Genomic DNA, 72,089 nt, shown 5'->3' with positions numbered 1-72,089 from the left:
CACACACACACACACACACACACACACACACACGGTCTCCACAGTCAACCAAAGAACACAAGCAGAAAAATCAAAGTACCAGATCAGAATCAAATAATGTTTTTACAGATTTTACAGATTCAGATTCTTTCACTTCCTTATCGCGCTGACAGAATTCTAATGGCAAGACTTTCGTTGTGAGTTCCAGTCGTCCTTGTGGCTCTGATGTAAAAAGATAGCCTCGGTCAGAAGGCTCTCTTTTATGGCCTCAAGTAATATGATGCAAAGGAGCTTAGTAAGTGTCCTTGCTGCGAGGTTGTATTGCTCTCTCTCTCTCTCTCTCTCTCTCTCTCTAATGACGCACTGTTTCATGATTAAGACAGGCAGACAGACAGACAGGCAGACAGACAGACGGACCGACGGAATGACAAACATCCCCAGCATCCCTATTTTTTTCTCTCCTCCTCCTCCTCCTCCTCCTCCTCCTCCTCCTCCTCCTCCTCCTCCTCCTCCTCCTTCCCTCCTTTTCTCCTTCTCTTATCCCTCCTCCCCTTCCTTCCCCTTCATCCCCTTCCCCATGGGCGCTCCACTACCCAGGGGAGCCGCCCTCGCTGTGCCCCGCGGGTTATCGCCTGACCCGCGAGACCCACGAGGCCACAGGGAGGTCACGAGAATGCTGACTTCGTGGGGAAGCAACAGGCTCAGTGATCCGCATGTGGGTAAATGAGAACCCACACACACACACACACACACACACACACACACACACACACACACACACACACACACTCACACTCACACTCACACACACACACTTTTCAGTCTCAAATTCCTTAAAAAAAAAAAAACTCAAAATCCACTAATTTATTGATATTTAGTTCTCTTTTCCTTAGTCATTACTTCAATTTTTTGTGTCCAGATACAATCTTACACACACACACACACACACACACACACACACACACACGAACAAGCGACGTTAATATGTTTTCTTACACATATTCACACATAATCCGCCGCATCAATATTCGTTCACGAGGAAGTAATAAATCAGAACACCGAGTCTTGAGTCTTGAGTTACATAAAAAAAAATAAAAGTTTGCGTCATTATTGGTATTTTTTGAAGGGAGAGGCGGGAGTGAGGCGCGGCGAGGCTTGATGGGGAGCTGTGGAGTGGGTGGGGAGTGTGAGAAGGGCAGCTCGAGGCACGGTGGCGATGCTGCGTGATAAGGGAGGCAGATAAGGCTGGTTGTTAATGGGTGGAGGTAATGGTGGGCGACGATAGTGAGGTAGGGTGTTAAGGATCACGCCCCTGCTCACCATCACTATCACCATCACTGCCAATACTCGTCCTTCACCACCTTCACCACTACTGTAATTGCTTCTCCGCTACCATTACCGCTTTTACTATTCTCACTGTCACTTTTATTGTCACCATTACTATCCTCCCTTCACCACCATTATCACCACATCACCACATTCATCACTTTCACCACCATGATCTCTCACTACCACCATCACCACTATTATACCCCTCTTTTCACCACCACTGTCACTGTCATCTCTTCACCACTACCACCACCAACACCACCACCACCACATCCTACTTACAATACATTCAAAATCTCTTCATGCTCTACTGATAACAATATATCACGAAGTAAAAACGAAATCAAATTAGCTCTTCATAAATATAGTATTCGATTCTTTGTTCTAGTGAGTTCTATTTTTTTATCCGCCCTAAATTTCCACTAGACAATTTTAGATACCTTGAGAAACCAGTGGAATTATACGTTTTGTTATGAAAGGGAGAAGAATTAAGATAAGCTGAATTAGGTGCAGTTTTCGACCCCTGCTTGTAGTGACAGTGGTTTTCTGAAATTATCCTTTAAGCCTTTTAGTACCATGACGCGTTTCCATATTCATTCTGCTTCTATTTGTTGATTTTATACAGCTTAAAAAAAATTATGAGGGGATTAAGATAGTGAAGACTGTGGCCATTAATCCTCTGACTTCCATTGACCCTTCCCAACGTAAATGAAATGATCTAATCGTACACAAGTCTCAAGGTAAAAATGTGTCCTGGTATTGAATCTTACAGAATCTTACATAACTTAACCCAGAGTAGGTACACACTTGAAACCACAGTAACTCCATCTAGAAATCGTCTTTTTAGTATCCATTTAGAACTACAAATTCTCTCTCTCTCTCTCTCTCTCTCTCTCTCTCTCTCTCTCTCTCTCTCTCTCTCTCTCTCTCTCTCTCTCTCTCTCTCTCTCGTCTCGTCTCGTCTCTACTCGTCTCTCGTCTCGTCTCATCTCATCTGGTCTCTCTCTCTCTCTCTCTCTCTCTCTCTCTCTCTCTCTCTCTCTCTCTCTCTCTCTCTCTCTCTCTCTCTCTCTCTCTCTCTCTCTCTCTCTCTCTCTCTCTCTCTCTCTCTCTCTCTCTCTCTCTCTCGTCTTGTCTCGTCTCGTCTCATTTCATCTCATCTCATCTCATCTGGTTTCTCTCTCCCTCCCCCACCCTCTCTCTCTCTCTCTCTCTCTCTCTCTCTCTCTCTCTCTCTCTCTCTCTCTCTCTCTCTCTCTCTCTCTCTCTCTCTCTCTCTGAGCTTCACACGTGACTCAGGTGGTTGGGAGTTTCAAGAAATAGCGTGTATCATCCTAAACAGCATCTTTTTGAAGGTTTGAAGCTGATCCTCCCTTCACGTGGGGGCTTAAGATTATAACTCGTCCTGATATGGTTTGCAAAGCGTTTATGTTCTTATGTCCATCTTGAGCTTGAGAACTCGAGGGGTTGGATGAGGGTGATAGCTGGCAGAAAGATGAGGAGGAGGAGGAGGAGGAGGTGGTGGAGGTGGTGGTGGTGGTGGTGGCGGTAATAGGCAAAGCGTGACCTGATAAAGAAGAGGAAAGTTAAAATGCTGCAAAAAATTAATGAAAAACTACAGAGAGGATGTGAAATGAAAAGAGAAGGAGGGAAAAGCGAAAGGATTGAGAGAGAGAGAGAGAGAGAGAGAGAGAGAGAGAGAGAGAGAGAGAGAGAGAGAGAGAGAGAGAGAGAAAGAAAGTGGGGAAACGAATAAAATAAAGATGATTATAATACTTAAGAATAACAAAAGGAAAAAAGTAGAAAGAACGAAACGGAGATAAGGAAAAAACTAATAATTATGTAGTAAAAGAGAAAAGAAGAGCAGGAGAATGAATAAACACGAACGGAAAAATAATCTTTAAAAAAAATCTGAAACACAAACACGAGAAAAAATAAAAAGCAAATAAAAAAAAAACGAAAATAGGAACAAGGCGTAAGGGCGGAGAGTGGCAACCATAACACCTAAGAATGTTTTGCTTTATTAGCGTCATAACTAAACTAATGAAACTTTGGATGGGTGGCTGGCTTAAGGACCGCCTCGCCACATTCCCGCCCTCTCGTCCCTCTCATCTCAATAAACACACACACACACACACACACACACACACACACACACACTGATGCGCTCCGTTCGTCTGTTTACATGACCGAGGGAGTGAGTAGGGAGTGACCTGGGCCTCTTCTGACCTTCAACTCCCCTCTACTCCCCTCTACTCCCTCCCTCCTCTCCTCGTCTTGTCTCCTCTTCTTCCTGTTTAGTCATATCATTTCTCGTTTCTTCCTTTCTTTTCTGTAGTTTCTCTTGGTATTATTGACATTTTCTTTCTCCTTTTAGTTTCTTAAGCTTACCTTCTCTTTCTCTTCCTCTTCCTCCTCGTTACTTTCTTCTATCGTGTCCTCACCTCCCGCCACACGCGTCTCTTACCAAGCCCATTAATCTTTCCTACCTTTTCTTTTACTAATCTACTCACCTCCTTACTCACACTCATCTCATTCCGCCCTTCCTTCCATTCCATCCTTCATTCATTCACTCCCTTTATCGGTCATCCTATACAGGTCATCAAAAAGTAAAAACACCTTCTCTCTCTCTTCTTTCCAGTCATCACACATCACCACACATCATCCTTCCTCACTCCACTTGCTCTCGTCCTCATCTCGTCACATCCAACATTCCTCCCTCTTCCCCTTCCCGTCTCCCTCACAAAGCGTGACTGACCTTCTTACTCATCGTTTACTGATCTCCCTCACACATCTTTCCATCCCTCATAAGTCCTCACGTCCCGCCATGTTGTGCACGCGTACCATCTGCCATGAGGCTGCTAAACTGACACTTACATCACGCGCTTCGCAGATAAGTCCTGTCGCTTTCATATGATTTTACTTATTTTCTGTTTCTTTTTTGTCACGTTGCCGCGTATTAATCCTTTCCATTTAATATTCGTCCCGTCAGCCTCAGTGCCTCAGTGCCTTCCCCGAACTCTCAGTGGTGCGGGGAACATGACTGGCCTGTTTGCCTCGTGCGAGAGATACTTCAACCACAGCGACTGAGAAAAAGAGAGATATGTTTTGCTGGTGACTTGCACAGTGGAGAAGACACGTGGTGGTGGTGGTTGTGGTTGTGGGGGTGGTGGTCGAGAAGGACGAGAGCAAGAAGATAGTGGAGATTCGAGATAGAAGAGGAGAAAATGGTGGTGGTTCTGGTGGAGTATGACGAGGACAAAATAGTGGTGATGGTGCGAGTGGTAATAGTAGTGGTGTTAGTGGTGGTGGTGGTGGTGGTGGTGGTGGTGGTGGTGGTTGTAGAAAAAGAGTACAAGAAGGAGAGAGAAATTGTATAAAGAGGGAAATTAAATGAGGTGATAAAAACTACAACGAAAGAAAAGAAGTGGAATGGAAAAAAAATAAAAGGGAGCGGAGAAACAAACTTAGAGAGAGAGAGAGAGAGAGAGAGAGAGAGAGAGAGAGAGAGAGAGAGAGAGAGAGAGAGAGAGAATCCATCAGAGTCGACCAGCCATCGCGTCACTTTAAGTGTAAACACCATTAGTCATAGGTGGCGAGCGACCAGACTAGTGTGGTGTTGAGTGCTGTGGTGGTGGTGGCAGCACACACACACACACACACACACACACACACACACACACACACACACACACACACACACACTAGAATAAACATAAAATCTCAACATGTGTGTGTGTGTGTGTGTGTGTGTGTGTGTGTGTGTGTGTGTCAGAATATTCACCGCGCGCTTGGTTCCGGAAATGTCCATCTGAAAAAGGACACACACATTGGACATTCCTCTTCATTGACACTTTAGGCGAGAACGGAAGAGCATGGAAGAGAGAAAGTGAAAAGAGAGAGAAGAGAGAAGTGGAAGGGAGACATGATAAGTAGAATTTTAAAAGGAAGGACGAGAGAAACACACTAACCCTCCCTAACCTCTCTCTCTCTCTCTCTCTCTCTCTCTCTCTCTCTCTCTCTCTCTCTCTCTCTCTCTCTCTCTCTCTCTCTCTCTCTCAAGTGGACAGCAGCAGTGGAGTCTTGGCTTCTCAAGGACACATTAACGGGAACCTGTTGATGATCACCTTAATGTTTAATGTGTCTGTGTGTAAACGTGTGTCCTCACCGAGTAAACAGTAGCGGAACTTAGCTGAGTGTTTGACTGTGTGTGTGTGTGTGTGTGTGTGTGTGTGTGGATAACAAGGTGAATATAATCAGATAAGATGTTGCTTGATATTTTTCCTTTATTCCACGCGAGACTTTGAAATGGAAATATTAATAACACTAACAGAGAGAGAGAGAGAGAGAGAGAGAGAGAGAGAAAAAAAAACGTGCTGTTAACTAAGGTGTAAGAAGAGGAAGGAGAAAGAAGGAAGGGAGGGTGAGAGGAATGGTAAAGGGGGAAGAGAAGAGAAGGGAGAGAGGGAGGGAGAGAAGGAGGGAGGGAGGGAGGGAAGGGAGAGATAACCAATGAAGAAAGCCACTGTTTGAGGCTGTGATGGATTCTGAGTTGCTGTTTTTCTGTTGCTGTAAATTCTGTTTCTCCTTGATTAGTGATGATGGAGTGGTGTTGGTGGTGGTGGTGGTGGTGGTGGTGGTAGAAGTGGTAGCGGTGATGGTAGTGGTGTTGTAATGGTGATGATGCTGGTGATTTCCTTTATATGGTTTTCATTATTCATAGATTAGGTAATTACAACACCCATTTCTTCTCCTCCTCCTCCTTCTTCTGTCCTCCTCCTCCTCCTCCTCCTCCTCCTCCTCCTCCTCCTCCTCCTCCTCTTGCTCATAGTCTTTCAGTTCTCACTCTTATCCCATTTTATCCTCTTCCCTTTCTAATTCCCACATCATTTGCTTCTTCCTCCTTTTCTACTGTACTCCTCCTCCTCCTCCTCTTCCTCCTCCTCCTCCTCCACCTCCTCCTCCTCCTCCTCCTTCTCCTCCTTCTCGCCCTGCCGGGTGGGTGTGAGGGCGCCCACCCTGGGAGCGTATCATCAGGTAATATGGTGGTCGGTCGGCGCGGCACGGAGACCTCCAGGGCGGCACTCTTCTCCCCCTGTCTCCCCCTCACACCCCCACACACCCCTGACACCCTCCACCCTTCGCTCATCCTCCTCACCCCTCCCTCACCTCTTCCTCTTCCCTCTCTCACCTCTCCCTCACCTCTTCCTCACCCCTCTGACATCCTACACCCTGATAAGTCTCGCTCCTTCACCCTTGCTACTTCCTTCACCTCCTCCTCTTCCTCCCTCAGTCTCTTTGTCTCCTTTACATCTGTCCCCTCACCCTCACTCACACTATCCTGCCTGCTACCCTTGTTTTCCCCTCCCCCACCCTCTGGTCTTCTCGTGGACACCCTGTTTTGCTCTCTCTCTCTCTCTCTCTCTCTCTCTCTCTCTCTCTCTCTCTCTCTCTCTCTCTCTCTCTCTCTCTCTCTCTCTCTCTCTCTCTCTCTCTCTCTCTCTCTCTCTCTCTCTCTCTCTCTCTCTCTCTCTCTCTCTCTCTCTCTCTCTCTCTCTCTCTCTCTCTCTCTAGTCAGCGTTACACAAACAAGTGAAGGAAAGCAAAAAGAGGAAAAAGGTGAAAAGATAATAAGAAGAAAGCAAGTAAGGAGAGAAGAGGAGAGGGAAGGGGAAGGGGAAAGGATAGGAAAGGAAGGGAGAAGAGGAGAGGAATGGGAAGGAGAGGAAGGAAAGGGGGAGAAGGGAGAGGCTGGAGGGTGGCTGGGTGACTGTAAGAGGCCCGCCCTTCTCTAATGTATGCCAGTAACCAAGCATGCCTAACTTGCCGTCCTTCCTGGGAGTGTTGTTGACCTGGAGGTGTTGCTGACGGAGGGACAAGAGGGAAGAGAGGTCATCGGGAAGTCAGGTCTCCTCCATGTTTCGTCTTGTCTCCCGTCTCGCTTTTACTCGATTTCATTTTTTATTTTTCTTATTTTTGGTGCTTTCAGTGTTTGATTGTTATATTTTTTCTCTAAGTCTTTGTTTCCTATTTACTTTTACTTCTACGCTGTTATTTTTTTTTTTCTATTTCATGCATATTTCGTGTTTATTTCTCTCCACACTTCAGCTGTCTCCCGTTTCACTCTTTTTTTTCGTCACATCTATCAGGCTCTTATCTTTGAATCAGTTCGTGTATATTTTGTGGGGTTTTTTTTTTCAACATTTCAATTTTTTCTCTTTTCATTCTTTCTTTTCGTCACATTTATCGGGCGCTTTTCTTTTTTTGTATTTGATTCCCTTACTCGTGTTTCTATCCTCTTCACACCAGCGTTTACTCTCCATTTATTTTTTTCTACTTTCAACTTTTATTTTCACCTCAATGGTATTATTACGCTTACTATCATGAATTTCTTACTTTAAATTCCTCACTGTCTTCTGCTTTGCTTTTTCATTTTTCATTTTTCATTTTCTGTTCAACGCTTTCTGGTGCGTTAGCAATATGTCGTGCCACTGAAATGAATACGCCTTTCTTAGCTTCATATATTTCCACGTAATTCATCTCCACCGCTCTTTATTTCTTTTCAACGGTTGCCTTCATTTCACGTTAAGGAGAATGTTCTGTATCTCATCCTACCGCTTGGTCTCGTCATGTTTCGTCCGCACTCAGTAACTTTCACCTAATCACTTAAGCACTTCACGGGGTATTCATCTAATCTTCTGATCCTCCACCTACGAGTCAGCCGATGTAATAAGTCTCCTTGAACTCATCACTACCACCTTCCACTCAGGCAGCCATACAATCCGTCTTCCCTCAAATCACTACGTCACCTCCTGCAGGCTTCCCGCTGTACTTAATTACCGCTTCAATGGCCGCCAGGTGATCCGTCATGTTACCTGTACACACCCCCACGCTGGCATTCCCCGGCTCTCCAGCTTCCTGTCCTACCCAGGTGTGGAGTACCTGGCGTAACTGTGCTCTGATTCGTGGCCATTGATTGCACCTTGTACGTACCCCACCTCAGAAAGACCCACTGACTTGTCTTAGTTTTTTTCTACTTTCATGTATTATATTTTTAGTAACACAGACATGAATAGTTTTTTGTTCTTATTTTTTTCTTTCCTTTTTTCACTTGGCTGATCTTTCTTTCTTTGTCCATATTTGATCTTCTTTGGTATATTTTTACATTTTTTTTCTGTTCCTTGTCTGATCTTTTTTTTTTATGTATATAAAAGAAAACGACGTGCTGAAGCGTACCGTATACCTAGCTTAACTGCACCTCTCGTAGCAGTACCCTCAGTGTAGCTCGTCAGTGGAATACAAACCACAGTGCAGGAAGGATCGAAGGTTCACTCTCGCATCAGATTCCTTTGTGTCGCTGTCATACATGAAGTGTCTTGGTTCGTGGCCAGTGCTTTGTCTTGCTTTCTACTGCCTTTTCACGTGTAGTTTATGTGTCTTGGTACTTAGCTTCACTGCTCTGGCCCTTTATTGTCCTGCTTTCAGACTTCATACCACGAGGCTCTTTAATCTAATCCTCCATCGCACCTACCTCACGCTAACCAAGGTGAATAAAAAGGTGGAAAAGTAATAAAACAGACACCGGTACTTAATCAATCCTCACCTGCCGCTTCCGGACCCTTATTAGCGTGACCGGCTCATGACCCACCTGAGCCCAGACCCCGAAGCGTGACGTATGAGTCCTGTTGCCACACTCCCGAGGATACTAAGGGCCTCCTGCAGGGGACTGTAAGGAGGTAGGGAGGTAGGAAGTCCTATGGAGAGCGATGAGGAAAAGGGAGAAGGGGAGGATACGAGGATGAAGGAAAGGAATAGTGAATGGAAAGGACAAAATAATAATAAGGAAATAAATGAAAAGATTAGAGAGAGAGAGAGAGAGAGAGAGAGAGAGAGAGAGAGAGAGAGAGAGAGAGAGAGAGACTGACTGTGTGTGTGTGTGTGTGTGTGTGTGTGTGTGTGTGTGTGTGTGTGTGTGTGTGTGTGTGTGTGTATGTGTGTGAAGGAGGTTAGGGGGGTGGATATGGCCAGCTAGGTGGTGAACAATGGGTCGAAAAGGCGGATAAGCACCCATTCACTGACATCCTCCCATTACCTGCCTACATCGCACCACTTTGTCAAATTCTCTCCACGAACCGTAACAAAAAACGAGCAACCCCCGTCATGCATCGCCCGGAGGAGCCTGACGCAGCTACAGCCTGAGGGCACGAGTGGTCTGGGCGGCAGGTATTAGTTCCGCCGCCCGCAGGTAAAGGCACCCCGCTGTTTATGCACCGCGGCACCACACAGGAGGACAATAATTCCCCGGGTATCCAAGGTGTGTCCCCGCGTCCGGCCAAGAGAAATCCGCCGCGAGAGAAACCCCCTGCCCTTATTTAGAAAGGTTTTGCTCTCTTGCCACTGCTTTCAAACGCCACAGACATGTTTATCTAGGTTTTCAGAACTGCTTCTCTTGTTAACAATATAAAATTATTGTTATTATATTACTAGGATCTTTAAAACACCTTAAAAAACCGTATCACTTCAACTAGAACTTTCAAACGCCACAGAAATGTTTATCCAGGTTCTCAAGACTGCTTTTCCTATTCATAATGTAGGACTCTTGTTGATATGTCACTACAGTCGAAGAAACATCCTTAAAAACCCGTGTCATATCAACTAGACCTTTCAAAACCCGTAGTAATGTTTATCCAAATTCCCAAAACTATCTATCCAATCAATAATGTAGCAATCTTGTCAATACGTCATTAGCCCTTAAAAGCCCTTGTCACTTCAACCAGAGCCTCTTGAATGTAGCAGAGGTGTGGCGCGAAGGTAGTGCAGAATGATGACGGGAATGACGTGAAGATTTTAATACGGGTGTGAAGAGGAATTTTACGTAACTTTCTCATTCATTCACTTTCTCCGAAGGATGAAGATGATGTTGCTAATACGACACGATCTCTTGCCACTCTTTTTATTCCTTCTGACCATAGGTGAGTTTTTATTTATACCATGTGGGCTTTTTCACGGGAATTTATGGGTTAAAGGAGATACTTTTTGGGGTACCTCCTATCTCAAAGACCACCCGCTAGGAAACCGTTGCCCAGAGTGAGGAAGCCCAACCTACACTCGGACCGTGGACAGGATTCGAACTCGTGCGCTTTGAGACGATAGTGAGAGAAGAGAGAGGGACAAAGTGAGAGGAGAGTGAAGGAAGAGACAACATTACAGCAAAGTGGCAAAGGTCTTGGGTAGGAAAAAAAAATGCAAAGGGTCAAATTCAGCGGGAGGAAAATAATGGTAAAAGAGTTAAACAAAATAGAATGGACATGGAAGGGAAGGATAGAGAAGGATAGAGTAATGGGGGATCAGTTATAGGACATCTAGCACTCCCTCCTTCAGAAGACTTATCGTGGTGGTGGTGGTGGTGGTGGTGGTGGTGGTGGTGGGTGCTAGTACAAAAGCGGCGTTGTAAAAGAAGGGCGGTCGAAGTGGAAGGCGTTGTGGTGGTTGTAATGACGCCTGTAGAAGTGACGGTGGTATGCGTGGTAATGACATGATTAGAAGTGATGGATGTGTTGTTGTTAGAGGAAATGACTAATATTGACACTACGGTGGTGGTGGTGGTGGTGGTGGTGTTGCTAGTAGTGGTGATGTTAGTGATGGGATTTCTCTCTCTCTCTCTCTCTCTCTCTCTCTCTCTCTCTCTCTCTCTCTCTCTCTCTCTCTCTCTCTCTCTCTCTCTCTCTCTCTCTCTCTCTCTCTCTCTCTCTCTCTCTCTCTCTCTCTCTCTCTCTCTCTCTCTCTCTCTCTCTCTCTCTCTCTCTCTCTCTCTCTCTCTCTCTCTCTCTCTCTCTCTCTCTCTCTCTCTCTCTCTCGTTCCTTTATCTCTATTTTACTTATTTTTCCCCACTTCTTATCATTATTCGTGATTCTCTCAATAATTCTACTTCTCATTCTTCCTTTTATTCTTTCTTCTTTTTATGTTATCTTAGTTTTACGTTTTAGTGTGTGCTGATTTATTACTCTTATCCTTCTTCTAATTTGCTTTTATGTTCGTCATTTCCTCAGTGATTTATTTGTTCTTGGTGTATATATAGATTATCATTCTTTCCCCTCCAGTATCTGTCCCCAAAACACGAAAGATAGCACTCTCCTCCCCTTCACTTCACCACGATGGAAAGGAATGGCAGAAGAAAGAGAAAATGAAGAAAGGGGAAGAAGGGCAAACGAATAGTGGAATACGAGAGAGAATTAGATAAAAGGAGAGAAGAGTATTAAAGTGACTTATTCAAAACTAACAAATAATCTTGACAGGAGATAGAGAGAAGGAACAAGAGGGGAACAAGGGCACAGGAATATTAGAATAGGGGAGAGAATAGGATAAGAGGAGAGAAGAGAATTAACGTGACTATTCAGAACTAATAAGCCGACACTCACACTGCATCACTCTTCATCCTTATTCAGAAACGCCTTCCACTTTCACTAGGACATTTTCCCGAGGCCACAGAGACAATTAGCCAGGTTCTCAAGACAGTTTCTCCTCTAAATAAACTATAAATTTTACCAGTCTATCACCAGAACCATGGAATCACTCTTAAAAACATGAATATCTTCAAATGGAGCGTTTGCAAAGAAGTGATGGTGACAGCAAAGCGTTTCAGAACACTAACCTTATAGCAACTCACCTGCCACGTGTACATCTATGACTCGACACTGCCTTCTTCTCCACCGCACTGCCCTTCCAACCCCAGCAAAACAGATACACACAAACGCACACACTATATGTCTGAAAAACACAAACAAAAAAACATACCCTCAGATTATGACGAAGCGAAAATCTCCTCAAAATATTTCTTCGTCTTATGATGCGAAGAGCAGTGACTTGACACGATTTCAGGTCACTTGGAGCATTAGTCTGCCAGAAAAAAAGTTAATAATAATCACTCCTGCGGGCGGTCTTTTGGCGGGCATCTTTACTCTGCCTCCCTGTGTCTGATGAATCCCGCCTCACAACAAGCTAAGCAAAATTTCAGGGCAGCAATTCAGAAAGCAGTAACTCACGTGATACAGAGTGGAAAAATAAAACTGGACATCAAAATAATGAAAATAATAAATACACTAAAGCAGAGCACGTTGTTTTAACAGGTTCAAATAAGGAATTGAGTAGCAACCGAAACAGCCATTGAACAGAGAAAATAGGAATAACAGGAAGAACAGGGAAGAACAGCAAAGAACAGGGAAAACAGGAAGAACTGTGAAGAATAGAGAGAACAGGGAGAACTAGAACAGGAAGAACAGGAAAGAACTGGGAAGAACAGGGGATGAGGGAAGAACTAGAAATAATATGGTAGAACTAGGAATAACATGGAAAAACTAGGGTAACTAGGAAGAACAGGGAAGAACTAGGAAGAAAAGGAAAGAAGAGGGAAGAACTATGAATAATAGGAAAGAACAGGGAAGAACAGGAAGGAACAGTGAAGAACAAAGAGGCCAGAGGCAACCATAAAGCTACATATATACATCAATAAAAACAAATTCTGCCTTCAAATAAATTACACAGGATTCTAGGGCAGTTATTCAGAAACCAATTAAACCACATGATAAGCAAAATAGCGGGAAAAAAATATAGTAAAGAAGATAATAGGGAATATAGTAAAAACATAAGCCAGTGCATTTTGCCTTACAGATTAAGAAAGGGCCTTGAACTGAGTAGCGTCCCCTAAGAAGTCATAAAAGCACTCTCATAGTAAGGAACGCCACAGGGAACTACATATAAAGCTACTTACGGTCAATGGACAAAAAATGACTGTAAGGAAAAGTGTCAGGAAGGGGCGGCTGTCTTTCCTTTTGATGGTTCACGCCACCGTAAGATCATGAGGATTAAACTTGAAAAAAAAAACTGATTTCCTTACTAGCTTTTTTTTTCGATACATAGAAAAATCAATCGATTAATAGTAATATCAATAACAGGTTCACTTGAAGATATGAAGAACATCTGAAGGAAATAAAAGGTATGTTTAGTAATTATATATGCTAGATGTACTTATTGCCTATCTTTGTGTGATTTGTGTTAAGCTTGTTAGTAGACAAAGAACACACAAAATAAATGCAATAATGTTATGTTTATGGAGTAAATTTCTTGGGGACAGCAAGTTATTCCAAGTCCAGATCACGAAACACAAGAAAAAAGAAATAAAGGGAGTATTTTTTTTTTTTTTTTGTGATTATAAGCAAAAACCTAAAAGAAATAAATAGAAGAATAGCAAGAAAAAGAATACCGATGTGTATATGTTCATGTGTGACTATGTTTATGAATAGCATTTTCACTTAGGGAATGAGTCTTAGCCCAGATCACAAAGAGAAAGAAGATATATGAAGAAAAATACGGATGAAGGCAGTGTTCTAGCGAGCTGAAGGAAAAAAAGAACAATTAAAAAAAATGAAAAAAAAAAAAAACTAGATGTGTGTATGTGTGAACGTATGAGTGGGTGAGTTGACTGTGTGAGGACGTAGGTGTGTAAGCAAGTAAGGATAAGAGTAAGGCAGAACCGTCCGAGAGAAATAATGAGAATTTAGCCATTTTTCCGAATCTGAGTGATGTCATATGTAGTAAGATCCTCAAAAACTCCTCTACGTCCTGAACATAATTTCAAAGTCACGCTGGCTTCACTAACCACCACCACCACCACTTACAAGACTCCTGGAAGTGACAAGTCAGTTATGCCCTGATAGACTCGTGGCTTAGCAGTGCATATAACCACAAAGCTGCCAAAAATTTCTGTCACCGTGTCATTTCATCACGTTTTATGGGTCTGACAGTGAAGGGAGGGGACACGAGGCCAGAACACGAGGTACCTACATGTAAGTTAGTCCTGATAGCGTAGATAAGGACACTGGAGCTAAGCCATTAATCCCACAGCGTCAGGAGGCAAGATACTGATGGAGACATAAGGCGACAAGGTGGATCCGTGTGTGTGTGTGTGTGTGTGTGTGTGTGTGTGTGTGTGTGTGTGTGTGTGTGTGTGTGTGTGTGTGTGTGTGTGTGTGTGTGTGCATGCCTTCATTTCTGCCAACAATCCCTGTTTCCTCCTCCTCCTCTCCATTCTTCTTTTTTGTTGTTTATGTTGTTATTTTATTGTTGTTGCTTTCTTTCTTTCTTTCTTTCTTTCTTTCTTTCTTCTTCTTCTTCTTCTTCTTCTTCTTCTTCTTCTTCTTTTTTTCTTTTCTTCTTTTCTTTTCTTTTTCTTCTTCTTCTTTTTCTTTTTTCTTTTTCTTTTCTTTTTCTTTTTCTTCTTTTTCTTTTTCTTCTTCTTTTCTTCTTCTTTTTTTTTTCTTTTCCTTTGACCACCACCACCACCTTCTTCTCCTCCTGTGACCCAATCAGTAGCAAATCCTCTCTGTGATAAGGATGAGAGAAGTTGTGACGCACCACGTGTACCACCCAGCGTGCGTGGAGATAAAGGGGGCCCTCGGGTTAGCGGCGTGAAAGCAGCGTTCATTTATCATTTCTTAATCCCTTTAAATTAAAAGACTAGATGAAGAAAGAAGCACATAAAAGAAAGAAAAGAGAGAGAAAAAAAAAGATAGTATTTGTAAGAATGAGATGTTTATGTTTATATATCTGTAAGATTTTCGATTATATTTCTTGTTTTTGTATCTTTCTTTGTCTTAGTAAGTGTTGACTCTCTCTCTCTCTCTCTCTCTCTCTCTCTCTCTCTCTCTCTCTCTCTCTCTCTCTCTCTCTCTCTCTCTCTCTCTCTCTCTCTCTCTCTCTCTCTCTCTCTCTCACTCTCTGGCAGTGACACGTGAAATCCAGGTCGATATTATTTTACGTGTCACCTCGGCTATTTTTAAGTGAGAACGACAAAAGGTGACACAATACGGTGACAACAAAATGACCAGGAGAGGTGTCATACCCTGAAGTAGACAATACAAAGATAAGTTCATATTTACGGTTTCTGGAACGTGTTGTGGGTCTTTCAGTTGTGTTTCCAGGATTTTGCTTTGAGTTTAGCGATGATTCTTCGTTATTAACCCCTTGAGTTCAGTGACGCTTTTCCATATTCATTCTGCTTATTATTTGATGATTCTATACAGGTTCGGAAACTTATGTGGGGGATTGAAATAGTGAAGACTGTGCCCATTAATCTTCTGACCTTCATAGACCCTTCGTAATGTCAATAAAATGGTCTAATCGTATACAAATCTCAAGGTAAAAATGTATCCAGTAACGAAGGGGTAAAGACGAGAACACTGATGGAAATGTGAGTATTTATGTATGTGGCTTTAAAAGTGATAATGGTGAGAGCCTGTGGTGATAAAAAAAGTAAGATTAAAATTACTCTTGGAAGGTATTTCGAGTCTTTCAATTGTGTTTTCATAATTTCACTATAGAGTTTAGCAAATATTCTGTGTATGTAGCTTTGAAAATTTATACCGCTGAGAGCTTCAGGTAATGACAGAAAAAACAAGGTTAAAATTATTATTGGAAGGTATTTGGAGCTGGTCTTTGAAGTGTGTTTGCATGATTTTACTTAGAGTTTAGCAAGGATTATACGATATCAAAGGAGAAAACACTCATGGAAATCCGAGTATTCGTGCATGTGGCTTTCAAGATGTTATATTGGTGAGAGCTTGAGGTGATAATAGGAAAGCAAGATTAATATTACTAGTGGAATATATATGGAGCTGGTCTTTGAAGTGTGTTTGCATGATTTTAGAGATATGGAGGAGTGACACGTGTAGTATAGGGACAACCATGTGTAGGCCCGATGACCTCTTGCAGCTTCCTAAATTTTTTTATGTTCTGGTGTTTTTTATGAGGATTCTACGTTACCACTCAAGGATTCCCGAGTATTCATGTATGTGGTTTTAAAAAGTTATACTGGTGAGAGTTTGAGATGATTCATACTTTGGTCCTTGGATGTGAGAAAGACTACACCTCGTTCTCTTCAGCCACTAATGTCTCGACTTTCTCCACCACCCCCAGTGACGCCAATACGTGAGCCAAATGCCGAGACATGTTTTGCGCTAATGCCGCTTAATCTGCATAGTAAACATTTTAATTTTGTGCGTTTCTTTTTACTATTATTAATTGATATTCGCCTCAGACATTCAGTATCGTCACGCAATCTTCGTATCTGAGAGTTGCTCCTTTTCGCTTCGCAGAGTTACTTGCGACTTTCGTTATGCTCTCGTTATTCCGGCAAAAACTTGTTCTACCAGTCAAAAAAGTAAGAAGAGACAAATTTCATGAGATTTACGATTACCTGTCATTAAGTTCTGTACATACATTATTTGTGTTTTCTTTCTCTTTCTTTCTCTATTTCTATCTTCCTTCAAACCTCCTGTGTATGTTTTCTTTTCTTTCTTTCTCTAACTCTAATTTCTTTCATACTTTCTGCTGTTTTCATTTCCTCTAACTCTATACTTCTTTCAAACCTCCTGCTTATGGTTTCTTTTCCCTTCTCTCTCTAATTTTACCTTATTTCATACATTCTGTCATATTTCCTTACCATGCCTCAACACACTTCCTTCTCTCCTCATCTCTTGGTGTGTGGCATCGCGTGTGAGGCGCTACGCTTCTGTCATGGCAATGTGTTCTGGCGACATTATCTCGGTGTAGCATCTCTCTGGACGACACTATCTGGACGCAGGATCTTGTTCGCGAAATCGCTGATATGAAAGAGATGGTCACGCCTGCTCTTATGCAAGTATAGGTTAATCTTACGTCTCTCTCTCTCTCTCTCTCTCTCTCTCTCTCTCTCTCTCTCTCTCTCTCTCTCTCTCTCTCTCTCTCTCTCTCTCTCTCTCTCTCTCTCTCTCTCTCTCTCTCTCTAAGGCATAAAATTAATACCAGAAGAGGAACAGTTCAGCTTTTTTATTAACAAAATATAATTTATCAACGGGTTATTTACAGCTACAATACTACAGGGCATAAGTTAAAATTAATACGGTTACTCCATTGCACAAAACTTCACACCAAATGTCTGCCGCCTATCATGCTGCGCTGACGTAAGATTCACAAGAGGCAGAAAAAAAAAGACAAACATGGAAAACCTATAAAATCTGTGGAGATGTCCCAGTTACGCTAACAGACTCCATTAAGAATATGACACAAAGTACACGCCCAGAACACCGGGAACCCACTACACACACACACACACACACACACACACACACACACACACACACACACACACACACACACACACACACACACACACACACACACACACACACACACACACACACCTGTAATAGCAGTATGCACACACTCATCTAAGTCAAACACACAAACACACACCTTTCCAAGCCTAACGTACCTGCACCAGTCACACAGATTTCCCAGCCGCATGCACCTGCACCACACTCGCACACACACACACACACACACACACACACACACACACACACACACACACACACACACACACACACACACACACCTGCACCAGCCACCCACACCTGTCCGGCTCGGCTCAGCTCCATGGCGGCGTGCAGGTCCAGGTGGCGCCCCACTTTCACTCACCTCTCACGCACCTTGCCTCCAGGGATGAAGTTCCGTTTGGATGTCAGTGTCAGGCTTGCCTCACTCTCCCATCAGAAACCCGTGTGATGGCGTGAGGGCCGCCCACGCCCCTATGTACATGCTTCTGTTCACACCGAGACGCCCCCACGCCTGCTACTACTCCACGTGTAGCCGCTTCATCGTGGTTTCGGCCGCCGCGCTGGTGCTGTCGCTGGAGGTGGTGACGGTGACGGGCTCCTTCATGCCATCGTCGTCGTCCATCGGCTCGTCGTCCGCCAACATGTCGTCCGTGGTGGAGTCTGTCACCTTGTCCACGAAGGACCGAATTTCATCGCTGAAGAAGTTAGTGGACGTGTCGACCCCGGCGCTGCTGGAGTCTGGCGCTTCGGGCGAGTCCGGTGGATTGGGTCCCTCCAGCTCGTGCTTCTTGAGGTGTCGGTCCAGGTTGGTCTGCTGGCCGAAGCAGCGGTCACACAGCGGACACTTGAAGGGCTTCTCCTTGTTGTGGATGTTCCGCACGTGGCGCTGCAGGTTGGACGAGATGCTGAACGAACGCTCGCAGTACTTGCACTTGTAGGGCTGCTCGCCCGTGTGGGTGCGCAGGTGGCGCGTTAGGTTGGCGGAGCGCGGGAACACCTTCCCGCAGAACTTACACGAGTATCGGTCCTTGGCGCGGGGCATGTGTGATGCCATCAGGTCATAAGGGCGGCTGATGTCCCCGTACGGCCGCGCCGTATTGGACATGTGCGCCTTCAACATGTCGAGTCCTGCATTGCGGTTGAGACCAAGACCCAAGCCCGCCATGCTTGTGGGCGGAAAGTAGGGCGGCAGGAGCGGATAGCGCCCTGCTGTCAGGCCTCCCCCGGGAAGCAATGGACTCCGATCTAAGCTGCGGTCCAGGTTACGGTACACATCGAGGAGCGCCGCTGGGTGAAGAGGGCGGGGATAAGCCAAGGGTAGCTTGGTAGGCGCGTCCAGTAACGTAGGTGGCTGAGGAGGGGCAGGGGCGACGGAGGTGGTGGTGGTGTCCTTCAGTAACTCACTGATGCGCAGGAAGGGATGGTCTTGGCGAGGGCGTGGCTCCGGTACTGATTTGATGATCTCGGGCGGCGCGGAGGAGCGGAGTCTCTCCTCGGCGGCGTCACTGTTGTGGGACAGAATATCAAACCTGCCGAGGAAGAGTTCGTCCCGCTCACCCTCCTTGCGCCGAAGCGTCAAGTCCAGCGGCTGTTCTTTCTTCTCCGTCGGTGCCTTCACTTCTTCACCCTCCTCCTTCTTGAGAGGCGCTGGCGAACGTCGCCGAGATTCCGGGGAGTCTCTGTACTCATCTGACAGTTCCCTGGACTCTGAGCTGCGTGGCGACTCCTTCATCGGGAACACCGAGATTTGCTTCGGGGAGCGAGAAGGAGAGCGCGGAGGCTGCGGGGTGAGACAGGCGGCCTCTCTTGCTGGAGACTCTGAAAGATCAGGTCTCGGGGACATGTGGCTTCCAAGGTCGCTGGACTCCTTCTCGTCCTTAGGTGCTGGGTAGGATTGCTCCCTGACGCCTTGGTTTTGGAAAGGCAGGAGGAGGGAAGAGGTGAGGAGAGGGTGTTGGGGACCCCCGACGAGGGAAGGGATGGAGTGGAGCATCGGGTAGCCAGACATGAGTGAGGGCGGCAGGAGGGGCAGCGGCGGGCGGGGATACATCATGAAGGGGTTTGGCGGCGACGCAGAAAGGTTGCCCATGTGGAGGCCTTGATGGGAAAGTTTGTTGTCCTGAAGGGAGGGCGTGCCATGAGGAAGGGAGAGGGAGGGCGCCGTGTCGCAGAATCTCTTGTGTTTGGCGAGTGAGGTGACCGTGGAGAAGGCTTGCCCACACTTGGTACACTTGATCTGTAGCCGACAGTCCGCGTGCATGCGTTTGTGGCGACACAGATTGCTGAACTGCGTGTACGCCTTGAAGCACACCTCGCACTGGAAGGGTTTGACGGAGGAGTGGATGTGGGTGTGCTGCTTCAGGCCAGAGCTGGTGGCGAAGGTCTTGCCGCACTCCGGGCAGGCGTGCGAGCGTGCCCCGGCGTGTTGGTTGCGGATGTGCTTTTGCAGGACCATGGCATCGGTGAAGACCCGCGGGCAGTTCTCACATGGGTACCTCTTGTACTCCCCATGAAGCGTCTTGTGCTGGATGAGGTTGGGGCGCCAGGCGAAGGCTCTCGGGCAGTAGTCGCAGCGGTACTGGCCGGCGGCGTACCCGTGCGCTGTTACCAAGTGTTCGTCCAATCTGCGGGAGGGAGGAGGACGGGGAAGGTCTAGGTGAGGGTCGATCCTGCAGGAGGGGAATGGATGGGACGCAAACACGTGTCATTCTGAGCAAGAGATGTGTATGTAGTGATAATACACATATGCCAGAAGGTAATGAAGGCTGATCTTAGGGGTGAAAATCTGAATCAAAACAACAAAATGACATCAAAGGAATATGAAAATTTGACTTGGATGGCTCTACTCCTGCCCTTGACTACCTCCCCGATGCTTGAGTGAACATACGCAGCAGCAGCAGCGTGAGGACAACTTACTCATCATAACTGGCGAAGTTTTTGTCACACTGGAGGCACCGGAAGCGAGCTATGTCATCGTCCTCGTCATCATCGTCGTCATCGTCTCCCGTGTTTTCTGAGCGTTCCTCGGGCGATCCCACACGTACTGAGTCTTCTGAGGGCACGGAGAGAGGAAAATATATGACTGTGTGGTAAGAGGATGAGGTATAAAGGTGGCAAAATACATCATACACACACACACACACACACACACACACACACACACACACACACACACACACGCACGCACGCACGCACGCACACACGCACGCACCCTCACCCATGGTCGAAGTGTCCAGGTCGATGATAGCCTTCCGCACCAACAGTAGTTCTTCCATCGGCGGCACGTCCCTCAGTGTCTCGTAGAATATCTGACGGGGAGAGAAACACGGGAGTTACAGACAGCTTCCCTGAGGACAACCCCAGCACCAGGCGGCGGTGTGTCGTGGTTTGTGTCTGAGTCAGTATTGTGTCTGTGTTTGTTGGAGAAATGGTCGGTGTTTGTGTTGTGTTGTTGCTTTCTTAGTGTTTATTTGTAAAGTTGCTCGTGTCTTGTTTGCGTTGCGCTGACGTGTTGTTGGGGTTGCTGCTGTGCTGAAGGTGGCAATGGTGATTTTAGAGTTTGATGATCAGTCAAGTTTTACTTCATAATATGTTTCGAGCAATGTGTGTTTGTAGTCTTGCCACACACCTTATCTTTTAAAAAATACAACCTCGCCTTTATGTGGCCCGTATGGGGATCGAACCCACGACATCCGCGTTATTAGCACGGCGCTCTAACCAACTGAGCTAACAGGCCGGTACTAACTACACAATTACGTGAAAAACTGGACTACATGGTATAAAAGTATATACCAAAAAATGAAGGACAGACGCTGAGTAACACTAGAACAAGATGGCTACGAGTAAGTCATGCATTTTACAGCAACACAGATGCCACGAGAGGGACGTAAGTGGTCTGCTGTCATTCCAGTGGCGTAGTAATTCGACTTACTCACCTGTCCGGCCAGCAACAGGTGCCTCAAGTTGCCGTAGACGGGGGCTGAGGCAACGCGGATATGCCTCAGCCAGTTCCCCATCTCCCCTGCGTCCAGCCACCCGCGGAGTCCCGACCTCGCAGATACCACCTTCAGAAAAAAAAAGAAAAAAAAATGAAGCTTACACGTTTACACACACACACACACACACACACACACACACACACACACACACACACACACACACACACACACACACACACACACACACACACACACACACACACAGTTAAGACTTGATAGCATAATCATGATGAGAAATATCAAGTTAATATTTTGAGAAGAATAATACGTTTACCCATCCTCCTTTTCTCCTTTTCACTCCTTCCCATCAACACTTTCCCAGACTAACAACACTGTAAGAAATTAGAATAAGAAAACCACAGTAACTTTCCATATTTTAAAGAGACCAGACCAGAATTAAACACTCCATTAACCCAGACTTTCTCCTTCCTTACACTCAGAAAAGGAGAGTTGGTACCCCGCCCTTATCCACCCTAGCCAGATAACACGCGCCTTCACCCCAGTACCTTCCCCTCCCTTCGCCAATAGAACTGTCATCCCCCACATACACTCGTAACGCTGATAATTAGGTCGAGGGTCATAAACGGGATCAGTAGACACCGCGAGGGAAGTACGAAGAAACACAATAACTGCTATCATCATCTCCTCCTCCTCCTCCTCCTCCTCCTCCTCCTCCTCCTCCTCCTCCTCCTCCTCCTCCTCATATTCCTCTTCCCCCTCCCCCATCGTCCTCTCCTTTATCTTTACACCTCCGCACCTCGCCTCTCACCTGCCGCCTTGTCACTCGCTTATCACACCTGTAGCCTCAGATACCCGCAAGTGACTGCGCAGCCCTCTCACTGATCCGCCACAGGTGTTTCGATAGCGGTGTATGTTTACGCCCAGGAACACACACACACACACACACACACACACACACACACACACACACACACACACACACACACATAATGCGCAGTTAGGTGGCCCGTTTATCTGTTCTTATTACGGTTACAGATCTTTCACAAATCCTCTTTACTCCTCATTTCGTCGCCTTCCCCCCGCCCCACATCCCCTGCCAGCCCCAGGGAGCTATGAGTGTCTGGTGTTATCCGTGTGATAACCCCAAGCGTCACCACCACTCGATAACAGATAACCAGTGTGCTGTGAGCCGGGAATATCTTGCGAGACAGTGTGAGGGATTACCACGAATGGATGAACGGCAGAATAGGGTCAGGAGAAACAGTGATTAGGTTCTAGGTCAATATTTCAACATGGTTATTTACTTGTCACTCCCACGCACTCCACTGTCATTATCAGGAGTTATATATTAAAATCCGTCTCTTGTTATCTCATCCATTTCACTTATTTGTTATCTTTCCTCTTTTTCTTTTAAGACAGACAGTTCTTTCTTCCTTCCCTCCTTTGTCATTCATTTTCAGTGACACTTTTTTTCCTCTATACCCCTTTATTCTTTTTTTCTTTATAGTTTTTCTTATCTTGAAGTCTTATGAACGGGAAACAGGCAGAGATAAGATGCACAGACACGCATGTACACACACACACACACACACAAAAAAAAAAAAAAAAAAATCTAGCTATACATACACACACACACACACTCATTTCCGTGACCGGCACCACGAGAGGAGACATAAATCCGTGTTGTAAACCTGATCCTTCTTTCATTGCGGGGGAAGAGGGCGCTGGGGAGACTTCAGGAGATAACAGAAGAAGGACACAGTAGAGGAATTTCGATAACACGAGGTGCGGGACTATGAAGGAACAGATTGGGGGCGCAGATCCCTTCACGTAATCTCAGTCTTTAGGCCTAATGGCTGTGGTGTGGGGCAGGAAGGCGGTGTGGGGGTTAGGGAGAGGGGTGTGGGGGTTAAGGGGGGTGAGACGTTATGAAGGACGGGTGGATTAGCGAGACTCCGAGGAAGGTTTATCTCACCATCCCGTCCTAGATAAGAGTCTCCAGGACCACCCGGGGCAGTGAGGGGGCGCGGCGAGGTGAAGGGAGGTTGGGGAGGATTTGGTCTGGTGGTGGTGGTGGTGGTGGATCAAGAGGCTCCCCGCGTCTTACGTTGTGTTTTCTTTAACGCGGATCGGTTTGTGGGTTCGTTTCTTACGCCTCCTCAAATCTGAGTCACGTAAGGTAAAGAATAGGAAATGTAGAAAAGAGGGACGGATGTGGAGGATTTGCCCCGGTGTAAAAAATAGAAGGAATGTTACTGATAATATGGAAGGAAAAATGTGTTTTGTGATATTTTTTCCTTTATTCCATCCGTCACGTGACCCAGTTAAGGCGAGCGTAAATATTACCTTTCAATCTGCGACAGGAAGGATCAATGCCTTGTTCAGTGTTCTTTGTTCATTCAGTAACTCCAACACCTCATATCCGCCCTTGCTCTCCTCCAGGCGGGCACCAGAGCTTGTATTCTCAAACGCTGTGCTTCACCGCCACTATTTCAAATGGCTTTATTTAAATGTACACGAATTTTTAAAGGCGTTTTTACTGTTCTAGAGGTAAATTGACAAGATTTCTACATTATTAACTGGAGAAACCCTCTTGAAAACCCCGCTAATCATCTCTGTAGCCTTGGAAAACAGTCAAAGTAAGAGAGAAGAGCGTTTCTGAATACGAAAACAGATGCCTTCCCTCCTCGCACCACCTCGCAGCCTTCCTTCCCCTTCCCTAAAACGGGGGTAACAGATAACCCGGTGGGGGGAGGCGGGACCTTTCCCCTCCTGCGTCTTAATGTGTGCCCGGGCATGCGCGAGGCAGGGGCGGAGGCTACCCTCGCCCGCCACCCGACCCGCCCACGCTCTTCAGGACACGTTCGGTTCGTCCTCTTACACGGGCAGGTATACGGAGCCTCGCCGCCCCTCCTGCAGGTATCCTCGGCCAGCTGCGGCTCAGGTGTTCCTCTAAACGTTGAAAGATTGTTATTTTATAGTTTTTTTTTTTCTTCATAAAGTTCTTACCTTTATTTTTCTTCGTTTCTTTCATTATTTTTCGTTCTTGTGTGTGTGTGTGTGTGTGTGTGTGTGTGTGTGTGTGTGTGTGTGTGTGTGTGTGTGTGTATGGTCTTTCCCCTCCCCCTCCCTGTCATGGCGCTGCAGTAATTTCATCACCTCCCCCGCTAGTTCTGAGGCAATACCACCACCATGAGATACACTGTTTGGGACGGGAAACACGAGGCGAGAGGGAAGAAGCACTTGCTGGATATGTCATGTGGAGATATTCTTCCCTGCCTTGCTTTTTTTATATCCTCCTCGTCTCCTCCTCCTCCTCCTCCTCCTCCTCCTCCTCCTCCTCCTCCTCCTCGTTATCCTCTTTCATCACCTCTTCCTTACTTGTATCACGTAGCCACTCTTACCAGCGCGCCTCGTCCTCTCTCACCCTGTTCACACCTGCTCTTTACCTGCCGCTCCTCCCGCCCTTCACTGTAATTCCCACGGCCATTATTCACCAGATCATTACGAGAGTGCTACTTATTCACTTTCACCGTTAGTTAGCATGAAAAATTCTATCCCTCCCTCCATCACCTATTCCATTTTATGTTGGTGGTGTTATTGGTGTTACTGGTGGGTTTCAATTATTCCTTGTTTTGACGTAGATGGGTCTCGCTTACTCCGCTCACTCTAGCACGCTCACCTCTCCGCCTCACGCTCATATTCATTAAGTCATTAGTCGATACTAGCTAAAACCGTTCCTTTCTCCCCTCTGCTCCTCCTCCTCCTCCTCCTCCTATCTACTTTACCTTCCTTCCTCACTTTTTGTCTCTTCCGCCATATTCTCTTCCTTTATTGCATAGTTCTGTACCCTTTCTTGCTTCTCTTCCATCTTCTTTTCCTTCTAATTTGCTTATCTTTTATTTACTTCATTATTTTTCTTATCGTTTTCCTTCTTCCTCTGTTTGGTGGTGACATATCTTTCTTAGTCTCTCTTCCTGTTAGCAATGTAGGGTTTTCCATGTCCTTCCTTCTTCCTACTTTCTCTTCCTCTTGTTTTTTTTTTTTTGTAGGGTTTTTTTTCAAATTCTTTCTTCTTCCTTCCTACTCTCTCTTCCTCCTTCGATATCTCACACATTAAACCTCTTCCTGTGTTTCTCCTAACCTTCCTTTCTTCCGTATCACTTCTTCCAACCTTACTTTTCCTCCCACTTCTCTTTTCCTCCCTCCCTCCCTCCCTTTCAGGTATACGTGTACGTACCTGTGGCTTCTCATTAAAGGACCGAGTATCAATACCTGTGAGTATTTTGAAAACACCTGAAGGAGTTTCGTGATGCGATTGAGTTGAAAGATGACGAGGTAGAACATGACCGCTTGAATATGATTGATTGTATGTGTGTGTCTCTCTCTCTCTCTCTCTCTCTCTCTCTCTCTCTCTCTCTCTCTCTCTTGAATGTGAAGGAAATCGAAAAAAATATGTGGAAATGATTGAGATGTTGAAATATTTGTGTTATAAAGCGTGTTTTGGCTTGAGAGAGAGAGAGAGAGAGAGAGAGAGAGAGAGAGAGAGAGAGAGAGAGAGAGAGAGACGGAGGGAGGAAAGTGCGCGCGCGTGTGTGTGTGTGTGTGTGTGTGTGTGTGTGTGTGTGTGTGTGTGTGTGTGTGAGTGTGTTGCTTCTCTACTGTATCACTATAATGTATAACTTGTATTTCTGTTGCTTAATTGTGATGTCCTTGTGTGACCTTTGCGTTTCTGTAATTGAGTGTGATGGTTGAGTGCGTTGGATCACTGTATGGGTTGAGTGCGAGTTAGAGTGCTGTGTGAACCCGTTTGATTGATGTTTGGCTAACTATTTGGCTGAATTTTTGAGCTGAGTGCGTTGAGTGAGTGTGAAGTGAATTGAGTGCGTTAGAAGTGAGTGCGTGAGATGAACACGTCAGATTGAGTGTATGGGATCAGTATTTGAGTTGAGTTTTTTCAGTGATCTTGTTTCTTGAGTGCGTTAGTTGAGTGCGGTAGTGAGTGCGTTAGGCTGAGTGAGTGCGTGAGAGTGTGACGAGTACCTGACAGTGAGTGACCGTCGGTAGAGTGGCTGGAGTCCCTCAGAGAAAGTCGCATGTTCCTCTTTGTGATTCAGAGGGAGAGGAAGGGAGGTAGTGAAGGAGGGAGGGGAAAGAGGAGTGGAGGGGAGGATAGGTGGAGAGGAACAAAGAATATAGCGAAGGTGTAAAAAAAATAATCTTGGGACAAAAATTAAGTAAAAAATAAATGAGGGTGTCGATGTGGAGGAGGAGGAGGAGGAGGAGGAGGAGCAGGAGGAAGAAATCATGGTTGTATTATGAAACAAAAAAAAAATAACTATGAATATTGATAAAGATAAACAGTTAGCAAATGGAATCTGTTATAAAAAAAAATAGCGTTCTCCTTCTCCTTCATTTTCCTTATCCTTTTTTTTTCTTTCTTTTTTCATTAGTCTCTACAAACACACCCATAAAAAACACAAGTCTGCAGCTGTCTATTCTTTCTTTATCTTCCTTTGTGTTCCTCTTCTAACTATTCTTCCTGCAGTCACGTCAGGAAGGCGCCACAGCATTATGGACGACAAGAGTAAGGAGAAGTGAGAGGGGAGTGAGAGGGGGTAAGAGGGGGTGAGGGAGAGTGCTGAGTGCCTGCTTCTCCTGAATCGCCGTGTTGTCATTCCAAGAGTGGTGCGGGAGTTGCTTGTTGTGGCCCCGTCGGAGGCTCTGACGGACAGCGTTGGTCGTTAGCGTAAGGTGTTTGGGGCAGCAGTAACCTTGAGTGTCGCACATAAGACAAGACAAGACCCACTCGTGTCCCTTTGTTGTGGGTTCGCTCTGTCAACATCTGTGGCAATGTGGACTTAACCTTTAGTGTCCCACGTTGCTATGCTTGCTGTACGCCTCTCTCTCTCTCTCTCTCTCTCTCTCTCTCTCTCTCTCTCTCTCTCTCTCTCTCTCTCTCTCTCTCTCTCTCTCTCTCTCTCTCTCTCTCTCTCTCTCTCTCTCTCTCTCTCTCTCTCTCTCTCTCTCTCTCTCTCCCCACTTGTTTTCATATCCTAGTGTTCTTTTGTGCATCAGTTTAAGAAACGCTTCCCTTTCTCACCGTGACCATTTTGAAAGACTACAGAGACAATTAGCCGAGTTCTAAAGAGTACTTTTCCTGTTGACAATGCAGAAAACTTGTTAACATGTCACTAGAATCACAGAACCATCCTTAAAAACTCTCGTCACTTCAACTAGAGTCCTTTGAAAATAGTGAAGGTGAGGCACAGAAGTGTTTCGGACCATGTGCCTCAGTGTACCATCTTGATGCTCTTCGTTTAGTTTCTTTGTTTCCTTCCCTTTTACACTTTTTATCCTGTTTTTCTGTGGAGTGTCTTGCAAGGTTGTCAGTTTCTCGTGTTTTTTTTTTTTTTTTTTTTTTTTTTTTGCTTCTTTCATCTCATGTTTATTTTCTCTTTTGTTTCTCATGAGGGTACGTTTACTGTTCTTAGTCTCCATCTTTCCTTACTTAATGATCCAACATTTTTATTTTTTGTTTCTCCTTTTCTCTCTGCAGTTCTTAATCTGTCTTTTTATGCTGGCAATTTGTTCATGTTTGCACATTGATTGCTAGCATTAAACTTTTTGCACCTTTTTATGCTGTTTTTTTTTTTTTTTATCATCTGCATTTTTTCCATTGCACAACATACCTGTTTCCATCTCCTCCTCCTCCTCCTTCTCCTCCTACTCGCTTTTTTTTTTCGCTAGGTTCTCATCTCCATCGTCTGTGTCACGTCTCCTCACCGGCCTACACTGACATGTCTGCGTGCTGCGGTGGTAGCTCTTCTACTTTTCCGCTCATTAACCCCTCTTTTTTTCCTCTGCTTTGCGTCACCTTCACCATCTGTTGCTGTTCCCATTTCCGCGTGTCAGAGAGCACTGCATCGCCCCCTTCCCTTCCCCCAGGCCCTCTTCCTTCGCCCCGCGCCAGCCGCCCCCCTTCTGAAGAGCTTACTCCAGTTTACCACTAATCTTCGCAGCGGGACCCACGGATTACGTCGGGAATAATTTGGAGACTTTATTTCCCTCACCCGTGCCTGGTATTGGCCGCGTCGCATCTCATCGCGGCGGGGCGGGTGACGGGTCCTGCAGTGTCCCCAGCCCTCCTCGTGGCTTCCCCCAGGCCGCGCAATAGATAGTATTCACGCCTTACTTGTTATTCCTCGGGCTCCCGCCTCCTGCCAGAGTGATCCGAGACACAGGCAGCGGGTGAGGCAATGAGCCACCGGTGGATTAATTGGTTCCAGCTTGATTACCGAGAATTTATTGGGAAGTTATCGGGAATCAGAGTGAGTCGGCCACGGATTCGGAGCCGCCGTGTTACCCACCCGTCGAGTAATCCCTCACGGCTCCTCGCCTCCACACAGACACCGCCGCCGCCTCCCCGCATCTCTTTCACACAACCTTTTCACCGAGTCCCTCCGCCTCACTAACGCCTTTCACTCCGGAGTCCCGCGCGAATCATTCCCTCATCCTTTTCCCGCCTCCAAAAACCGCGGGCTGGATTCGCGCCAGGTGTGTAGGGTGACACTGAACAAACATGGCGGACAAAGGCGTGGGGTGACACCAGTGATGGCTGTCTCTATATATTCCCTCTGGCGGATGTCCCAACGCAGATGTTACCACTGACGACTTTATTTTTACTTCCCCGTGGTGTTGTCGGGCAGCAGTGCGACCCACGGTGCTGGAGGCTCGGCGGTGGACCAATGAAAGACGCGCCGCCTCCCTCACACGGAGGAGAGCCAAGGAAAGCACCAGCAAATAGAGCGATTACCCTCGTAAGTCCATCCAATTCACAGCCTCACCTCGAGACGTCTATTTTTCTTCTTTGCAGCCGGCGTCCAGGTACACGGAGGAGGAAAAGGTCCGGACAATCATTACGGGGAATTCTCAAATCTTCTTACCATCGTCACCTTTTCAAAGACAAAATGAAAAACGATTGAGGAGCCCCGCGTCTCCCCACACTGAGCACCCAGCTGACCGTCGTGGCCGCCGCAGTAAATCGTCTTATTGAGGCCAGGAAGGTGGGTCTCCTGGTCTGCGGTTCCTCTCATTCCGGTAACTCGCTGCTTTTCTTAGCTGACCAAAGGACGGAAAGAGCGCGGCACCGTGAACCCAATTTCCAGGTAATAAATCAGAGAAAATAACATGCTGTGTTTGGAGGATGAGGTAAAAAAAGGTAATAATTGTCCCATCTCAAATGTCTCGAAAGTGAAAGTCCCTCATATCAACCAGAGGGCGAGGAGAACGTCAGGACTTGGGGAGAGGAGCAGCAGAGGAGGAGGGGAGAGGGAAGGGAGGAGCCCCATCTCGCGGCGGCCACCAAAGACGCCAGTGAGACGCCAGACAGTGGACAGCCTTGGCCTTGCCCTGGCCGGTGTGGGTTGTGTTGCAGGAGTGCGTGTCGCCTCGGCAACACACACACACACTCTGTTCCCGGTCACTTCCCGGCAGTATCAGTGTGGCTTTGGAACAGTTAATTTACCTGGGCATTCCAGGGATTACGGAGCCACAGCGTTTTCTGTGCCTGGCCGCGATCTTCCTTTGAGAGGCGTCGGCGCGGAAGATCCCATTCAGCGGAATCCTGCGAGGCCCAGCGCACCGGTTATTACGACTCACTCGATATTTTTATCCGCTCCGGCATTTTGTGGTGCCTTGTGATTCTCCGCGTGACGGCAGTTGCCTGACGCAGGAAAGGCTCCAGTGTCCCAAGCAAGGCGTGCCCCGCGACCTCCTGCTTCGGTGTTATTAGGGCGCGTGTAGTAAAGTTCGCCTGACGACACCCACCGAGCGCCTCCAGGACTGTCCGCGTCACTGATGTGTCTATTTGGATCCCTGAGCTCCTTTCTGTGTGTGGCGGACCCGGGATGCGGCGCAGAGCCCTTCCATGGGTCTAAGAAAGCTTCGTGACCCGAATAAGTCAGACGCCGCAGGAAATACTTGTGTGACATTGGGTTTGTGTTGCTGGCCTGTCCCGGTGTTGTGGGTCACGCAGGAGTCACTGCTGCTGCCCGGCGCCCCGCAACACTCATCATGTGACAAGAGAGATCACATCAAGCCTTTTCATTCCCATTTATGTAATGATAACTCTCCGGCAAGTCAAGTCACGCCTTCACTCACACTAAAACCAGCTTATCTATAGAACCTCACTCTAATTAACACCCCCCAATTACCGCCAAGCTCACCGCACCACCACCACCCAAACCCCAGCTCACCAAACCCTCCACCACCATCACCACCGCCACCACAGCCTCCCCCCACCGCTCAGTCTTCACAATACTGACCCATCATTCACCCTCCCTCGCTCAACCCCGCAGCATCATCACTCCCCTCCACCACAGCCACCCTGCAGCGCACCCCAGAGCAAGCCCCGCCACCACACGTCTTTATCCTGTGGCTTCGTCCCGGGGTGAGAGAAGGGCCGTGGAGGAGGCGGCGTGCGCGGGACGAGGGGCGCAGAACCGAGGTCCCGGCGGGTGAATGGAGTTGGATTCACACACTGGTATTTCATTGGCCAAGAATGCTACCGAATGCCGCTTCCCCGAGGACGAGGGAAGCGCTCTCGTATCTGTGCCTCGCCAGTGTAGCCAATCAATGGGCGCGACTCCGGGCGGTGAGCGATGACTGCCCTGCGCCTTAATAGGATTCATAGTGCGTCTCTCTCTCTCTCTCTCTCTCTCTCTCTCTCTCTCTCTCTCTCTCTCTCTCTCTCTCTCTCTCTCGAGCACTCCTTTGTCTCAAGATAAACACACCGGTTATCTGAAGGACAAATACAACCAAGATGGCAGCCGCAGTGAGCAGAACCAAATGACTGTATTGGAATGTTGACGCAAACACAGCCACAGGAAGGAATTAGAGGATAACACACACACACACACACACACACACACACACACACACACACACACACACACACACACACACACACACACACACACACACACACACACAATCAACATCACAATAACGAAGACAAAACTCAATCGTGAAAAGCTAAACAAAAAAAATAGACAAATCAGTGTTTCGAATTATCTTTTTGAGTTATCTAAAAAATTGCTTGTTTCGATGCACGTCGTAAAAGAAAATTAGCCTTATAGATCTGAACGTTTTTGGTTTGTCTGATAAGGAAGAAGTGTAATTGAAAAAAAAAAAAAAGAATAAAGTGCAGAGTCGCTAGAACAGAACTGAAGGAACTTGAGAAACGAGTCTGTCATTAGAATTATATAATGTTCATATTTACTCAGTCAACAAATTCAGCATGACAAGGAAACAAGTGGAGTATTAGCTAGAGAAACAGAGAATAATTTTGACTCATAAAAAGATTTACCAAATAAAAAAAAAATAAAATTAAATCTCACCCAAACCACAAAGCTGAAAATAGATAGAGTCACAACATCAACAAAATCACATAGATGACTAAATGAAGAAGAAAAACAGAAATGAGACAGAAAACTCCAATGAACGCTGTATAGCCTATATTAGACTGAATAGATAAGAAGACTGGATAACTAGCTGACAAGGCAGTGAAGAGGAGATGATCTTTAGGGCTGGAGAAGTGTGCTATAGAGACTGGATATGGAGGAGAGAGAAATAGAGAGAGGGAGAGGAAGAGAAAGAGTGCGAGAGAGTTTCCAGAGTGGGTGTAGATATAAGGCAACGAGGTGAAGAGGACCGGGCTTCCCTCTAATGACTGGACCGGTGTTTCGAGAGCACTCTACCCTCAAGTCAGATTCCCACACTTGATAGGCACTTGAAGGGAGCACGAGGAATGGAGGGAACCAGTAAAAGAGGATGGAGAAAAGGAAGAGAATCAGGGACGGAGGGTGGGAGGAAAGGTGAAGGGAACCGGTACAGTTGGAGGGAAACAGGAGGAATGCCACGAAAGAAAATAGAGATAAGGAAAATAAAGATGATGATGAAAGGAATGGAGGAGAATGAATACTTGCTTATGAGTGGCGGGAGAGAAAAAGAACAGACTTGATGGACAATTGAGGGATTTGTAAAGGGAGAGAAAAATGTAAAAGCCAATGATAAGAGAAAGTATAAGAAAGGCAAAGTGAAAGGTCAGGAAGAAAGAGAACAATGAAAAGCACACACACACACACACACACACACACACACACACACACACACACACACACACACACACACAGGAGGAGGAGAAGAGAGACGAGATTCAGTGAGGAAAGGGAGAGAGAGGAAAGCAAAGCAATAAAGATGAAGAGATGTGAGTGAGTGAGGGAGTGAGTGAATGAGTGGGCTTTAGTAAACTTTCCTCTCCCGTTCCACGCCACCTCACCAGCATCAACAAACGCCACTAATGCATATTTAATTTTAATTAGAGAGTGGCTAGTGAGTCAACCAACCATCAACTTTATACAGATGGGAGTTTAGATAGCTCTCTTTCCTCTCCCTCTCCCCTCGCCTCACTCTACTCTCACTTCTCCCTTCACCTCCCCTCTTCCCTCACATATCTGACTAGCGCTCAAAGCCCTCACAACCCCGCCAGGCCGGTGTGGGGCGGTGCGCGGAGGTCGAGGCTCAGATCGGGCCATTAAAGTAAGCTAGGTTGACTGGAGCAGAATAAAGGCATATAATTATCGAGAGTCTGTAACCTAACGTGAGAGAGAGAGAGAGAGAGAGAGAGAGAGAGAGAGAGAGAGAGAGAGAGAGAGAAGGTGGGGGTATAGACAGGTTTAAGAGGGCAAAACGAATGAATTGATACGAAAAGCAGGAGATGAATAAAGGAAAAACAAATAAAGATATGAAATTATGGCCAAAACTCGTTATGTAATAAGTTTGCTTCATTATAATTGCACGAGTGTGGCTTTAGTAACACAGTGAGAGAGAGAGAGAGAGAGAGAGAGAGAGAGAGAGAGAGAGAGAGAGAGAGAGAGAGAGAGAGAGGCAAAATTTCTCATCTCTGAAACCAACGAAAGCTAGATTTGAGCACCACTTCTCCTCTTCCTCCTCCTCCTCCTCCTCCTCCTCCTCCTCCTCCTCCTCCTCGCTTCCTTACCCTTAATGACACGCAGCATATGGTGATTGCGAGGCGAGATAGTGCTATGGGAAGGGGCGGGCATAGGATAATGGGCATGGCGAAGGGGAGGAGGAGGAGGGGCACAGGCATACAGGAAGGGGGAAGGAGAGGGAGAGGGAGAGGGAGGGAGGTGACGATACACAGGACGACAAAACGACGATCATGGCTGACAGTTATTTATGTGAGTGCATTGTTGGTCTCGCCAGCTGACATCTATATCTCTCTCTCTCTCTCTCTCTCTCTCTCTCTCTCTCTCTCTCTCTCTCTCTCTCTCTCGTCATCCATTTATTTTCATCACCAACGACATCATTTGCACGTGTGTGTGTGTGTGTGTGTGTGTGTGTATATGTGTGTGTGTGTGTCTGTGTCTGACCACATCTCCCCTCAACCACATCCCGGTCAAACTCTCCAACTCACAGCAGGGGGAGGAGGAAGGGAAAACAAGGGGAATGGAGGGGAGGAAGGAGGGAGAGAGGAAGGGAGGGATGAAAAGTAGAAACGTGTATAGAAAGTAGCGAAGCGAAGGTAAACGAGAGAGAGAGAGAGAGAGAGAGAGAGAGAGAGAGAGAGAGAGAGAGGGGGGAGGCAAACAGCTGGTTCTTCAGTAATGCTTGTGGATTATCTCACTCCTACATCGACTCTGTCAAATAAGCTTGATGGATGACCTTCCCTCCACCACTCTCTCTCTCTCTCTCTCTCTCTCTCTCTCTCTCTCTCTTTTATTATTTTTTCCTGTGCTTTAGTCAATGTAGTTTTTACCATTTATTTTGTGCCGTCCTTTGCCTCCCTGTCGCTTATCATTCTATTAACTTCATCCTTTTTCGCTTTCATAGTCTTGTCTCTTATGAGTCTTTTGGCTGCCTTTTTTTCCTCATTCATCACCGATTTAGTAATATTCTCCTGGTTTTCCTCCATCTCTTCCTCCTCGTCTTCCTCTTTTTCCTTCTCGGCCTACTTCTTCAGCATTCCTTCGAGAATTAATATACATCAAAGATTCAAGTCATAAGCTGTTCATGTTGCCTTTTTGTATTGCTTGTATTTATATTCATTTCTTTTTTATATAAGTGTCATTACCCTCTGACGAATATTATGTAGTGCAGCCCGAGCAAATTTTTTTTTTATTTTCTCTTTTTTTTTCCAGCAAACCACTATAATTTTCCTCCTCCCAGTGTTAATACTCGCATTTTAAGTTCCCAGCAGACCTTTCCAGACCTTCTCTCTACCAGCGTTCTGTTTAAAAGATTTTCCCCTTCATTACGTGCAGTTATTAGAATTTTTTAGGATCATTACCTTCCACCGTTCCCTACTTCCTCTTTCTCCTCCTCCTCCTCCTCTTCCTCCTCCTGTTTTCCTATTTTTCTTCTTCTTCTTCTTTTCGTCTTCCCTCTTCATTCTCCTCTTGTTCCTTTTCCTTTTTCTCATCATCCTCATCCTTTTCCTCCTTTCTTCTTTTATCTTCTTTTCCTCCTCCTCCTCTTCTTTTTCTTCCTCCTTCTTCATCTTCCTTTTCCTCTTCTTTTCTTTTCCCCTTCCTCATTCTCCTCTTCCTCTTCTTTTCTTCTTTCTCCCTTCATTATCCTCATCTTTTTTTCTTCTTCCCTCATCTTCTTCCTCCACTTCTTTCTCTTATCTAATCTTTCATCCTCTTCTTTTTTCTTCTTTCCTCCTCATCTTCCTTCTCTTCTTCTTCTTTTTCTTCTACCTTCTTTATCCTCCTCCTCCTCATCTTTTTTCTTTCTTTTCTCTTCACGCTCTCTCTCTTATTCTTTTCTTCTCATTCTCCTTCTCCGCATCTTCTTTCTTCTTTTCCCCTTCATCCTCCTCTTTTTCTTTTACATCTTCCCTTATTCTTTTCCTTCTTCCCTCTTCATCCTCTTTCTCTTCTTCTCTTTATTCTTTCCCCCTTTAACCTCTTCCTCATTTTCTCTTTTTCTTCCCTCTTCATCCTCCTCCTCCATCTATTCTTTTTCTTCTTCTTATCATGCTCATTCTTGTCCTTCTCGTTCTCCTCCTATTCCTTTTATTCAATATTTTCATCATTCTTCCTTTCATTGTAATTATGTACGTTTTTCTTTTTCTCTCTTCCCCATGGCGGTGCGAAAGGGAAGGAAGAAATAGAAAAGAAAAAGGAAGAAACGGGAAGACAGAAAGGAAAACACGGGAAAGAAAAAAGTTGGAAAAATAAAGATGAATAAGAAAAAATACAGAAGAGAAAGTAAGAAGCAGAAAACCAAAAGACACTTAGATAAATAAAACTAATAAACAAGAAAATTGAGGAATAAATTGATACCAAATAAAAAAATTGAATAAATCTCGATCCGTGACCAAAAGTAAAATGGAGAACAGGAATGAGAGGAGGAGGAAGAGGGAGGGAAGAATGAGAGGAGAGAGGGAGAGAGAGAGAGGGAGAGAAAAAAAACACAGGGGAGGGACATATGGAGATTATCCGCTCATGTCCCTTACTTACTGGCCGATCAGGGGGGAGGGGAGAGGAAGAGGAAGAAGGGGAGGGGGATAGGGGAATACAGGAGGAAGAGGAAGGGTGAGGGAGGAGAAAGGGGAGGAATAGGAAGAGGAAGGGTAGGGGACTGAAGGACTCTCTCTCTCTCTCTCTCTCTCTCTCTCTCTCTCTCTCTCTCTCTCTCTCTCTCTCTCTCTCTCTCTCTCTCTCTCTCTCTCTCTTCCCACACGGAGATGACTTGCAGTACTGTTTAATTGTATATACATGCATACATACATACATACATACATACATACATACATACAGAGAGAGAGCGAGAGAGAGAGAGAGAGAGAGAGAGAGAGAGAGAGAGAGAGAGAGAGAGAGAGAGAGAGAGAGCAGCATTATAACGTTTAGCACAAACCTCATCTCTCACTAACACTTAATTTAATGGGTGTCTCTTTCCATTAGTTCTCGCCGCTGGAGGAGGAGGAGGAGGAGGAGAAGGAGGAGGAGGAAAGACAGTTGGAGGAGAAGGAGGGGCTGTAATATTAGGTGGAGGACCGATGAGGGATGTGGGGGTTCTGTGGAGGGAGATTTAGAAAGATGGAGGCGCCCTGTGTGTGTGTGTGTGTGTGTGTGTGTGTGTGTGTGTTTGCTTGTTAAATATGTGTGATTATTATTCTTTTTCTTCTTTCGAGTACAGATAAGAGAGATGAAGCATGAGGTGGAAGAGAAGGAGAAGGAAGAGGAGGAAGAGAGAACATTGGGAAGAGAAGAGCATAGAGAGAGATAGAGAAAGGGAAAAAAAAACGAGAGACAGAGAGACGAACAAATGGAAAGGATCTGAACTGTAAAGAGAGAGAGAGAGAGAGAGAGAGAGAGAGAGAGAGAGAGAGAGAGAGAGAGAGAGAGAGAGAGAGAGAGAGGGTGGGGAGTTGTGTTTGGCAGCTGCTGGAGTGTTGGCAATCCCGAGTCACGCACACAATAATGGGGCATATCTGTGACACCTTCATTAGCCTCCATTCAGCTCATTCTTGGGGCAACACAGTGTTATCTCAGTGTATCAGAGCAGCGGCGCCATCTCCCTTTACTCCCTTGCCAACTTTCCTATTTCCTTTCCGTTTCCCTTTTTCTTCTTATTTGCCGTTGTTTTTTTTTTCATTCCGTTTCAACGTACTGTATTTCATGGCTCGTGTTCTCTTGTTAGGTGTGGTTAGTTAGGTTAGGTTAGGTTAGGTTAGTTTGGTTAGGTTTGGTTAAGTTAGGGTAGGTTTGGTTACGTTTGGTTAGGTTAGGTTAAGTTAGGTTAGGTTAGGTTAATTTTGGTTAGGGTAGGTTAGGTTAGGTTAGGTTAGGTTAGGTTTGGTTTGGTTAGGTTAGGTTAGGTTAGGTTAGGTTAGATTTGGTGTGGTTTGGTTAGGTTTGGTTAGGTTAGATTTAGTTAGGTTAGGTTTGGTTAGGTTAGTTTTTTGGGGGTCCACTTTTCTCTATTCCTTTCTTGTTTTTCTCTCTTCTTTACTCATTCTTCTTCCTTCCCACAACGCTCCATTTTTCCTTTTCCTTCTGTTTTATCCACTTATCTCCTTTCCTTCATTTACTCTCAGTCCACCTCTTCCACTTTCTCTCTCTCTCTCTCTCTCTCTCTCTCTCTCTCTCTCTCTCTCTCTCTCTCTCTCTCTCTCTCTCTCTCTCTCTCTCTCTCTCTCTCTCTCTCTCTCTCTCTCCTCTCTTCTATAGCTCAGACTCACGCTCTCCTTCCCTCCCCTCTCCCTCTTATTCCTCCCCCCCCAGCAGCTCCCCAGGGAAGGATGAGGCAAAACAGACTCCTTCGATCTGTCTCATTTGATATTTAATCCTTTTGAGGGAGATTTATGCTTAATGAGGAGTCTTCGTTCGTGTTCCTCATGATTTACGATACACAGATGACCTCCTCCTTCTCCTCCTCCTCCTCTTCCTCCTTCTCCTCCTCCTCCTCCTCCTCCTCTCATATACATTTCCCCTATCATCTTTCTTGCTATTCCCTTCTGTATGGGTTCTTTCTCTCGTTTGTTAGTAATTATGAACGTTTTCTTGATTTTTTTTTTCTTTCATCTTTTTTTTCTAGTTTTCATTCTTCCTGTTCGTGAGTTGCCTTCTTTTTCTCTTATTTCTCTTTTTTTTCTGTTTTTGTCTTCATTTTTCCTTACTTCCTTCACCTATGTATCCCTCATTCTTTCTTTCCCACTCTTCCTACCTCCTATCTCTCTCTCTCTCTCTCTCTCTCTCTCTCTCTCTCTCTCTCTCTCTCTCTCTCTCTCTCTCTCTCTCTCTCTCTCTCTCTCTCTCTCTCTCTCTCTCTCTCTCTCTCTCTCTCTCTCTCTCTCTCTCTCTCTCTCTCTCTCTCTCTCTCTCTCTCTCTCTCTCTCTCTCTCTCTCTCTCTCTCTCTCTCTCTCTCTCTCTCTCTCTCTCTCTCTCTCGAGGGTATGACTCTCACCCAGTATTTGTTCCTGATTCAAGGCGGATGGGCGGTCTTCCTCTGCGTTGGTCTTATCTTAACACCTCCCGCCCCTTCTTCCTCTTTCCTCCTTCCTCCTTTGTCTAGTCCCTCCTTCATTCCTCACCTCCCCCGCTTTTCCATTCCCAGCTCTTCAAATTTCCCTCCTTTCTATTTTTCTTTTATTCTCCTGTTTTTTTTCATGTCATTTTCGTTCTTTCTCTTTTTTCCTCTCCTTCTTTATCTGTTACTTTTATTCTCATGTTTTTTATTTCATTTTATTTTGTTTCGGTTCATTTCCTTTTCCACGTTTCCTTGTTCTTGTATGTTATCCTCTATTTTTTTTTTCGGTGTCTCGTTATTCAAAATTAGTCATACTGTAGACATATTTTCCCTCTTAGCACGTGGTTCACTAGTGCACAGGAAGATAAAAATGTATCGAAGAAATTCAGGAAAGCTGTAAGAAGTTATCAGGTCTACACGCTGCAGTCCCTGTGTAAGATATACCTAAGTATTTCCACCTGGTATCTTGTATTTATGTGATCTTCCTCAAAAGCTTGCCGTGGATCCAGCACCAACAACCTGGTCACTGAGTTTGTGGCATTAGCATTTCAACAGACACACTCGTCACGCATTTCAATATTTCTTGTAGTGCATTTCCAGGCAACGTTTTCATAGGATTTCCTTCGCTGTTTTCATTCACTAACTCATTTCCTTCTACGCTTTCTTCCCTTTTCCCCTTTCCATTTTTTTTTTTCATCTGTACTACTCGGTTCGTCATGTATCTTTCTTTCCCTTTCTCCCTTTTCCACAGCTTCTCATGTTCCCAAGCCTGATTTGACCTCTGCTGCTTGCCTCCCATCTTCCTTCCCTCCCTCCTTTCTCCACTTCTCGTCTTTTGAGATCTGCCCTGCCTCCCTCCCCCCGACACTCCTCTCATCTGTAAAAATCTCTCCACATCTTGATCTTCTCATCAGCACCACGTTTAGTCAGGCTTAATACAGTAATGCCAATTAATCTTCCACTTAAGAGGAGCTAATTTGCTCAACACGATCTCCCGGGACCCCCACAGACCACGTCCCCTTTATGATTCCGGGACTTGTGAGCACAGAAGACCGCCGCTTTATGGGCAGCTTAAGTGTTTTTTTCTCCCTCTCAGAATGCTCAGTGAAAAGATTACCAAGGTTTAATTTAGCCAGTTATTTTTTCGTTTTGTAATCTCGATGTCGTTTCCAGTGAATTGCAGTTGAGCCACAGTTGAGTGATCGATTTGTTTGGCTTAGTTCAGTTTTAATTATAGGAATTTTTTTAAGCTAATGATTATAATTAAACACAAACTATGTAAATGCATTCTGGGACCTGATGGCTGGCCTATAATCAAGAGCAATAAATAAATGAATAGACAAATGCTCAAATACGTAACTAAGTTGACTGGCTAATTCCAAATAGATAAGTGCATCGGAAGATAGATATGCAAACAGATTAGAAATGCACCGAACTGTATCACGTGATTGGGATGAAAACATTGATGCCGTACGGACTTAATTGCATACATTTCCGTAGCAGGTTTTCATAGTTGATGATGCATATGAATGTTAAAGCACGTAAGACGCAGGCTAATGTGTCGGTAAATATGTTATGCAGTAAGTAGATCAATTGATAGCATGTCGTTCGCAGTATTCAAAGCAGCACGGCGTGTTTGTTTTGCATGCTGGAGATTATCTCAACTCTTTTCTGCACTTTTTCTCTCCTTTTTGCAAAAAGCAGGCCATGATTTTGCAGTGATTAGCGGTGTCCTGTATGTATAGAGTCTGTGTACCCTTTGAAGCATGTTGCATAGCCCAGTCACCCTCACAACTGCCTCTACCGTCACCATCACAACTACCGTCACCACCATCACAACCACCATCACCACTGCATAACATCATATCTTCACAATACACTGGCATCAAGTTCTGCAGCATCACCACCACCCATCACCGCCACCACTACCACAATCATCACCCACCATCATCACCACCATTTCTACATCACCACATCACCACAACTGTTCATGGTCCTTTATGTCCTCTCATCACCATCACAGGCACCACCATCACAATCACCACCACCTCCCTGTACCTGCGCCTCTCATGGGCCTAAACCAGCCTATTGACAGCCAACTGCCCACCATTTACACTGTTTGTGAGCCGTGGACGCCAGTAAACGATGGCCGCCCTTTGTTACCTGGTGCTGACGCCTCCACCTCGCCTTTACCTCCCCATTCCCTCTCCTTCCTCTTCTGCCCTTCTTTCTCCTAGAAACCTTACAAATAGCCTTCTACTTCTACAGATACTTTCTTCCCACCTACTCTCTCTGTCAGTCTCCTCCTTCTCCTTCTCCTCCTCCTCCTCCTCCTCCTCCTCCTCCTCCTCCTCCAGCAGCCTAATCGTGTCCAAACGTCTCTATTCTGTGTTGGATCCATTGTCTCTTTCTACTCCCTTTGAAAATCCTCTTTCTTTGGTATGCGTGCGAAAATCCCGCTAAAGTCAGCACTTGTTTGGTTGGCTCAGTCTTCGCGCGCCAGGGAGTCTCATGAAGTGGGTATGACACAGAATGCACCTTCAACTCGCCCTGAACTTCCACACATTAGAGAAAGGTTGGCGTAGTTTTCTCGGGGCTTTTCTCTCCTCTAGCACGTGCTTGCTTATAGGACAGACAACTTTAGGGGGAGTGAAATGCAGGACCTAGAACTTATCCCTGCTTCTTCTTTGCTCTGAGAATGAGAAATCCCCGAATTTTTCTGCCGTTTGAGTGAGTAATACCGCAATTTGAACCACCAGAGAATTCATGCCTAAAGATCAAATGGCCGACTAGCTAAGCGTGCAACCTTTGCCACTGCCCCGACTCGCGGTGGCAGAAAGAAAAGAGGCGTGCAGAAGGCGACGGCGGAGGGAGAGATTTTCATGTGTGGTCAGAAAAAAAAAAAGCGATATTTTCTGAATTTCCTATAGTGACGTGAAAACTTGTTTATGCATGTCACTGATGGTGGTTGGGATAACATGACAGTAAGGAAAAAATGGTGGGGATGAAGCTTGTAAAAATAGACTGAAGGGGAAGGGGAAAAAGAGGAAGAGGAGGAGGAGGAGGAGGAGGAGGAGATTTACGTAAAACATGTGTCGACTCTTGCTCTCTTAGTAACTTATGCAACCTTAGGACATTAGTTAAGTATGAGCTCCACACATCAGGAGAAATAAAGAAATAGATACGTAGATAAAGCACAGAGACCTCAGGAAGCAAACGAAGCGGAAACAGCTACAAAGACAAAAAAAGCCGCCGAAGAACCCATAAGCACCAAGAAAAGAAGAGAAAAAGAATGAGAAAGAAAAAAAGAGAGAAAGAGAAAGGAAGCCACGAAAACCTGGAACCAATACAAAGCTAAACCTGTGTGCTGACTTCCGCCGGGAGCCGCAGACCTTATGTGTGTGTGTGTGTGTGTGTGTGTGTGTGTGTGTGTGTGTGTGTGTGTGTGTGTGTGTGTGTGTGTGTGCACCCAGGAGCCACCACAGCTGGACCACGCCGCCATGCCTCCTGCAGCGACCCACCCCTCCAGCCCCGCCCTCTCTGAACCCCCCAGCCCGCAGCCCTCCAGTAAATCTTCCTTTCAGCAGCTCCCGGCCACACCAGAATACACAAAACCCATCGGAAACAACAACTGAAATGGCCGTCTCTTTTTCGCTTCCTTTTCAGCGCTCCCAGAAACCGGTTATAAGATTCGTCTGAAGCTGGAGGACACAGACACATATATCTGCCCACCTGAAGGGTTCCCGTGTGTGACTGTGCTCCAGGTAATCTCAGAGGTGCTTTAAGAGGTGTGGAAAGCTACTGAGGTGCGGGAAGGTGTTGAGGAAAGAGAGGCGAACGGGGAAAAGGGAAGCAAGAGGGTGATGGGTGATAGCTGAGAGAGAGAGAGAGAGAGAGAGAGAGAGAGAGAGAGAGAGACATCACCGGCGACACAAGGGAGGAGAGGAGGGATGGGAGGCGCCGTCACCGAGTCGAGGTATACCAGTGTGACCGCGGCAACAATGGAGGCCAGGAGGTCCCCACGAGGGTCCCACAGTGGTCCCGCAGTGGTCCTGATGAGGCGCGACAATAGGACAGTGCTGAGAATCTATATACGCTTCCTGACGTTCACGAGGATGTGCCCCTACTACACCGCCAGGTACACCCCCCCTATACCACGGTACAACCCCCCCTACACCCAAAAGCCACACCCTGTCCACTTGAACACCTCAGAATACACCCAAACCACTTCCCAGGTAACGCCTCGCTCACCTGAATTCCCTACACAGGTACACCTTACATAAATTACCCCAGGTGCTGTGCCCACTCAAGCTAACACCTCGTAAACTACACCTTGCGCTCCTCATTCAGTCTCACCTGTATCATTACTCGGCGTGATCATGAGGAAAAGCTGAGTGTGGTGAGTAAAAGTGTTCAAATTCTCGTTACCTGAGAATCACCTCGGCGTTGTGATTCCCACCTGTGTTGATGAGTGTGAGAAACATTCGTGAGTCTCCAGAGCTACACTAACTAACCATTACTCTTCACGCATTCAGTCTCACCTGCCTTGTTCGTGAGTGGCGAGATGCATAGGTTTGCCCGTCACCCACCACCACCACCACCACCACCACCACTACCACCCAACTACTGTTCAGCTCGCGGCACAAAGACCCTCCAGTGAAAGCAAATGCCAGACCTCATCTTCCGTCTCCTGGCGAGTGATAAAGACGTCTCCAGCTAGTCCATTCATAGGAGCAGACCTGATTGGCTGGCGTCTTGACGAGCCAACAGGTAGGTGACGTGTGACACCCGAATCTGATACTGTCCTTTGAGAGGCGTATTGGACCGGTTCCATCGAGGGAGGGTGACAGCGGCGGCGTGAAGGGATTATAGCGGCCAGGACAATGAGGAAGACCAAGCGCGCTCATCAACAGGCGAAACCAACCTCTTCCTCCTCACGTTTTTCTCCTCCCTCACCCTCCCTTTCCCAGTGAACTTTCCCTTTTTTTTCTTCTTTTTCTCACCTTTCTCATCCTATATTTCACACCTTCCTCTTGTCCCGTCCCTGTTTTTCACCCAATACTCTCATTCGTCCTTCATTTCTACCTTCTCTTTCTAATATCCGAGTTGGCTTCATCTGGTGCGTCTCTCTACTGACATCTCCCCTTTCTCAGTACCTCCATCCCTGTACAGCTCTTCCCTACCCTTCCTCTCCCTCTCCCTCTCCCTCTCAGATGCTGCTCCCTTGAGACTCATTAAGTACACAAGTTGTCTGTGTTCTCCCTAGAGGGTGAGCTCTCACACACACACACACACACACACACACACACACACACTATAAGCATACACAGAGCTAGCGGCGCCTTTGATAAGATGATAAATACAATCTTCTTTGAGGCAGCGAGTTGATGCTTTTATTCTTGATGACAGTCACCCAGTAATCCTGTTTTCCTCCTCTGTTGTCCCTCTCCCTCCCCCTCCTCCACCTTCCCTTCTCTTTCTCTACTTTCCTCCTCCTCCTTCTCCCCCTCTCCTCACTTCTTGACTGCGTTCCTTCTTTCCCTCCCCTCCCACCCTCCCTCCTACCGTCTTTGGCTGCTTACCTTACAATCTTTCCCTCCCTCCCTCCCTCCCTCTCTCCTTTCTGTCATTCTCTCCCTCTCTCTCTGTCTCCGAAGGAAGGATAAATCTATCAGACATGCTTTTATAATTTCCGTCATTGTAAAGTAGTAGTAGTAGTAGTAGTAGTAGTAGTGGTGGTGGTGGTAGTAGTAACAGCAGTAGTAAAGCAGTATGAATTATGTTGTTATTATTATTATTATTGTTATTATGATTATTATTATTTTCATTATTATTATTATATTCATCATTATCACTGAGTAAAGCATCTCTTGGCAGCTTCGTTCAGGAGGCGAGAGGAGAGATCATTATCCGAAACCACGAGGGAGGAGGAGGAGGAGGAGGAGGAGGAGGAGGAAGAGGAGGAGGAGGAGGAGGAGGAGAAAGAGGAGGTGAAGGCTGCATTATACCTATTGTAAGCATCTTCTAATTCATTATATCCTCGGAGACGTTAATCAGGAGGAGGAGGAGGAGGAGGAGGAGGAGGAGGAGGAGGAGTGGATGAGTGTTTAGGAAGAGAGAATGAATACATGGCCGCACTGATAAGATATTCAAAGGTTCCATCATTATGAGCAGGATCTTTAGGCACGAAATGAGGGAGATGAGGTCGCCGCCTTGATAAACCACCGCTAACGAGGTTGTATTTACGCTCTCCTCCTCATAACCCCCATCCTCCTCCTCCTCCTCCTCCTCCTGCTCCTGCTCCTCCTTGTCTGAAGATGAACAGCTGCTGAAGTGGATCGTAGGTTAAAAGATACTGGAGTGAGGGCAACCCACCCACACTCCCCTCAAGGGCTTGGAATACTTAAAGGTTGTATTCCCCCGTCAGGAGCCGCGGCGAGGAACCTTCTGGCTGGACACTCTTGAATGGATTTGAAGAGCAGGAACGTCGTTTAGTAATTATTATCTCTCTTAATCACTACCGAGTCTATTTTGAGGGAAGCCAACGATTAGAGGGCTGGAAGAGGGCGAGGAGGGGAGGCGAGAGGGGAAGGAAAGGGACCGGAGGGAAGGCAAGAGGGAGGAATAGGAAACGCTTGAGAGGTTCCACAATTAAGGAATAGGATGGGAAGTGGGATATTGAAACACCATAAGAGAAAAGAAGGGAAAGAAGGGAAAATAGTGTAGAAAAAACGGGAGAAAGTTTGTGTTCCAGGGACGAAGAGATTTTGGGAGTAAGGAAATTTTGATATGAGAGAATGGAAAGGTGTAAGAAATAATTGGAGAAAGGAAATAAAATAAGAAAATAGATTGAAGAGGGAAAAATATGAAATGAGAAGAAATGCAGAAAAAAAAACTTTCAATTCTCTCTCTCTCTCTCTCTCTCTCTCTCTCTCTCTCTCTCTCTCTCTCTCTCTCTCTCTCTCTCTCTCTCTCTCTCTCTCTCTCTCTCTCTCTGCGGCGGAGGAAAATATCAGCTGTTACGGCAGCAAGTGGGGGTCCTGAGCAGCGAGGCATGGCAAGACCCCCACAGCTGCCACTGACGGCCTTCCTCGCCCCCCTCCTCTTCCCCCCTTAACTTCCCTCAGACTCCCCAGCGCCCATCCCCTTCCCTCACCTCCCCTCACCTCCCCCACCTGTTCCCACTCACCCTAACTCATCATTTTAGTCTTTCTTTTCGTCTCATCTCGCACTTTTGTTCTTTTCTACACTTTTTTTCTTAATTTTCCCTCATTCATTTGTATTTCCTTCAATTTTCTGCTTCTTAAATGACTCCGTTCCGTTTTCTCTCTCCTGCAAATACAACTCCAGCCTCGTACCGACTCACAAATCCACTCCTTTCCTCAAACTTCCAAACTAATCCACTCCCTCATTCCATCTTGACACATATACTCACTCCCCTCATTCCCCTTACCTGCCTCCCCTTGGCCTCCCCTCGCCCCGCATCTCACGCCTGCTCTCACGGGGAAAATCACCCGCTTTGTAAGGCCTCGCGCTCCCTCGCTCCCGCAATCTGTTCCAAAATTCTTTAATGGCCCGGAAGCCAATAACTTCAATCAAGGCCAACCAGGCAGTTAGTCAGGCCAGCTAGCCAAGTCAGGTAGCCAGCCAGTCTCTTAGCCACTCTGCCACATATAAAGCTAGTCAGTTACTCAGTCAGTTAGTCAGCCAGTCACCTAAAAAGCCATACGGTCAGCTTTTCAGTCAGCCAGTCAGTGAGGTCAGATAGCTAACAAACCAGTCACTCAATCAGCCAGTCAGTCACTCTATCAACTCCAGAGGAAGTCAGCCAATCATTCAGCGAACCAGGTACTCAGTCAGCCATGCAATCAGCCAGTCAGTCAGCCACTTCGTCATCGCTAACCAGTTCCTCATCTATTCAGACACACAGACAGACAGGAGACAAACAAAAGGGTCAGTACCGCCCGAGTGACAGACATACAAACGCAATGATGACTGAGACAAGCGAACATAGACAAACAACAGCGGTAGTTAATCAGGAGCCTATTTAAAGAGCCAACAATGGACGAACTGGAGGTAACAGGATCAATAGACAAGCAAACGAGTAAACAGCTAGACAAACAGCCACGGATTTATAGCATGGATGAAAGCAGACACACACACACAGACAGACAGATAGACAGACAGACTACGAGGTCGATATGCAATATACAAATAAAGAAAAAGTGACATGTAAGAGATTTAATGCTATACAGACATGAAAATATGAAGGTAAAGTGGAAAAAAATAATCAAACACACACACACACACACACACACACACACACACACACACACACACACACACACACACACACACACACACACACACACACACACACACACACACCGTCTTCAGGAAATGTGCAAAAATGTGCTATGATTCCTCCCCTTCAGGAGACAAAACTGCAAAGAGAGAGAGAGAGAGAGAGAGAGAGAGAGAGAGAGAGAGAGAGAGAGAGAGAGAGAGAGAGAGAGAGAGAGAGAGGGAGTAAGGGGAGGGGTAAGGGAGATATGTAGGTGGAAAAGAAAATGGAATTGTGAAAGGAATGAATGCGGGGTTAAAAAGAAAACGAGAGGAGTGTGCGTGGCTGCAGACAAAAGAAGTTAAATGTGGATGAGAGTGAGAGGGACGCACGAGGAGCAAGTTCCACCGTGGGGAAGGAAAAGGAGAAACGCGAGAGGGAAATATCCGCACAATGTGAAAAAGAGAGAGAAAATATTGCATTAACGAAGAATGGCTGAATCGCGTTTTTATTACTTGCACTTCGAGGTTTTAGAAATATTTTGAGCGGAAGTCGAGCACGTCCCCAGCTCACCACAAGCGGCGGGTCTTTTCAAGGGGCGGCATCAAGGGCGACGCTGAGCGAATACGGCGCCAAACAATGCCTCGCCGCCACCTCGTCTCGGCAACACGCATCATTATTCCATCTGGCACCAAAATTTTTAGGAAGGCGAGCTTCTAGTGGTCCAAGTGTGACCCGCCGCTAATGGCTGGCGCTTCCTGGAAAGCTTAATGCCTCCCGCAGACAATGGACGACCTGCCCCCGAGACCCACGCCACAAAAGGACTCCAGTTTCGATTCTTGGCCACTTAAGGCCTGACGATGACACATAATGACAAGACCCTCCGGTAAGACAGACCCGGCCCTCCCTCCCTCTGTCTCTCCCCTCAACCCCGCTCACCACAAACATAATCTTCTACTTTCCAAAACCCTTTTTAGTCTGATTGTGTAATGTGGAGATTTGAGAACTTAAAGAGCGTTTATTGTCCGTTTTTCTCTTTAGAAATCAGCGCTCAGAAGACCCCACGAGGAGCCGCTGCCGCTGCCGCAGGGAAGCCGCCAGACAAGTAAAGGCTGTTTGTTGGCGGCGACGGCGGTGACGGCAGCGGCAGCGGCACCGAAACAGCGGCAGTGTATGTACTCACCTCCCAGGCCAGGCTGGGGTCCTTGGCGTTGGCTGTCCATTTCCCGAGGAAGGGGCCGTAGCGGGTGCCGCGGGAGATGCTCTGCTTGGACCACACACCACACCCACGCCCGTGCTGGAAGGGCGCAGCTCAAGCTCGGGCGGCACCGCAGACAGCTGCTGCGTGATGAACCTTTCAGCTGCGGCGCTGAGCTCGGCTGCCGCCCCCGCGGCGTTCATGTTCAGGTCGTGGGAGTCGGGCGTGTTGGTGGGCGTGGGTGAGCCTCGAGGGGCGTGAGGAGAAGACAGAGGCCCACGAGGCGACACGGAGCCTGCCTCAGAGTCCGCCTCGCTCAGGTCACACAGGTCACGGAAGGAGCGGTCGCCTTCCTCGCCCGGGACTGGAAAAGGTCAAACAAAGAACAAATTAGTGGCGGCGCCAACAGCCAACACCTCGCCGTGCCAGCCTCGTCCCTTCACGACGGACCCTCCGCCGAGAGACGAGTTTGTGCCCTCTTTTCATCCCGGAGCTAATGAATGACGGCCCGGCTGGGGCCACAAAGGAGGCGTAAGGCAGCAGATGCAGCGTCCACCGCCTCACACTCCCACCTAACACTCGACACCTTCCCTGACGTCCCTCCGTCACCCTTAAAACTCATCATCACACCAATTAACACATTCAACAGAAAATTAACCAGCAATTATATCCTCCTTATCTGCTGGAGGCGGCGTAATGCGTGTCATATGGCGCGCCGGCTAGGTCTACCGGACGCGCCCAGCCATTGTCACCGCCAGCTCTCTCCTGTGCCCTTTGTCTCGGGCCATTATGCTGCCGCAGGCCCGTCTCGCGCCATGCCGGGCTAACGTGTCCCTGGTGCTGGCATCTCAACACCCCCTCAGCTGAACACGTGACCATTCTAATGATAACTTAACTGGACAGGAAGATGACACTTGTCAGCACAGCACAACTCAACGTTAGGAAGATAAAAACTTGAACACTACGCTTTGTATACAGAACGACGCAGCAATGCAGAAGTACACAGCACAGCAGACTAGACCACATCAAACCAGACAGACAGACAGACAGACAGCAAGCACAGCAGTTGATCGAGCTATGACGAGCTGTGGCATGACTTTCTTTTGCTGCTCAACAAGTCTTAATTACCGTGATTATAGACTTTTTTCACCCTCTTGTCCTGAGCTTTAGTGGGTGTTCTGTACCCTGCGTGTGCCTTCGTGTGTGTGTGTGTGTGTGTGTGTGTGTGTGTGTGTGTGTGTGTGTGTGTGTGTGTGTGTGTGTGCGAACATGTGTGCGCTTGTGTGCGTGTGTGTGTGTGTTTCCGCTTGTGCATAGCTGTTTACATTTGACCTCCTTTTTACGTGTGTTTACATATGAACGCGTGTGTTTGGGGCCGCGGAGTGCGTGGATGGTGGGGAGCGGAGGGGGGGACATTAATATGGAAGGGGGAGGGAAGAAGGGGAGAGAGGGGAGGGTATTCTAGAGCCGTGATTCAGATCAGTGCACATCTTCTGTCTCACTAATCAGGCTTCCTCCCTTCCCTACCTCCCCCATCCCCCCACCAAGCAGCAGCGTCCCCTTCTCATGGCGCTGATGGGAATAATGGAAGGGGAGGGGCGGGATGGGTAGTGAAGAAAGGGGTGATGTATGGGACGGTGATTAGGGTGTGTGTTGGTGCTTGTGAAGGCGTGTGAAACTTTGAAGTGAGAATAAGTATGTAGACAATTAAGAAAGAAGGTATGATGGGTAGATAGATAGATAGATAGATAGATAGATAAATGGACAGACTGATTGACTGATAGAGATGAATAGATGGATTGATAAATAGATAGGTTAATGATCGTATTTTGTGTTTTACTTTACACACACACACACACACACACACACACACACACACACACACACACACACACACACACACACACACACACACACACACACACACACACACACACGAAACTAGGTCAGCTCCTGCCACACCTGTTTTGTGTCCATTATGTCTGTACTGACGCCGTGATGTAATATGAAATGACAGCTTTAACAACAATTCACCATAGCGTTAGGAGTGACTATAGAAACGAAATTAGAGTGTATAGTGTTTAGTGGTGGTGGTGGCTAGTGGTGGTGGTGGTGGTGGTGCGAGTATTTAGCCAAGAACACTCACTCTACCTGTTTACACCTGGCCTGCGGGTGTGTATCTGGACGTGTCTTCCCCCACCACCCACGCGGCCTCCTCCCACCCATCACTCCCGCTTTCCACAACGCATAACGCCTATAACCTGATCACTTCACCATGCACACCCATCCACAACTCCACACCAGCCTCGAGTCACGTGTCATTACTACTCCTCTCGTTTTTCTCAGTTATAATCAGCGAAGGGCAGGAGTGGCGGTTCAAAATGGCGTGATCGAGGATAAATAGAAGGAGACAGCAGGGGTGAGGGAGGGAAGGGCCTCGTGTACGTGCCCAAGAAGACAGGACTGTTGACAGAGCGGAGCCAGGCCGCATCGTCGCTTGACTTACATATATACACGTCTCTCGCTGGCTTGTTGGCTCACTATCCCTCATCACCCAGACCCTCTCTCTCTCTCTCTCTCTCTCTCTCTGAATCTTACTTTTCTGGGGGTTTTCTGCTTTTCACAATATGTTCCTTTGTGTTTCTATTTTCCCCTCTCTCTCTCTCTCTCTCTCTCTCTCTCTCTCTCTCTCTCTCTCTCTCTCTCTCTCTCTCTCTCTCTCTCTCTCTCTCTCTCTCTCTCTCTCTCTCTCTCTCTCTCTCTCTCTCTCTCTCTCTCTCTCTCTCTATGGAAGGAACAGTCTCGATACACGCGAGATGAGGACTGCGGCGAGTGTGTTTGCCTTGTGGACGTTTGTTTTACATTCTTCATTCTTTCTCCACGTTATGTTATGAATTTTTTAGGAGGGTGAGTCGAGGTATTGTCTCTCTTAGCCATGGCCTTCCTGGCGGGCGTCGCTCATTACCTCCGCCTCTATCTCACCAAGGAACGTGACTTTACCCTCATCTTCACCGCGGCGACCACCGACCCCTCCACTTGTTGCTCATTTACAAAGAAAATCTCCTCTTTTGGGTTAGATTGACTTGTGGAGGGAATGAATGAGACGCCGCTGAACCTCACTGCCCGCTGACCACACTCCACAACCACCACCACCACCACCACCTCTCTCCCTCCATTGGTAATCAGACAGCCAATGATTACTAGCATTTTCCACGAAGGTTTTTTTTTTCTGTGTATTTCCTATTTTGGAGTTTTCGAAGCACCGCAGATGTATTTTTTGGTCTATTTGATGCTGGGCTTAATTTTCATTGCCATTCCGTTTGGACAGCACATCGTAACTAAAAAGTAAACAGTAGAAATATGATAAAAAGTCAAATATTTGGAGACTGAAAAAGCATCATTCTTAAAAAAAAATAAGGAAAGAAAAAGATAAAGAAAAGAAAATTAAGAAAAACAAAAAGGAAAGGTCCCATGGCAGACGATTCAGCCACACCTGGAATATAAGGAAGTGGATGCTGCGGGACTGAAAAATTTAAGACACTATGGAATATTTTCTTATGGTGGAATTTCTTTAGATTTTGTGTATTTTAGTGGATTTTTAGTGGATTTTTTGTAATGGAACATCCTCTTGTGAATTTCTTTTGTATTGGATCTTCGTGTAATTTTCATGTAGTCGATTTTTCTGTTGTGGATATTCTTGTGGATTTTCTCATCAGTCATCCTGGAAGCCACAGAGATACGAGTCACTGTGAGCAGAGAGAGCGCTGGGGCACAAACTAGGACGTTCCGTGCCGCTCATCACCAAACAGCTCGGTCACGTTATCAGCGAGGCGCGTAAAAAGGAGATTATCGAGGAAGTCAGGCTGAACTGCGCCTCTTTGCTGAGGAGGCAGAGTCCCCGCGCCACTCACCACGTTGATAATCTTGCACGCTGAAGAAATATTGGGGTTAGCGGGAGTGTTCCTGCATGACAGATCTTTGACACTAAGCAAATGAGCAAAACAAGCCAGGAATTCTCTCTCTCTCTCTCTCTCTCTCTCTCTCTCTCTCTCTCTCTCTCTCTCTCTCTCTCTCTCTCTCTCTCTCTCTCTCACCTGTGGGCGCACCTTGAGGGCTGCCCGGAAGGAATGAGACACGGGTGGTGGGTCGAGACGCTCAGTTCCCCTTTTGAGTGACCTCGCATTAATTTCGCTTTTGCCCAGCCCGGAGGCGGCACCTTTGTTCATGGTTATCAAACGACCCGACCACCTCGTTGGCTCGTCAAGTCCGCGGCACATATGGGGCGGCGGAGGGTGACGGAAGGCACCTTTATGTGGGGCCGGATATTGGCTGTGGCTGGGGCGGAGGGGCGGCTCAACCTGTCACTGCCTTGCCTGTCTTCCCTGTGAGGCGCTAGACAGGATTGCTGGAGCTTCTTTAGTGTGTGTGTGTGTGTGTGTGTGTGTGTGTGTGTGTGTGTGTGTGTGTGTGTGTGTGTGTGTGTGTGTGTGTGTGTGTGTGTGTAAAATGCAAGCATCTTATATCGGTCATGCTTTATAAACTGATCACCCGCTCCTCCTCTTCTTCCTCTCTTGTCCACGGGGGAGAGGTTACCCCATGTGTTGTCTGGGCGGCGTGACTTCCCCGGCGGCGCTCCATCATGCCGGGTCACGCCGCCGCTGACAGCTGATTGGTAAGCCTCAGGGCGGTGCGCTGAGCCCTCCGTCAATATTTTGAGCTCAGGAAACGCTGACGACATCTTCCTTCCTCCTCTTGTTACCTCCTCTTCCTCATGTTACCTCCTTCTCCTCCTCCTCTTCGTGTCTTTACTATTATTGTTATTATTCCTTCCACCTTTTCCCTCTCCTTTTCTTGGTTTACTGACATTATGATCACTTTTCCTCCTCCTCCTCCTCCTCCTCCTCCTCCTCCTCCTATTACTACTACTACTACTACTACTACTACTACTACTACTACTACTACTACTACTACTACTACTACAATTCTTAAAACGCAACGTATCGACCATTCTCGGCTTTCATGCGTATGGACGCATTCACTGTGCATGTGTGTGTGTGTTTGTGTGTGTGTGTGTGTGTGTGTGTGTGTGTGTGTGTCCGTTATCTAGAATTACCGATAAGGTGCTGAATCAGGACACTCTTGTTGCCTGTGACGATGACTATTATTGTTATTGTTATTGCTGTTTATTGCTGTTTATTGCTGTATTGTTGGTGCTGACGCTGTTGTTGCTGCTGCTGATGTTACTGCTGCGCCGTTAAGACTCTTCGGAACTCAGCATCCTATGATAACACAATGCTTGAAAGAGAAGGGAAGGGAAGGGATGATAGGGAGGATAGTGAAAGGAAGGAAGGAAGGGAAGGAGCGATTAAATAAAGGATAATTAATAAAAAGAAATGGATGGAAGAAAAACTAAGGAACTGGTAGAAAAGTGAAAGCAAAGTGACGAAAATTAAAAATGTAGGAAGAAAGTGAAGAGAAGAGAAAGAAAGGTAAGAAAAAATGAGGAAGTAATGAGAGTGAGTAAAGGAAAAGAAATGGAGATGGAAGAGAGAGGATGGGGGAAGGAAGGGACAACTGACGAACCTTCCAACATCTGTCCCTCAATAAAACGTCTTTCCCATCACATTACACAATTCTGGGTTAGGTAAGCTGGGAAGGAAGCAAATCAGGAAAGGGGTGAGGAAAAAAATAGAACAGGAAAGAGGATTAGAGACAGGGACAAGGGAAGAAGAAGCAGGGCAAAGAGGGGCTAGAATAACGGAAATGGTAAAGGAATGAAGGGAAAAGGGAGAGCTGCGGATAAAAGGGAGGTAGGGAAATTAGGGAAAAAAAAAAGAGAGGGAAATATAGGTAAGGGGAAAACTGGTTCAACTAAAGGAACTGGAAATAGAAAATGAAAGATCTGGTAAATGACAAAATGAAAGAAATAGGAAAAGAAAAGAAAACGTGGCGCAGTATACTAAAATGAGAGAAAGAAGGCTAGGGAACGTATGAGTAAAGAAAAGTTAAGAATGATAAGGGAATGTGAAGAAAAGCGATAAGACAACATGGAGGATACGCAAAAGAGGCCATCAGATAACTAGATAAAAAAAAAATAGATAAAGAAAACATTAAGAAGATAAACCAAATGAAATAAAAGGAGGGATTAACTAACATATGAGAGAAAACGAAGCAAAAAAAAAAAAAAATAAGAAAAAAAAGAAGAAAAAAAAGAGAGTGACAGAGAGAGCAGAGACATGATAGACTGAAGGAAAGATATATAAAAAGAAAACAAGAAACCAAAAAGAAAAAATAACAAGATGAGAGGCCTACAATTAAGAAACCCCGAAAAATAGACACAGATAGAGAAGACCCAGGTATACACAGCAATAAGAGACGCTGACCTCAACACCTAACAGAATCAACCAGCACAGATACACTCGGCACACACTCAGCAAGCACTCATCAAGCACTCAGCAAGCACTCAGCACCTTCCAGATAATAGCACTCCTCAATTGTACATCCGGGGCAGCTTTCCCATAAGTCCACAGGTGAGCAAATGTTTACACCGGACACTAATCAATAAAATGGAGTGTAAGGACAAATAACCTGCAGCGTTCACCCATAAATAAATAAATGAAATGCTCCCAATACGCTCCCTTCTCCCTGTTGTGATGTGTGCTCTCCCTACCCTCCTCCTTCCTCCCTACTTCTCCCTTCTCCTCTCCCTCGCCTCGTGTGGGTGTGTATGGGGAAGAGTGAGGGTGATGTTGATAGGATAATTTGGGTGCTTGTGATTTGTTGTTGGTGGTGGTGGTGGTAGTGGTGTGGTGGTGTGAATATATAGTGTTGATTTTTGTGGTAATAATTTTCATAGTCTAAGTTACTTTTAGTGGCGTTGGTTTTGTGGTAATAATAGTAATAATAATAATAGTAATAATAATAATAATAATAATAATAATAATAATAATAATAATAATAACGCAATTCTTGGAAACTTCAGAAAAAAAAAGACGGGCTGGCAGAAAAACAAATCTTGAACAACGATTCGCTAACATAAACATTGATAGAAACAGTACCAACACACACACACACACACACACACACACACACACACACACACACACACACACACACACACACACACACACACACACACGAAAATAAGTTGATAATAAGAATAGGAATAATAGACAGTAAAGATATCAGATGGCAATTCCTGGGAGCAACTTAAAAAAAAAAAGGAAGAAAGAAATACGACGAGTAGGAATAAACGAGTAAGAAGGAAGGAAAAGCTTAGGGAGTAATCTCGTGTAAGTGGGACAACGCCGAGAATAAAAGAAACGACGGATCAGATGAAGGAAAAGCGAAGATTATAATGTGTATCAAAACTTTCAGGAAAAAAAAAAAACTCATATTGATATTTCCATAAACTAGGAAAAGATGAAATGTGACTATGTGTATAATTTTGTGTCTAAATATTTTTGTTACCCTGTATAAATTAAATAGAAATCTTGATCTTTTTACCTTCACACATGGAACTAACTTCAAAGTAGGCAAGAGCATTTTCATTCAAGGTAAAGTATATGGAATAATATTTTAACCATGAAAATATGAATAAGAAAAAAAAAAGCAACGTAATCCCATAAACATGACATACTGTAACATGTAAACATTCAAATCGTGAAAAGAAACGGGAGATTTATCACATTTGAACCATTTCCCTTCTATTTATTTCCCTCCCTCAGTCTCGTATTTCTAAAACTTCCCAAATCGACTTGGACCCTCTTAATCACTTGGTTTTTAATTTGGTGTGGCTGTGGGGCAGTGTGTGCGTGGGTGAGAGCGCGTTATTGATCGTGTGACCTTCAGTGTTGTGAGGGAAAAAGGGGGACACACGAAGATTATTACTCACACACACTCACACTCACACACACACACACACACACACACACACACACACACACACACACACACACACACACACACACATCATTGGCTATTCATATATACACATTTGGTTTGTATTAAGTAATTATTTTTTTATTTAATCTATTTATTTATTTTTTTATTTATATCTTTTAGCTGAAATGTTGTGATTAATGTACAGTATACTCTAGAGAAATGTATAGTAGTTGTAGTAGTAGTAGTAGTAGTAGTAGTAGTAGTAGTAGTAGTAGTAGTAGTAGTAGTAGTAGTAGTAGTAGTAGTAGTAGTAGTAGTATATTAATTGTAGTAAGGTGTAGTTCATCTCAAATATCTTCTTTTCTTTTCTTTTTTTCTCTCAATAGACAGTAACAATGGAGATAGTGTTGCGATGATAGAGTGGATAATGATAACCATGATAAAAATTGATAGAAATAAAATATTGTAATAATGATGACAGTTTTAAAGGTAATGACGATACTAGTTAAAAGAATAATAATGATAACAATGATAATGATGAAAGAATACACACACATACACACACACACACACAGACACACACACATTCGGAACACATTTAGTTTGCTTTAATTCGAATTGTCTTTATTAAATGTCCAGGTGTCCATGACTTTAGCACACTTAAGAAGGATAAACCAATTTGAAAACATGATGAATATAAGACAGGTGGAAAAGAAAATTACAAAAAACAAACACCCTTCCTTGTACTTTCCTAGTGATGTATTTTGTATGGATGTATGTATATATGTATGTTTGTTTAGTGTTTTTATGACGTTCATTTATGTAGTTATTTTTCAGATGGTGTGGGAAATTCAAGATAGCAGAAAATAAGGTAATTAAATTGTTTCGTTCTGTATTTTATCGTATTTAGTTTTTTTGTGTGTGTGTATTTACTGAAGGTGTGTGTTTCTTTTTTGTTATGTGTGTTTCGTGTTATATAATTTTTGTTCAGCGCTTTAAGCATTCTTTATGTCTTGTCTGACTTGGTTTTCTTCTTGGTATTTCCGGTCATCAATTTTGTATATACTACACATACACACACACACACACACACACACACACACACACACACACACACACACACACACACACACAATAACTGAATAAATAAAGAAGTAAATATATACAAGAATAACTTATGATAAGTATACAAAACAAACACACACACACACACACACACACACACACACACACACACACACACACCAATATCACACTTGACCAAACAAATATATAATAATACATCGACCCTTTAACAAGACGAAGAAAAATTAGTGCCGTAACATAACATTATTTTTCTCCTCCACAAACTCTTGAAATTACGAGCTCTGTGCTGTAATATCTTTAGTAGCGCAAGGGGGGTGGAGAATTTGCATAATATTTTTTTTTCTTATTTCTCTCTTTATTTTCTTGTCTTTCTACGTCTTTCCATCTAACACAAAGTCAATGAGGGAGCAAAAGAGGTTAAGATGTCATGGAAATCTTTCTTTGACGCTTCGCTAACTACTGATTTCTTACGTTTCTGTTTGCGTGGTTATGCTGGTAGTAGTAGCAGTAGTAGTAGTAGTAGTAGTAGTAGTAGTAGTAGTAGTAGTAGTAGTAGTAGTAGTAGTAGTAGTAGTAGTAGTAGTAGTAGTAGTAGTAGTAGTAGTAGTAGTAGTAGTAGTAGTAGTAGTAGTATACAGTAGTAGTAATATGTATGTGTGTATATTTATGTGGTGGCATTTCAATGATACTAGAAGCTGTTGCAAGAGAGAGAGAGAGAGAGAGAGAGAGAGAGAGAGAGAGAGAGAGATAATTACACAAAAAATCACAAAGGAACCGGTAAAAGCGAATCTAAATAAGAAAAAATCTTCAAAGCGGATAATCAAGAGAGAGAGAGAGAGAGAGAGAGAGAGAGTCATAACCCAGCCATGTCAACTCCCTCTGTTTATGTCGAAGTGAACACTCAACACATTTCTGGGAGTCATGAATAATTCGTGAGCGGGATGCGAGTCTTGGTTGGATGGAGACTTTAGTGAGCAATAAAGTAAATCGTTTCTCGTACAGACCGCGAGACACACGAGACCAGATACCGAGAACCCAAGAGAGAGAGAGAGAGAGAGAGAGAGAGAGAGAGAGAGAGAGAGAGATGACTTAGAACAGCGCCACGTAAAGGAGAACAAAGGCGATGAAATTAACTGGTAAAAATAGGAATACCGTAGGAAACAAGGATCACAGGAAGACAAGAGGCGTTGCAGAACAAAAGCCGCTCATCACAACGAGCGCCGCGCTGGTGAAAGCCAAAGACACGGACAAAAGGGGAACGAACACTCCAATTAAATAAGAGCAGAGATTGTTGCAGTGTCTTTAAGGACGTTCATAGTAGCGAGCTTTCCGATGAATTTGATACTTGGGAAATTGACGAATGATAATGAAATAAGGTGCTCTTGAAATGAAAGTGCGTAGGATTAATAAATTGAAAGGAAATTGATTTAGGTCTCACATTGTCTCTAGAAACGCACTATACATAATTTTTGTGGTTATCCTCAAATATATTAAGTTCTCACATTCTCCTGCACTTATATAAGCTGCACACTTTGAACCGCTAAATAATAAGCGATAGGGAAAAAATGAGGGAAAAAAATGTCTTCCTAGAAACAAAAGGTGTGAGCACAAAAAATGAAGTCATCTGATATTTCATTACATGATTTTTTTTTTTTTTTAACCCTTTTACGAAACCCTCGACTCAAGTGAATGGATTCCTGGTAGCAATTGACGCAGATTGGGCCGCACCTCGTCGCACAGCAATAGTTAGTGGCCACAAGGGACGGGGAGCTGCGGTAATAGCACATGATGGCAAGGAAAGCACAACAGACCTGCAGGCGGCGTGTGAGGCAAGCACGAGTGACGGTCCGGTGTTGTACAATCTGGTGTCAGCCAAGGACGCCAAACAAGGACCACGCAACACCACTCGGTGAAGGTGAATTAATTATGCATGATATTCTTCAATTCTGGTGACTAATGTATTTATTTTACGCTGCCAGTGTGTTGCGTGAGAGTCGCGGCGCCACCCACCCTGGCTAGTGCAGGAGGGCGGCAGCGCGGGCGTGGCGGCGGAGGGAGGACGGCAGGCAGGCCAGAGGAGCGGTAAGTGGCCGCCACCCGCCCTGAGCTCTAATCCCAATGATCATTACCGGCTCAGGATCGATTCTCGGGAAGTAGCAAAATTACGCGGCAATTACACTGCTGTCGACTCTCCCTGACGTATGGCGATCGAAAACCCGTGAGGCTGAGTCCCGTGGGGCGTCGAGGTTCCCGCTCCGACGGTGATGCCCGAGCCTCCGTCTCCTGCCGCGGCGTGGGCTGTGCCGCGTTCATGAAGCTTTGTCGCCAAAATCTGTTGTCCACAGAGCACCACAGGCATGACTTTATAGGCTTAGTTATCTCAATTTAATGAGGAAGCGCCGGGCCGCACGACACAACGGGATGACAATCGCACATGTGTCTTCCTTGGCTGTTTACTATGGGGTGCTCCTTTGGGTCCCCGATGGTGGGTGCCCTGCGTGTGAGGCTGAGAGTGCCCAGGCAGATGTCACAAACTACCCTCAGGATTACTGATCAACGCCAGTCAACCTCGCATTCTGCACCAAAAGTCTTCGCTGAACTTGTTATCTTGGTAACTTTCAATGAAAACAATACTGCGTTGTATAATGAACTGAATTACATTAATTGCTAAAACACACTAGTTGTTGTAAGTGAGGAACTGACAATGCAGTGATGAACGATGGTGTGCAGGAGAGGGAAGGGAGGAGGGGCTGGCAGGGCGCGGTACTCACCTAAGTTGTCTTGGGGAGGAGGGAAGAGGAGAGAAGTCATGGCCGGAGCGTCTCCCTCCTGCTGGTGGTGTCGCTGCTGCTGTGGCTGATGCGTCTGCCCGGAAAGTGTTACTGTCACTGGCACTGTCTTGACACTCACATCCACTATCCTAGTCAAGGTTTATCGCGGCACTGCACGCGTCCGATGCGTCTCGGATGGCGGCGTGGCCCTCAGTGGGGCTCCTCCCGGCGAAGAGGCGTGGGGCCGGAGGGAGGCGGGGCTCAGGGTACACAGGACACGGAAGGACAGTCGCCGCGTCCTCCCAGGTCCCGGCCGCGAATGAATCTCGGCAGAAGAAACGTCTTACGCTCATCTCCGGCGCGTCGCAGGGGCGGGGCGGCCAGCGCGGGGAGGAGCCTGGCCCTCACCCGCTGGCCAATGGGGGCGCGCGACACATCTCCGGGCGAGCCGCCACTATCGCTTCACCAGCATGTAAAACCACCTCTATATTGAAGTTTATTCCTAATGGAAAGGGACGGAAATCACGTACTTGGGTGTTCATAACCAGGTCGGCATTTGAGGCGAGGGAAGGACGAAATCTCGGGGATCGGCGCGACCTTCGGAGTCCCGCGTCCTGCCCTCCGTCACTGCCCTCCCTCCCTCCCTCCCTCCCTCCCTCCATCGCAAGACAATTTTATACACAGTGCCCTAGACGGAGCGAGAGTAATGCGTCTCCCGCCATCCTTAGTGGCCTCGTTATATACACCGGCGGGAAGTTTTGGGCGGTGGGCGGCAGGCCTCTCACGCCCCATTAGCCGCCCGCCGGAGTGGCCGCGCGGGCACGAACCACCGGAATCACTTCATATTTCTGACGAGGCTGACGTCTCCGCCGCCGCTGCTGCCGCTGCCGCCTGCCTTCCACACATCCGCTCCTCCGGTTGTCCTTCAGCGGGAGTGAGGGGCGGCTGCGTCTCTGCCTCGCGTCCCCAGCCATTGGAGGATAAAGAGTCGTGGGCACAATAACGCTGTTTTATGTCCACCTGGAGTCCATTACCTTAAGTGATCAATAGAGGAGCGCGTCCGGCCTCAAGACTCCTCATGTTGACACAACGACGCCCCTCCGCCGCCCCCGCCTCCCCCGACCCTCGTAAAGCTTCACACTTAATGGAATTTTTTTTTTAATAATTATTTACTATGTGTCGTTTCGCTGTGGCATTCTCACCATCGACAATCAATGGCCACCAATGTCCTGACGCACCTTTCCCCTTTCTCTCTCTCTCTCTCTCTCTCTCTCTCTCTCTCTCTCTCTCTCTCTCCCCTTCCAATAAATTACCTCCGATCCTGATTCCACCTCGCCCAGCTCCCCTGCGCCACTCAGCAGAAAGTGGCGCTCGCTCTGACCGTATTCAGGAAGAGCGCCGCGTCTGCCGCTCCTCCAGGTTGTGTGTGTGTGTGTGTGTGTGTGTGTGTGTGTGTGTGTGTGTGTGTGTGTGTGTGTGTGTGTGTGTGTGTGTGTGCGCGTGCGTGCGTGCAGGTGTCGGGGAAGGGCGGGCGCTGATAGGTTTGTCTCGGATGAATTACTCGGGAGCACTTTTGCAACGTTTTGGAATCGAGTGATAACTTTTATTTATCACCACCATCACCATCACCATCACCATCACCATCACTATTACCACCATCATTACCACCACCATCATCACCATCACCACTGCTATTGATTGTATGTGTGTATCACTATCCGTTTTGTTTTGCTTTCCCTTCCTCTTTATCCCTCCCCTCAGTATCTTGGTTCTCACTTTGTCCATCAGTTACCCTTTCTTTAGCTCCTTTCTTCCAGCTCTCCCTCCCTCCCTCCCTCCCTCCATCCCTCCATCCCTTCCCTCCCTCCCTTCGTCAGGACAACAGTTGGTCCCCATCGATCATAAACACAGTTCCACAACCCTTCCCTTCTCTCCGCCTACAGAGATCACCCGCTTTCCTCCTCCTCCTCCTCCTCCTCCTCCTCCTCCTCCTCTTCTTCTTCTTCTTCTTCTTCTTCTTATTATTATTATTATTATTATTATTATTATTATTATTATTCTCCTCCTCCTTTTCCTCCTCCTCCTCCTCCTCCTCCTCCTCCTCCTCCTCCTCCTCCTCCTCCTCCTCCTCCATGGATCTTGTCAGCAAAATAACGTAAACTCTCAAGATCATTTCACGAATATCGCCACAAATTAAAGAAATAAACAAGATCAAATAAAAAGGTGATAGTACCGTAAAAACACATAGAAAGGAAACACGTGAATGTATAAGACTTAGTGTGGTTGTGAATTTTTAAGGTGAAAATGTAATAGTGAATTGTTAGCAAGTTTTCTCTTTTTTTTTTTTATTAAAGATTTAAGGAGCTTAGTAAATTGTTGTATGCTTCTGTAATTTGGTTATGTAATTGCCTATATGAAATGCATCGTTGTTTGTTTCCACACACGCACACACACACACCCACACACACACGCCCGGTAGCTCAGTGGTTAGAGCGCTGGCTTCACAAGCCAGAGGACCGGGGTTCGATTCCCCGGCCGGGTGGAGATATTTGGGTGTGTCTCCTTTCACGTGTAGCCCCTGTTCACCTAGCAGTGAGTAGGTACGGGATGTAAATCGAGGAGTTGTGACCTTGTTGTCCCGGTGTGTGGCGTGTGCCTGGTCTCAGGCCTATCCGAAGATCGGAAATAATCAGCTCTGAGCTCGTTCCGTAGGGTAACGTCTGGCTGTCTCGTCAGAGACTGCAGCAGATCAAACAGTGAAACACACACACACACACACACACACACACACACACACACACACACAGGTCATAGTCTGAACTTGCGTGACCCCAAGCAGTGACCTCACACCTCCCTCGGACACACCCATTAGCGCCTCCCCACTCGCCTTGATGACCTCCCCTCCTCCCTCTCCTCTTTCCCCTCTTCCCCTGCCCCTCCCCAGCGCCAGGTTTGTGTGGACGATGACAGTGACATCAGGGAGGGAGACGTGAGGAGGGAGAGGGTTGAGGGCGAGAAGCCGAGGTCGGGGAGTTGAAAGGAGAGGAAAGGAAAGTGAGAGTGAGGGGAAGCGGAAAGAGGGGAGAGGAATATAAGTTCACAGGGTAAAGTAAAAGGGGAAAAGAGGCATAGCGGAAGGCAGGAGGAAGTTTAACTCCTTTTAAGGGAGTAAAGAAGTGAAGAAATGTGTGGTTCTTGGAGTTGAATGTTGTTATAAAATTTTTGTCCCGACAGCAGAAAGTTCCGTGGCGTCAGTTGTGATGAAAAATAATATATAAAATCCGGTATTAAGAAGGTAACAGGTGGCCGTGTTACCGGAGTGTCCCCGCCACTCGCCTTCACTACATTTCATTTGTTTTATCTATTTATTTTTTCCTGTCTTCTGTTTTACCTCTTTTCGTGTGAACAAGATGATCTGAAACTTATTTTTTCTCGTGCAGTTCTGTCTATTTATTATTTTATGGTGTATTTTATTAATTCTCCTCAGACAAACTTATTTACTGCACTTATTTACTCTTGTTCTTATTCAGGTTGCCGTAAAGAAACAAGCATTGGTATAAAAGAAAAGAGAGAATAGAAATTTATTTGATCTTTTCTTGTCTACAGAACCATCTCAGGAACTACAACAATAAACTGCCTAAAAAGTTGTAAGTGTACATAGTAAATATTGCCTAGCAGTAGAAAGCTTTAAAATGATTAGTCAGCTTGTGTGTCTCAGTATAATGAACTACACAGGTCTCACAGGTAAACTCTATGATAACACCTGTAAACAACGTAATTATGGCGTAATGAGATAACTAACGATCGCTCATCTAATTAACTCACTCCAACACAACCTAAACACTTAATCACTCACCTTAAACTCAATACGTTCATCTCTGTGAGTTACTTTCCTTACCCTCCACCGTGCTCGTAAACAAATGACTGATTGGGTATTGACACCGTAAGAACACGTTTATAAGGCAGAGTTTATATGGTCTAGTAGCTCCATAAGGAAACTGGCAACTGAATGGTCTTTCTTCTTTATATTTTTGTTGCCCTTGACCAGTCCTCCTCTCTTATATATAAAAGAAGCGGGAGTACCTAACCCTTTCACTATCATTTTGTGCATCGTCCCATAAACACAAGCTGCCTTAAGATTATTTTCGTATTCTGCTATCTATAAATTTGATGATTAAAAAGTAGAGAATATAGAAGTTAAATTGTTTGCCTTCCATCGGGTGCTTATTATGATTTTTGCACCTATTTTTCTTATTTGGTGCGTCTTGTTGAGTTTTGGTGCCACGTGTGCTGTCTACTGAAGGAAGGCGGAAAGTTGGACATCCCTCACGCTAATGTTATCTTGCACAGTGAGGAAAGTGCAAGAGATTGTTTCTTTTTCTTTTCTCTATTAATCTGATTTGTTTTGTTATTTTATTTGACTTTTTCCGTAATTTTGATCAATTTAAATCTCATGTTTAGGACAGAAGGTAAGTTTTTACTACTATTATTGCTACTACTACTACTACTACTACTACTACTACTACTACTACTACTACTACTACTACTACTACTACTACTACTACTACTACTACTACTACTACTGCTACTACTACTCCTACTCCTACTACTACTACCACTCACACACACACACACACACACACACACACACCATTAATCATTCCTCCTCATTTGACGTTCTCTTCCTCGTAGGGGAAAGAGCCTGACAAAGGAGCACAAAGTCGTCTCCATTACCACATCTCACCTTCCCTCCCTCTCTCCCTCACCCCCTCATCCCCTTCATCCTTTCACCCCCAAGCACTCCCTCCCCTCTTTCCCCTCCTTCCCTCACTCCACTTTCTCCATTCCATCTCCATTCTCCTTTCCTTCCTCTTTCATTCTCTCCTGTTCCTCTCAAGTCCTCAGCGTCGACCTGTTATTAACACACATAGACACACACACACACACACACACACACACGGTGACACTGGAGCTGGAGTGTAGTGTGTGACAAATTATGACACGTGCCAAGGCGAGGGTGACCTGATGTGACCTTGACGGATTGCCTGCTGCCCTTAAGGTGACCGTGGGTGACCTTGTGTAGAGAGGAAACACGGGAGCTCAGGTCACAATGGGAGATACAGAGACAGAAGGGAAGGGATGGGATACCTCTAGTGTAAGGAGTCAGATGCATGGATGTGCTAGTAGTAGTAGTAGTAGTAGTAGTAGTAGTAATAGTAGTAGTGGTAGTAGTAGTAGTAGTAGGTCATAACGCTTCGTGCCTGCCTCTCAACACACTCACTTTCTCTCACTTTTACCACAAAACTTGTCCACAATTTTCAGCTGTTGACGACTCGCACTTCCAAAAATTATATTCAAGGTTTTGCTTTTCCTTGGCAGCGATGTGCAGCGGGGCGTGGCCGAGCACCTCTGCCTGGCTGGCTCCCGCCTTGACTGGCTGACTGACTGATCGACTGGCTGACTGGCAGGGTGACTGGAGGACTGGAGTATTGATTGATTGATTGACTGATTGATGAGGACTGATTGAAGTGGCTTGAATGTGACTGACGGTGTGACTTGGAAAGTATCCGCCGATTTGAGTGACTGGTTATTCCATTCACTAATGAATCTGTACTGCTAAGCTTAGGAATATTATTCAAATGTGTTCCTGACTACCTGAAATTATCATAATGAATTAGAATTACCAATTCTTAAATCGATCCTTAAACTGACTGATGAAGCTTAAAGTTCCTGACAAGCTGACTAATGAAGCCTCTTGCTAGTCAGTTCAGTGAATTACATACTATTTAAATGCGTTGTTGACTCATACATTGAATAGGTTGAAGAAGTAACAAACTGACTAATTTCAAGACTGAACGTTGATGTTTCTGGTCGGCCTGACTGACTGCCATAGAATGATCTCTGAGCTTGTGTTGCCTGAGTGCCTGATCCGCCGCCGGTGCACATAGCTCAGTGACTCGCGCCGCCTCGCTCACTCCCACACAGTCTCCTTTGACCCCCGCGTCCCCGTGACCCTCGCCACCCCCGGGACCTTCTTTGAATCCCCCGTAATGGCTCCTCCCCGCGCCCTCCTCACTGCTGCCATCGAGACCACTCCTTCAGCGACTGGCACAAGAGGAGGCCATAAAAATGAGGAGCGAGCCAAGATGTGGGGCGCCTCCTCTCCACCTCTCACTTTATGCCCGGCCTGAATGGCATTTCGCGGACGAGCTTCCGGTTGCAAAGGATCCCTAGATTTGGTTTCACGCTCCGCTTCATGCCTTTGGACGACGACTACATCATTAAAACAGGCGGGCAGAGAGGCACCCACTCCCCCATCACTTCCCCCCACCACCCTTGCTCCCGCCGCCCCCGCCGCCCCGTCTCCTGGACCGGGAAAAAAGATCACTTGACTTTTATTATATTTTTACCTTTAATATATTATTCCTGGAGTTCATACTTTAGCTGTACTAGCGTTAAATAGCGCACAATGGTCCCGGTACTCCAGTGGGAACGCGGCAGAGGGGGCAGAGGAACAGAGGCAGGTGAGCAGAGGGGCGTGGTGTGAGAAGAGGTGGTTAGCGGCCCTGGGTGTGTCTGTGTGTGAGTGGCGGGAGGAGGCGCAGGGGAGGTCGCTGTCTCACTGTCTCGGCGAGTAAACACTGAAGAGGCGGCGGTAAAGACGCGTGAGTGAGTGTGGCACATAAGGAGGTACTCACGCCTCCCCTTTACCCTCATTCCCTTCCCCTCCCCAAGCCACCCCTCCCCTCCTGACCCTCCTCCAGCACCTCATCCCTCCTTCAGTACCTCACCCAGTCTTCCTCTCCCTTCAGCCTACACACACACACACACTCTCTCTCTCTCTCTCTCTCTCTCTCTCTCTCTCTCTCTCTCTCTCTCTCTCTCTCTCTCTCTCTCTCTCTCTCTCTCTCTCAATCCCAGATCTCAACGTCACCGAGCTTCCCTCACCGATCACCTCTCCGCCGCGGCTCCTCAGGTACACTGCTCACCCACACACCTGGAAAACCTGGTCCTAATGAGTTCAGAATATTTCATACGTCTGTTTTATCGTGACTTTCTTATTTTTACTTCTACGTATTGCTTCTTCTTCTGTTTGGTATGCAGTGGGTGTTTTTTGGAGATGTCTGTGTTTTCTCTGTGTTTTTGTCCCTTGCTGACACGAGAATTGCAGTGTTTTGATATTGAGCGTCGTATTTGGAGTCTTTTATTGTTTCTTTTTCTTGCCTACTTGTCGCTGTTCAGTGGAATCTAAGTTTGGAAAGTGTATATCAGAAAAAAGGAAAATTACAGTGATTGGCCGTATATTATAAAACATCGCCTTTTTTTTCTTTTTTTAATATTTTCTTTTGTTCGTGTTTGTGAAGCGCTGTTCATTATAACACGATTCCAACTGAGGCGTTCTCGCTCCCACTGGAAAAAACGGATTTGAGAGGAAAAAAATGCATTCCAGGAACACTTCAGAACTACGAGTCTGCGGGCGGAGGGGATAAATCTCGGCCTAAGCCTTGTATATGTGAATGGCTGTGTGTGTGTGTGTGTGTGTGTGTGTGTGTGTGTGTGTCTGTGTGTGTGTGTGTGTGTGTGTGTGTGTGTGTGTGTGTGTGTGTGTGTGTCTCAGTGGGGCGTGAGGAGAAGAAACAACTAGATTTACATAATAGTTATGACACACACACACACACACACACACACACACACAACAAAACACTGCCCTATCTAAACCAGTATCACATTCCCTACGAAAGAAAAAAGTAGGGAGGGGAAAAACAAAACAAGGAAGGATAGACAAGAGACTCGGAGGGAAAGGAAAGAGAGAGAGAGAGAGAGAGAGAGAGAGAGAGAGAGAGAGAGAGAGAGAGAAGAGGAAGGAAGTTTAAGACTCAACTTCTAGAATTTCCCCAGGGTCTCCAAACTATGCAGGCTGAGGCGAGGGGTGTAAAAATTCATTTTCTGAAGTAGATGGTAAGTGAGTTAGCGTCGCCATATGCAAATGGGCAAAGTTACATGATAGTGTGTGATTTTGTTATCTGACTGGATTACGGCGTTATTATGGGCCGGATCGATGCGTGTGTGAAGTGTGTGTGCGTGTGTGTACTTGTGTGTGAGGGGTGGCTGTTGCGCTGTGTTGGGTGTGCTGGGTGGTAGGGAGGGTGTGGGAGGTGATGGGAGGGAATGGAAGGGAGAGGGATGCGTTGTGGTGTGTGTGTGTGTGTGTGTGTGTGTGTGTGTGTGTGTGTGTGTGTGTGTGTGTGTGTGTAGGTAGGTAGGTATATAAATAAGAAAGTAATATGTAAAATAAATCATATATATCGAAATACTAACAATAATAGTGATTTACATTATTATTATCATTATTATCATTTACTAATAGTAGTAGTAGTAGTAGTAGTAGTAGTAGTAGTATACCTTAAGAAAATACGTAATATTGAACGAAGTATTACAACGAATAAAAAAAGAACAGAAACACAAAAATATACACATTACGTAGAAAGAAGAGAAGTTCATGTTACTTGTTTCTTTATAACATTTCACATAAAAATATTTCTAAAACATTTAACTTCTACATTTTCTCCATTCCTCTTATTCCTGTATTCCATATCCCCCTTCCCTCTTCCCCGGTCTTTCCCTCAGCTGAACCACCCCTTACCATAGTATTATTCACTTTCCCCTCTTTATTTCTACCACATCTTCCCCTTCTTCTTCCCTTCTTCCTTTATCTTTTCTCTCCTCCCTTTAATCCCAATTCTTCTATATTTCTTACTCCATATTTTGTTTCTCTTCCTTCTTGCATCATCTTTCATTCCTCTTCCTCCTTCTCTTCTATATTTTCTGTCCTTCGTTCACTATTCATCCTTTCTTCTTTCTCCTCCATCTCTTGCTCTATCTTTTTTCCCTCATCTTCTTCACTATCTATTCTCCCTTTCTCCTTCCCTTCCTCCACTTCTTCCTCTCCTCCCTCCATCTCCACACCCACACAACAATACACTCACAACACTCCCATTTCCTTGTAGCGCTCTGGCTGTCCCATCCCCTCTCTCCCCATGAATATTTGAGGGATGTTTTATGAAATTACTCGTCATTGTGTTTACATAAGCATGGCGTACTAGGAGCTATACCTGGCCTTACTTTCCCCTTCATAAATCTTGTATCACCACCACTACTGTTACTACCACCTTCATTGTACCACCACCACCTCGTCCTTCTCTTCGTCAGACACTCGGATTTTTCTTCATATTCTACCTATCAAGCCCTTCAGTACCATGACGCGCTTTCATATTCTTTCTGCTTACTATTTTGCGATTATATACAGCTTCAGAAACTTATGTCGGGGTTGAAATAGTGAATACTCTGGCTATTAATCTTCCCACCTCCATAGACCCTTTCTTAATGTCAATGAAATCGTCTAATCCTACCCAAAAACTCGTGATAAAAGTGCGTTCTAGTAGTGAAGGGGTTAAGGTGAGTTAGGTGAGGTGAGGTGTCAAAGTTAATGGCAATTCCCTTAGAAATGATACTTTTGCCGCCAACAAGGAGGCGGAAGCACTCAGAGGGGCCGGGAAGGGAGGGATGGAAGTAGGTTGGTCCGCAAGGCAAACACCCTGACCAGATATATCATGTGAATCCACCAATTACTGTGTCCAGGGTAAACATGTGATGGCCACCGCGCTGAGCATTAGTCACGCTCCAGGTAAACACCACTAAGACTCTCCTGCCTTCCCCGCTCACCTGTACTGTACCTGCCTCCTGCTTACCTGCTTACCTGCTTACCCACCGCTCGATTGATTATGAGCTTTAGTGTCAGTGAGGTGAGATGGTGGTGGTGTTTGAGGGAGGCGAGGGTTGTGTCTGTCTGTGTGTCTGTCTGTGTGTCTCTCTGTGTCTAAAACCAGGTTCTAATGTTGTGTGTGTACGTGATGAGTGTCTACCTTCACCTGCACCTCCTCGTTAACTTCCCCTTCTTCGTTCCCTGCTTTCCCTTCCTTCATCTTTCCTCTCACCTTCGTCTTCATTTTCACCTCCACACACCTAGTTACAGTAACATCAAAAATAAGAAAGAGCTGACGTTTTTCTTCTTTTCTTCATCATTATCGCCTTCTACTCGTGTTTCTCCTCCTCCTCCTCCTCCTCCTCCTCCTCCTCCTCCTCCTCCTCCTCCTCCTCCTCCTCCTCCTCCTCCTCCTACCCCCCTACTCCTTGGCACTCAGCCCTTCCTCCACCCTCCACTCAGCCCATCACAACAACTAGTGATAAAATTACCCCGGCAGGGAGGGCGGCAGCTCACTCCTGTATTTACCGTCACTGCAGCACGTGGCCAGGCGACGCTACAGTGAGGCTCCCTCCCCTTCCCATCCACCATCCTCCCACCTCCCATCTTTCCTCTCCTTCCCTCCCCCTCTCCCTCCCTCCCGATCATTTCTTCCTTCCTTTTTTTTAAGCTTTTATCGTCCCTTCCCTGCATTCTTTCCTTCTATCATCTCTCTCTCTCTCTCTCTCTCTCTCTCTCTCTCTCTCTCTCTCTCTCTCTCTCTCTCTCTCTCTCTCTCTCTCTCTCTCTCTCTCTCTCTCTCTCTCTCTCTTTCGTGGTTTTTCTTTACACGTCTTTCCTACTTCGTCTCTTTCCTTGTTTCATTTCTTTTTTTTTTATCTCAGGAACGTTTGTCTTTCTCTTTCCTCTGTGTTTTCTCCATTTCTCTTCGTTTCTTGTTTCTATTTTTTTTCATTCCTTTTTTTTAAGGTTTATCAGGTTTTCCTCCTCTCACTGCGAAGTCCGTTATGACGTTCTTTACTTTACTTTCGTCCTCATTTTCCTCATTTTCGTCCCCTCCGTCTCTCTCTCTCTCTCTCTCTCTCTCTCTCTCTCTCTCTCTCTCTCTCTCTCTCTCTCTCTCTCTCTCTCTGTCATTCCTTCACCTTCTTCCTAACTTTTAATCATCTCTATATCATCATTTCTCTCTCTCATAAATTCCTCTCTCAATAATATTACCACTTTTATATTTTTCTCCCTTTCTACCTTTTACTTATTCACAGCCATTCCATTTTATCCAGAAATTTGCAGTTCCTTGTATTTACGGTACTGTTATGCATTCTTATATTTCTCAAGGGATCACAAGGCATGAGGGAGAGGAGGCCCTGGTGGACGCTATTCCCTTGTCAATACAGTCAGTGGTCGATGGTGTTCTTTATGTACGTCACCTTCCCAAAAGCCGGTCAGTGGTGGGCAGTGGTTGATTGCACCGACAAAGGTAGATAACAGGTGGATTTCCTAACGTTGGTGTTGATGCATTGGTTGGTGTGTACACAATTCCTGACGGCATGACACGCACGTATATTGTATATGTACCTACACTTATGTTCACTCACTTTCTTTCTCTCTGTCTGTCTGTCTGTCTGTCTCTCTCTCTCTCTCTCTCTCTCTCTCTCTCTCTCTCTCTCTCTCTCTCTCTCTCTCTCTCTCTCTCTCTCTCTCTCTCTCTCTCTCTCTCTCTCTCACACACACACACACACACACACACACACACACACACACACACACACACACACACACACACACACACACACACACACACACACACACACACACACACACACACACACACACAGAGACACTCACTTACATATTACTGACACTTCCGCACGCGCCCACACACTGCACCACTCTCACTCAATTCGCAACCCACACCACGTACACGCACACTTCTAACACACACACACACACACACACACACACACACACACACACACACACACACACACACACACATACCCCACCAAACACGCCGTTATCTAAGCACGCTGCACGCCCCCTTCAGATACACCACCTCACATGGAGACGCCCACTTCCCAGACACGAGCCCCGACGCCCTAACCCATCATCACCACCACCACTACCTTTCCGACACGTGCCGCACCCCCGCCCGCATCCCCCGCCCAGGAGGTTCCCACGCCCGCACTTCGGAGGTCGCGTGACTCCTCCCATCCCAGGTATCACTGCCATTATCCCAGCATCGATTGAACACTGCAAGAGTAAACACCTTGATGTCACCTCTCTCCTGCCCTTTAGGTTAGCGCAATGTTGCAAAGATGTACATGTAACACCAGCTATCTTCTTTATCTTTTTCCGCCTCCTCTTCCTGTGCCTCCTCCTTCAGTGTAAGCCGTAAGGAAAGTCAGTGATAATGTGCTTCTCTCTAGGTGTCGATGTTAGCGTGTGGGTCTCGCAAGTGCATTTGGTGATTGATAGAGGAGATGGGAGGAGGAGGAGGAGGAGGAGGAGAAGTAAGGGAGAATGATGGAATAGAGAGGAGAAAAAGGATGTAGAAGAGGAAGAGGAAAAGAAGGAGTAGAGTGCTCGAAGGAGGGTGAAGTAAAGTGTGTGTGTGTGTGTGTG

The 72,089-nt window shown here is 46.0% G+C and overlaps 1 protein-coding gene and 1 non-coding gene across 2 annotated transcripts; both read right to left on the bottom strand.

The window, feature by feature from the left end:
* Nucleotides 1–17,155: 17,155 nt before the first annotated feature.
* Nucleotides 17,156–60,014, bottom strand: LOC123506675 (histone-lysine N-methyltransferase PRDM16-like). The gene is given in 7 exon segments (XM_045258927.1): nucleotides 17,156–20,084; nucleotides 20,377–20,512; nucleotides 20,678–20,768; nucleotides 21,396–21,524; nucleotides 47,949–48,049; nucleotides 48,052–48,327; nucleotides 59,705–60,014. Coding segments are annotated over 7 exon segments (2,880 nt in total). The 5' UTR covers nucleotides 59,745–60,014; the 3' UTR covers nucleotides 17,156–17,977.
* On the bottom strand, nucleotides 21,123–21,196 carry Trnai-aau. Its single transcript has one exon. It is a non-coding gene; the product is annotated as a tRNA-Ile (tRNA).
* Nucleotides 60,015–72,089: the final 12,075 nt, after the last annotated feature.

This window comes from Portunus trituberculatus, chromosome 20 (assembly GCF_017591435.1).
Source record: "Portunus trituberculatus isolate SZX2019 chromosome 20, ASM1759143v1, whole genome shotgun sequence".
NCBI lineage: Eukaryota > Metazoa > Arthropoda > Malacostraca > Decapoda > Portunidae > Portunus > Portunus trituberculatus.
The sequence above is the reverse complement of the archived record's forward strand: the minus strand, read 5'-3'. Positions and strand labels throughout refer to the sequence as shown.